The sequence below is a fragment of the Alosa sapidissima genome, chromosome 16 (genome assembly GCF_018492685.1).
Source record: "Alosa sapidissima isolate fAloSap1 chromosome 16, fAloSap1.pri, whole genome shotgun sequence".
NCBI classification, from domain to species: Eukaryota; Metazoa; Chordata; class Actinopteri; order Clupeiformes; family Clupeidae; genus Alosa; species Alosa sapidissima.
This window is the reverse complement of record NC_055972.1, coordinates 13799826-13871914: the sequence shown is the minus strand read 5'-3', so window position 1 is coordinate 13871914 and position 72089 is coordinate 13799826. Positions and strand designations below refer to the sequence as shown.

At 42.7% G+C, this 72089-nt stretch overlaps 3 protein-coding genes across 4 annotated transcripts in view; 2 read left to right on the top strand and 1 right to left on the bottom strand.

Annotated features, from left to right (window-relative positions):
* The window catches only part of LOC121684948 (WD repeat containing planar cell polarity effector), a 72096-nt gene extending 58137 nt beyond the window's left edge, over positions 1-13959 (bottom strand). Inside the window, exon 1 of the mRNA XM_042065114.1 lies at positions 13556-13959. The gene's annotated coding sequence lies outside the window, so the exon portion shown is untranslated. The remainder of the gene's footprint in view (positions 1-13555) is intronic.
* A 448-nt stretch (positions 13960-14407) lies between these two features.
* mdh1ab (malate dehydrogenase 1Ab, NAD (soluble)) lies at positions 14408-22315 on the top strand. The gene is made up of 9 exons (XM_042065113.1): positions 14408-14564; positions 15363-15461; positions 15577-15673; positions 16507-16682; positions 20504-20626; positions 20760-20936; positions 21124-21237; positions 21496-21585; positions 21894-22315. Exons 1-9 carry the CDS (start codon positions 14562-14564, stop codon positions 22014-22016), a joined length of 1002 nt encoding a protein of 333 aa, XP_041921047.1. The 5' UTR covers positions 14408-14561; the 3' UTR covers positions 22017-22315.
* Positions 22316-25096: 2781 nt separating this feature from the next.
* Positions 25097-63908, top strand: ugp2b (UDP-glucose pyrophosphorylase 2b). 2 transcript variants are annotated; one of them, XM_042065112.1, is made up of 10 exons: positions 25097-25338; positions 27218-27345; positions 30092-30199; positions 43240-43425; positions 47556-47689; positions 58172-58469; positions 59911-60108; positions 61068-61310; positions 62427-62531; positions 63252-63908. In XM_042065112.1, the coding sequence occupies exons 2-10, from the start codon at positions 27247-27249 to the stop codon at positions 63357-63359; spliced, it is 1479 nt and encodes a 492-aa protein (XP_041921046.1). In that variant the 5' UTR covers positions 25097-25338; positions 27218-27246; the 3' UTR covers positions 63360-63908. The 2 variants fall into 2 exon arrangements, with proteins under 2 accessions (XP_041921046.1, XP_041921045.1); XM_042065111.1 differs by lacking the exon at positions 25097-25338 and adding an exon at positions 26077-26369.
* Positions 63909-72089: the final 8181 nt, after the last annotated feature.

Sequence of the window (72089 nt, the reverse complement as noted above, 5' to 3'; positions counted from 1 at the left end):
CAGGATATGTGTGAGGGTCAGGTCAGCGTGTGTGTGTGTGTGTGTGTATGTCGGTGTGTATGTCGGTGTGTGTGTTTTGTGAGAGTGTGTGTTTCGTGTGAGGGGAAGAGATGGGGGTGTCATCTCCATAACTAAACGATAACCCCAATAATGCTGGGAGGGATGCAAGCGGCAGGAGCAGAGGGAAGAGGATGGGGTAGGGGGCTGGGTGGGGGGGGGGGGGGGGGCTGGGGGTCCTTTAACAGAGGAGGTTATCGCTGGAGAAAGAGAGGAGAGAGCCAGAGCGGAGAGAGAGGAATGGCACTGAACCATGATCGGCACAAAGATAAAGCCATGAAGTAGTGCTGGTTTTACCAAACCACGAACAGGAGGGGCGTATGTGGTTAGTTCCTTTTTAACAACAACAACACACAGGCTGGATTTATGATGTGTAAACAATGATTTTACACTGTACTTTGAGGAAATAAGTTAGGGAAATTAACAGGGATGGATTACTGCACGGGCCTACCGGGCCCAGGCCCAGGGGCCCAAGGGGTCAGGCGGCCCTGAAGCCCAAGCCTTTGCATGGAATCATTGCCTCAATATCAACAAATCAGGATGTAGGCTATGAATCTGATTGAATTTAGTATTGGCCATCCCCAAAATGCACCAGAATACAGTAAATCACATCAAACAAATTAAAAAATTTCTGGGGGAGGACCCCCAAACCGCCCCTTCCACATATACGAAAATAAGTGGGGGGCCCTTAATACATCTGGGCCCAGGGGCCCGAAAGTTCATAATCCGCCCATGGAAATTAAAAAGAAACTAAATATAGGTGAACAATTTTGGTATGTCATCTAATTTCCATCCTAAATAGCTTTAAGCAGTTCCCAAGGAGTGCAGATGTTTAACATTCACGAAGGCAAGTAAGAGGAGGAGATACTCCAACCCCAGATCTGACCCCAATTTGCATCACACTAATTCTGCCTCAGTCGCCCAACTGCCCCCCCCCCCCCCCCCCCCCCCCCATCCCATCCCCTCTGCACCCACTGCACTCGAGAGAAGAGTCCCGGCGTCCATGTCCTCAAGAGGAACACATCTCAACCCACAGTGGGAGAGGAAAGAAAAGACAGAGTCAAGCATTGCTTAGGGGCTGGACAATGTACTGTCTCCGTTGAGGGTGTAGGTGTGTGTGTGTGTGTGTGTGTGTGTGTGTGTGTGTGTGTGTGTGTGGGGAGCTCTCTTCTGTGACATGGTGGTGCCATTGAAGATGGGACAAAGAGGCGCCAGCCGCTGTTCTGAAACACTCCACTCTGGAGGGAACACCCTCCACACACACACACACACACACACACACACACACACACACACACACACACATGCGCACGCCCACGCGCACACACACACACACACACACACACACACACAATCACTGTGGCCTCCCAGCCAGGAGTTTCCCGCGAGAGAGGACCGCCATTCAGCCCCAGCAGCCGGTGAAAAGGAGATGACGGACAAGCAGAACAAAATGAGCTAAAGGTAATACTATTCAGCCACAGAGACAGGTACAGTACGTGTGTGTTGTGTGTGTATACCACTGGTGTCAATCAAGGAGGGCCAAAACCAAGTCGGGCCCAGTGAGTGACGGGGGCTGTGGGGCAAGTCTGGCAGTGGAGAGAGAGAGAGAGAGAGAGAGAGAGAGAGAGTTAGGGAGGAGACGAAGGTGGAGATGGGGGAGTAAAACGACAAGGAGGGCGGAGTGTGAAAGAAAAGAGTTTAGAAAAAGATTGGGAGGGAAGAGGATTCGAGCGTGATTGTTGTCACAGGCACAAGAATAGGGGCCACGCAGAGTTGAGGAGTTGAAAAGTTGAAAAGTTCAGGCGCAGGAAAAAGTAGATGTGGAAGACTCGCCCTGGAGATAAACGGTGAACATGAAGAGGGAAGCTTTGTGCAGTCAAGAGTTTCAAAATACAACATACCTGCAAGACAAGCAAACGAAGAAAACTATTTTTGTGCATTTTACATAGCATATTAGAGAGCTAAATTATTTAAGAACGATATAAAATAAACCTTCTGTACCCGTTAAAACGTGCTGTTTTGATGAAAGGGGCACTGTTTGTTGTGTGACAGCTATTGTGGCTTGTGGTTTCAGTCATGAGCAGCAGTGAGCATGCTGGGGGGGTTGGGGTGGTAGACTGGAAGGGGCGCGTCAGCCTCACGTATGCCAGCCAGGTCGGATTAGCTCCTGTTTGACACCCTGCCATGGGCTTCCAGGCCTGACGAGCCGCACACAGAGCCACAGAGCCATCGCGACCAGCCATCTTATCAGCTCGCTGCCGTGTGGCCTCCCCAGTAGCCCATTATACAACCGCCCCACCCCCACCCCCACCCCCACCACCCCAACCACCATCACCTTCACCATTACTACTACACTGCCCGCACCCCACCTCCCCAAAACCCAAACACTAACATCTCTGCTGTTTCCCAATACTGAATCTCATCACAGACTCCCTTTAAAGCAGTGTTTTTCAACCTTTTTTGTGCCACGGCACACTTTTGACACTTAAAATGTCCCACGGCACACTAACATCCTGTGTGAAGAAAAAATAAACATACCATAGCCTAAAATTTCAAATAATACACAGATACAGCCTTATTATGGCTTCTATGCAAGACCTGCTCAATAAAACAAGCACTCTGTTTCATTTGTAGGTGACTATATCTAATTTAATTGTTGTTATGAACTGGATATGTGATGATTCTGTGAATACTGGATATGGGGCCCCCGTTGTACAATGCCTGCATACCACAAATAGTGCAATCATACAATCAATGAGAGCATGTGGTTATAAGTTCTTTGATGCAACAGTTGCTTTTCTGGACCAGTGAGTGACATTTGGGTAATTTTCTGCGGCACACCTGATGATCTCTCAGGGCACACTAGTGTGCCCCGGCACAGTGGTTGAAAAACACTGCTTTAAAGCACAGTTTACACACACACACACACAGGCTTGCACGATCACCTCCGCGATCAGAACTTGCGGAACTTGCGTGGCATCAGCACAATTTTCGGGGTCCGGCGCTAATGATGACTCCGGGTAGCTGACACTGCACAGATAAGCGCAGCGCACTGCCCGCCCGCATCCCCACTTGTCAAGCTTTGCTGCGTGCGTCTAGGGCCGTCCGCAGGTCGGGGAGCTATATCTTCGCCCACGGACAGAGTGGCCGAGGTTAATAGGCAGGCCGAGCCTGATTGAATTTATCAGGACGCCCGGGAGCCTGGGAGAGAGAGGCGCGAGTCCCATTAGCGCTCGGCAGCAAACACCAGCAGCAATAAGCACGAAGGGACTAAGAGACTGGCGAGCGCACTAAAGAAGCCCTAAGCACATCTGCAAACGTCATTAAGAGGAGGGGGGGGGGGGGGGGGGGGGTCGGAGGTGGAGAAGCAGGGAGGACGGAGGCGAGTGGAGGAGAAACGCCATTTAACCAGGTGTTTACCCAGAGACCCCGAGCAGAAAGACAAACAGCTGGGCCTAGGAGTAATGACTGGACTCGATTAGAAAGAGCTGAGGAATTCCTTCTGGTCCTTGAATGGGAATGCTAGCGCTGTTGTTCCCTTGCTAGCTGTAGAGGTTTTATCAAAGAGAGAGAGAGAGAGAGAGAGAGAGAGAGAGAGAGAGAGAGGGAGAGAGGGAGGGGAGAGAGGGTGTTTGTTGTTTTGCGTCAGAAAGACCTCCTATGTAGGAATGTGAAAGGATATTTGGTAAAATATCGACTGAGGACAGAGGCTCAAGGAGATCCACAAGGACTCCACAACTCCAGGTGGCTTTCTGTCAAAGTGTCCACCCGTCACCGGGAGGGTGGCTGCTGTCACCGTGGCCGTGTCTTTGTTTTTGTTGTTGGATTTACTTCTTCTAATGCTCCCACTAACGCCTGCCGCAAGAAAGGTTTTACCTAGCGGCCTTTGACAGGAGCATGTGGAACACCGGGACCCTGCAAAGCGGCGAGTTGCCAAAAGGTCAGGAGAATGTTCCAGACTTCACAGCGCCTCATTACCTGGCATCCGTTGGATGCCGTCAGAAAAAAGTGACATCCTGTCAGTCAGGAGGGACAGGGGAAAAAAGCATTTGAGGCCACTGTGACCATTGCACAGCAGAAGTTGGCCTCTCTCTCTCCCCACCTTTCCCCTTTTCTCTCACTCTAATTCTTCTCTCTTTTCCTCTCTCTATCTCTCTCTCTTGTTTCGTTATGGTGGCATCTCTAGGGGAGAAACCTTGTTTGACCTTGTTCTTATTCCCTTAACCACAATTGAACAGCGTCCACAGAAACACTCAGATGCCAAACAACATGACTCCCTGCATTCAGCGTTTGGACATAATGGGCAAACTTGGGTGACCCGTAAGCTTGTAGTCTCCACGAGGCAAATCTCCACAATCTTAAGCCATGAGCAATGCCCTCTGCATGTGGGCTGATAAAATTCCCGTCCGTTGAGCAAGAGTCAGAGAGTCATGTGGCTCGTTACTGTTGCCCATGAAGACGACGAGAGGACACAGAGAGTGCTTTAAGCTGTAATGGCTCTTCACACATCCATGATCTTTAAGGTGAGGGGAGGGGAGTTGACGTATCCGACGGTGACAGCGGAGTCCAGTCATTCTAATTTGTGAAATAAACGAGGGTGGGGGTCACATTTTTCCACATGACCTTTGACTTTTTCCACCCATGCCCTGTATAGGAGGCTTGGAAAAAAATGTGCACAGGCTGGCAGGAGCAGAGCCCGGCAAAATTCCCAAACACCTGGACCCTCTCCATCTGACAGGCAGCCTGAGTGCCCAACCATGCGTGAAAACTTCCCATCCAATACTCCTCAACGAGCCCAATCATTTCACCACTTTGGTGGATGAGGCCTCCGGTTCCCCACCCCCGCTCCCCTTATGCCTGTAACCTCACCACCCAACCCGACATACAAAAAAATAGAAAGCATTCTCACTCAGCCCCCCCCCCCCCCCCAACACACACTTCAACAATCGTACTTGATGCTTTATTTGACCTCGGGATTTCTCAGATACACATACACATGTCTCCTTTTCTCCTCTTCTGAAGAAAGAAAATCTTCAAATGCCGGCTGATTTCCCCGGGTCAACTGTGACAATGGCGGGGAAGTGCATTGCAGCATCAAGTCCTGTCTTGTTAGATCCTGTATCCTCTTTCCCCCTCTGCTTGCCCATAGGGGACAGGTCCTGTGTTGAATATTCACTGGCAGTTAAAGTATTAAAATGACTCAAAGGAGAGTAGAGTTTCATGTTTCAAAAAGAAAAAAAAAACAATGAGGCCATGGAATTCTACGGCTTATAAAAATACCTACTGTGTGAACCATTTAAAAACAAAGCCAAACAACGGCTTTCTCTAGCTTTATACCATTTTCTGTACATCCTCTAGTCGACATATGAAAAATTCGCTCTGGCTTTTGGGTGATTTGACACAGGGATCTCAGCATCTCCTCCAGTGCGATGACGTTACCTTTAGTACCCCGTGTCTCTCGCTCCCGGCAGACTTTCTTCAAGCTCTGATTTCACCTGGCATGTTTCCAACAAGCTGCCATATGTACAGCGGTTTGGTACCTTTGTTAGATGCACCGTATGACACCCACTTGTGCGCGTACACAGGACGTGACCAGAACGTCTCGCATCTGAGCATAACAGCAAGGAAGCAGGAAAAATGAATTAAAGAAACCGGAGGAACAAAGACGTGGAGGAGAATTAGCCGTCAGGCATTATGAGTCTTCCATGCTTGCCCAACCGCAAGATAACTTTGCATGTAATTGCCCAAAAAACTCTGGAAACAGTAGCCAAGAAGCCATGATGTGGGGTGATAGAATAAAGCCTAGAGAAGTAAATGTTCAAAATCTGCATCCATATCCAAAGCAACATGGTCATTTCTGGTCCAATGTTTCATGAACTGAACTTTGCCTTTTCCATCAAATTACCAGTATGATGATGAATGATTATTTCTGGTAATCATTCATGGAGGCAAACAAGAAAGGGCAGAAAAGACAGCTAGAATTGATACTAAAACTGTATAAACAGTAGAGCTACATAAACATATACAATACAATATGTACAATACATATATACACATACATACAAACATACATATATACATAAATATAAAATAAATTTAACACATTATATCTTATATTGTCTTTAAGCCATCATTGCCATTATATATATATATATATATATATAAGTATATATACTCTTTTGATCCCGTGAGGGAAATTTAGTAATTACAGATCAACTGTTCTTGCAGTTAGCTTTAGCACCATGAGCCACAAGCCTTATACACACAAACACCCACCCGTCTGAACCCTGCCCTATTCTGAAACAGTGAACAACACTGGATCCACTGTGCGTGTGTTTGCAAATCTGTGATCAGTGATGAGTGACTAGAAAGATAGAGACCCAGAAGAGGAATAAGAGGAAAGGGAGAGAGGTAGAGAAAGAGAAAGAGAGATTGTCCATATCTGCCCTCCTAACAGATGTGCTTACATGGCATGTGTGACAACAGCACCACCACCACCACCACCCCAAAAGAGCCCTTTCAGGCGCATGACACTGGATCAAAGGGCCCAGCGTCCCCTCCCACACGTGTGCACAGGCTTACCGGTGGCCTGGCCGCGCCGTCGGTGCAGACAAGGAGGCCGTCGGCACGGCAACGTTATCCAAGTCAACATCTGCGTGGTGACCCGGGGCAGGGGGAAAATGGTGCCTTAATCCCTGCGCATATTGAGGGTAAAAAACATTCCTCACGAGCACAAACAAACAGCTACAACAACAGTAAAAAAAAAAGAAAGAAAGAGAAAAAAAGACAAGTAAAGAGAGAAAAAAAAACTGCCAACAGCTAGACCCTGACTGGGAGAGCAACTGCAGCTCCTGCTTGCCCCGGCCTTTATGGCTGTGCAGAGGTGTGTGGATGCCAGGGCCAAGGGACCGCTGTCCAGCTACATGGATTTGGATTCATGGAGCACAGAGAGGAGTGCTGAGTGGTTGCAGGGGCAGGCAAATAACAAAACACCTTTGCACTAAACAAGAGGTGCTGCCGCTGCCTGCTGCGCCCCTTACATCCGCCCGTCCCAGCCCCATCCTCCTCCTCCGCGCTCCACCACCCGCCGCCCCAACGGCAAACCCGCTGAACCGCGACGTCACATGACTGTTGTTGCTCCGTGCCGACGTTTGGTGCAGCGGACAGGGAACCAAAACCTGAAAAACATATCCCAACCAAATCCGTTGCAACATCATGGAGCACTTGCAGATTTTTTTGAGGAGGGGGGGAGGTTTTTTGGTGCATGGCATGCTAGCGCCCTCTGCTGCTACCAAGGCACGCTGCACCCACATATGCCTGGACATGCCACTTAAACAAACACAGGCCTGAAAAGGTGAACCATTCACGAGCCATTGCTTTTTTTTCACCACTGCGAGGGCATGCTGGATGTTAACTGCTGTGCACTTGATTCATGCCTTCAAAGGGTACGGGGTAGGAGGAGGAAACACCACATCTCCATTTCAATCCGGCTCCATCGCTAAACTAACATTATTACGCTTTGATTTCATGACATATTTCACGGCCTATTTGTTTGAGCAAACACTGGGAGGGGAGAGACAGACGGGGCTGGGCGAGGCTGATCAGAAGAGGCTGAGGTGTTTAAACTCCTTTATGATATCCTCATCTAGCTGCCAGCCATGTAGGGATAAGAGAGGAGATGAGATTTTTTCCCCCTTTCATTTTACACTCATACATCACAGAGACAGTCCTCTTCGAGTACTTGTGAGCCGAGTGCATGCACTGAGATATATTGTGCATATTTCCAGTGGATACTGAAATACAGCTTAATGAACCTCCTAAAATGCAGCCGCACTGACATAGTCTCCAGGTCTGGGAGCAGGTGTCACGCTGAGTCATATCACGGCTATAGAATATGTGCTGGGGCCCCTGTCGCTCTGTGAATGTTTTCAAGTAGGTTTTTAATGCCAGCAGACCTGGGGTTGTGTTTAAAGGTGTAGTTAGCGATTGCTGCACAAGCGGCATTTGTTTGTGTTTATGTTTATATTTAAATTTATTAGCAGATACTATGTCCAAAACAACATGCATTATATTTTAACCAAGGAGCAAAAACAAATCACACAAGAGATGCACGCAGGGTTTCGGTTTAGTTTGCGGGCCTAGGCTGCATACAGAAAACCATTTTTTTTTACAGTGCACGGAATGGGCAGCTTGCTGCCATGAGGAAATGATTGCTGAATGTGACAAAAAATGTTATGGGTTTGAAATCGTGTATGATTGCTAACTGCACCTTTAAATGTCTTGTTACCCAGTCCAGCAAATGAGAATGTAGGGTAGCTTGCTTTTTCCCCACCACCACTAACAGAGCACAGTAATGGACCTGCCATCATTACAAAGAGTGAGTATGGCTCTGATACTGCACTTAAAACAGTCACATACTGTAAACTCCAATGCAACTGAACTAATCCAACACACATCTGTAATGAATAAAATAATTTAGATCCACGTTATCAGCTCCAAAACAGGTATTTCTTCATAAGCCCGTCAGACATACGCTTACTCAGTATACCACTGAATAAAGCAATGCTGACATCTAGTGGTGACCCTCAGTCACAGCAACCTCATGCTACAGCATTGGCACTAGCCCCTGACTTAACTTTTTAACAGAGACTGAAAAACACAATCACACAATTCTGAGGTTTGTGTGATTAATTCTATGAATAAAATCAGTCAGTATAGGTTTGCCTATAAATCAGGCACATTTAAAGGTCAGTAGATAGCTACCACTACAATGGTAAGCAGCACAACCAATGCATTATATTCCTGTCAGTCAAGCTTGACACATGAGTGTCAGAAGGATGCAGTGAATTACAGATGAGAAAAATTCAGAGCAAGTGCAGAGTGCTTTTGTATTGTTTCTCTTTCCTCTACCATTCTCTCAGCATGTTGACCCTTTCAAGAGAGTTCCATTATCAGCATCATAGTTGGCCCCACAAGGCTTCCGTTTTAACATTCCATATGTTATCTTAATGCAGAGGAAGTACATAGGGAACCAAATAGAACGTTCAAGCATTGTTTTTGTTTTTATTGTTGAAAGGGTCTATATTCTGAAAGTCAGCCATCGGGCCCCTCCACAAGGCAGACTGCAGGCAGTGTGGCCTTGTTTTGTCCCTCTAAGGCCATCAGGTTGGGGCTTGTGGGAGAGAGAAGCACCCACAATGCCTTGTTTTCACAGCATACACATTCAGGGCAGGTCGCCACGGGAACTGGCACCAGATGTTATCGTCACACCTGTTGTCTTCGGGGGGGGGGGGGGGGGGCTTGTTGTGATTTCCTTTTCACATAGAGAGTATGCATAATCCCCCACACATCAACATGGAGGGACCCAGAGTGAAAGGCAAAAAATAAACACTTGACCCACATGTCAAATAAGAGGTCTTTAAAAAAAAAAAACTCTTCAAAGAGTCCAAATCACAAAGAGTGAAGTGTAATTATTAGTCTATCATTTAAGAGTACCGTAAGTGATTCTGGATGATGTCATGTCCGGTGATATTTGAACAATACACCAAACGAAAAACTAGAGAGTGAATTCACCCCTCCCCTCCCCAAACTTTGCTTCCATTTCCCTAAACTCCCAGTCTTGACCTTTGCTTATTGGCTGGAACATTTTTTTATGATTTGGGTGACAGGCTTGTTCCACTTTGTTTGTTTCCTGTTCCTTGAGCCAGGAGTCTGTACGGAGACCGTTTTTTGTTGTTGTTTTTTTACAGTACTCACACAATGGAAAGCTAGAGAATTGTGTGGATATATTCACTGATTGTGACAAAAAGTGTCACTTTGAATCGTTTACGCCACTTTTAACTTGAATCCACTATTACACTGGGGACAGTCATACATGCCAACATCAATACAGCTGCAACCATCACATAGTTTCACAGTTAATGCACCAGCTGTTGATCATACGATATTCACAAGTGACAAGAGAGTTCTGGACATGTTTGCCCAATCCAAAATGGCAGCTGAGACATCTAGCTTCAAACACTTCCCTTAATCTTTTAATTTCTTTTTCATCGCACATCTCACTCGGATGAAATAATGTCACAGAGTGCTGGTGCTGTCAGTCAAACTAAACAAAACAAATGGCCTATTAGGTGGTGTCAGCATATGTGAAGTGACAAGAGACAGGTGTTTTGTCTGTTTTTCTATAAACAATTTCAACTTAATCTGCCACAAGAAATAGCAAATCAGAATACATGTGAGACAAACCAATGCTTGTTCCTTAAAATAATTTAAGATTATTTTTCTGTGACAAATAGCCAGCTCAAACACATGGCTAGACAAGTTTGATAATTGATTTTTGTATATAAAATTGCATATAATTGGACACGGGGTTGGAAGTAACTAGTTACATGTAATGGAATTATATACAGTAAATTGTCACAACTAAATATAATCAGATACAGTTACTGAAAAAAGTAGGCTAATTAAAATCTTGCTGATTACAAGGGTATTATATCTTAATATGTTTCTTGGTAACACAGATTACACAGATGTAACACAGATTATAAATTGCTGTTGCTATGCACCTTTTGCCGTCTAGTATGCCAAGTGTCATTCATTTGGCAGTAAGCCAAATGAAGTATTTTGGGCACTGTTTTTTGAAGTCTTTTTTTTTACATTTTTTCACTGATTTTCCTCTGCCAATCAGATATAAATACAATGTAATAACTTAAATAACTTTGATAAAGTAACCTATTCAAATTCTTGTCTAGTTACATTGTTACAAGGTTTCTAGTAACCCATTACATTTGAGAAGTAACCTTTCCTGCTTGGATCAGTTTTATTTGGTGCCCACTGACCTGTGTTACAGTCCTCTTTGGGTCTGTTAAGTAACTATGCAAGAAAGGCGTGCTCTACTCTATAAAAAACACTACATAAAAGACAAGCTCATATATCCAATAAGAAGTAACCAGAACTAATGTAAAAATTCCACTGCCAAAAAGTGTAGTCTGCCCTAATTGAACCAAATGCACTCAAAGACAACTACTAGAATCTTAGAAAAAAATATTAACCACAAGCTTAACTGGATCCTCAACAGCTGCTCTGTTAATTTCCTTGTCAATGCATCAATTCTCTCAATCTTCTCATTAAGATTTAACAAATACAAATTGCTGATTTCACACACTGATGTTATGAACTGATGAGTATGAGAAGGTTCTCTGTGTCTTCTGCTACTCTTTGCTGCACTGAAAACTGTCCCTATGTGTTTGCTGTGTCTCTTTTAGGCCTGTAAGGGTTTCTGCTGATTAAGGCCTCGGCATAGGCCCACACAATGAAAAGTTCTGATGAAACAGGTGAAAATGGGTGAGAGCATCTTTACTGAAGGAGAACTATCTTTTTTTTAAGCTGGCCTATTGTTCCTATAATGTCGGGCAACTGGCCGTGAGTACAAGAACATAGGCAAGCTATAACTTAGTTGATAAACATCTCAGGTGAAGTGGAGTTTTAAGACTGTTAAGCGAAACCACTAGAGGTATGCAGTAGCCTTCACTGTAAAAGTAGCCAAATAAAACAGAATTGTCTAAGATTATTGCTAGTTCAAACGCTCTTCACAAACAGCACACTGTAATGTGTACCTTTAATGGAACACTAGTCAAACATCAGGTCATAAAACATTTTGGAGTTCAGAGACCATTATGTTGATTAACATCTAACATTACGTTCTGATATTTTGCCTGTGTGCCTCTCAATAGCTAGGTTACAGCAGGAGTAGAACAGACTAATCAAGATCTACCAAAAGGGTATTCGTCTTAAGTCTATGGCCTCACACGGCCAATGCAAGGTGGGAGAATAATCAACAGAACCCAGATGAACTAGCATGCCCCTTATGATTATCTTAAGGGAAAAGGCTATTTAATGACAAGCACGGAGCTTCTGTTCAAGCAACCAGGGCTTTTGCAAGAGTTCAATTTATTTCTGTGAGCAAAGAAGTACACCTGAAGCAAACAGAGTAGATGAACATTTACCAGGAGTTTAAAGTCACTCAGTGCCCAATCTATTTATCAGCAGGCGTCATAATAACCTTTTAATTCACAATTAGTTATGGCTATGAATCTAGCAATTATGAGCACATGTGCCTACCCCCTTGGACACCTGTTTATCTAGAGAAATCTTGGCATACAGTTTGTCTGCCTGACCTAACGGACATCCTCCAATGAATCTATTGCATGACAGCTGCAATAAATGCTCTACAGGACAGATGCACACACAAAATGTAGGCCTGGCCTTTTCTATTACTGTGTGACACGAGTGTACAGAAGGCATCGAAATGTCAACAAAGGGTGCAAACAGTCAAAGACACCGTTTTGTTGAAATTGACTTAATTGACCTTTAATGCACAGGTATTCTTCGATGTTAAGGGAAGTATATTCTTGAAGTATTCAACCATTGGCCTTCCTCTTAAGAGTTAAACAAAGCCTGAGGTGAGGAGGTGAAACAGAATCTACAGTTGCTTTGTTCTGCTGGTGTAATGAGTCTGTAATGACATCATGCAATATTCAACAACAGGATCGTGTGTCCTAGTGTCCTTGGCCCCCTGAAAGAGAAATGTTCTCCCACCAAAGCCTAAATTGCCCATACACTCTCACCGTAGGCTAGATCAGTGGTTTTCAAAGTGGGGGCCGCAAGGGGGTGTCAGGGGGGCCTCAGCAAGTTGTAAGGAAACATAAAAGCAACAAATAAATACATTTGAAAAATGTAAAATATACCTATTACTATGAGGGTTGTTATACAATGCCATTATAATAATTTGTTGCATATCTGAACAATATATATGATGATAATGACTGGGAATAATAGTAGAGTGATAGCTCTCATATAGCAGAAAGCCCCAAATGCAATTTTTACACACTGTATGCTCCATCACGAAGTGCTTATGGCTAAAATAATTATCAGGATTAGCTCTTTGTTTTTTTATTTTTTATTTGCCGTAGTATTGTCGATGGGTTTAATAACATATCAAGGGGGTCCTTGAACATAACCTAGTGGTATTTGGGGGGCCTTGTCGTGGAAAAGTTTGGGAACACCTGGGCTACAGTAATGTGTGTAAAGAAATGGCAAGGGACAGGGTGGCCCCAAGTGAAGACCAATTTTATTTTTACAGCCTTGTATCACCATAGTTCAAGCAAGTGATACATTTAACTATGAAGTTTTGCACTGGCCTCTCTTCTTAGGATAGGTAAGATTCAATTTCAGACGATCGGCAAATTTATAATAAAAGGTGGCAGGACAATAACGACATAATAATGCAGCCAAATAGTACTGGAAATATGAATATAAAAACTGTATGAGGATGCACTTGTGCAATTCTGCACACGAGCTGTGAACCGCTCTAGAATCTTTGCTGTTGATCTGGCAGGAAAAGTAACATTATTGAACTGCATAAGATTAGCTAGATCTAAGTCATTTAAAATTGCTGGGACATCATTATTCTTCATCATGACAACCAGAATGGGCTTACCTGAAAAGGAATCTGGTGCTCTGTATGTGTTGTATGAAATCAGTCAGATGCACTTAAATTTGATCAGTTGGTGGATTAATAGATCCTCAAGAAAAGTTAACGTTAACGTTAGCCTACTCTAAATGGCCAGAACCATTCATTGTTGGTTGTTTTTTTGCGTCAAATAATCCAAACTCCAAAGGCAAAGTGGCTACTGGCTAACTAAACTCGAATTATGTTAGCAATCAGCATTACAACGCAAATGAACGTCATTACAGTACTGGAATTATAAAAGGGATTTTAAAGGTGTCTATCGTGGACACAGCTATCACTTGCATGTCCAAACCTGGCTAGGCTAACAAGCTAACAAATGTGCAGGGATTGAGTGATTCGTGTCCAAGCAACCAAACAGCAAACCCGGGTAAAACTCGATGAGAGTTTGTTGAAGTCATGCTAAGCACAAACTTACGGTAATTATCATTACGGCAAATATGACCTTCCGGGTTGGACACGCGAATGCATTTTTGTTACATAATATTTCTAAATTGGGAGTTATGGACACTCCTTGATACAATGTGTTTCCAACCCGTCGTAACATTCCATCTCACGGTAATTGTAAACATTTCATCAACTCAGGAAAGACCGTTAGTTCTATCCTCAGAAACAGAGTAGGCCTAGGCTATTAATTAGGCTACCCATTTAAAATTGCATATCATTTGTGTTTATTGCTTATTGTATTGCTTTGAGAACATCGCTGTATAAATGTTGCATACCCTCCACTAATAAGTTTGTGTCCAACTGGTGGTTTAGTGTGTTGACACTGATTGTAGGCAATGTAGTCTTTAAATTACCTGGTCGAACGTTTCCTGTTGGCTTTTCCGTACAAGTGAACTACGAGTCCCATAAGTCAGTTAACCTGCCATCATCGTGCTGTAACCCGTGACCATCTCAGTAGTCTACAAGAAGGTGACCTCCGTGACGGTTGAGAAGTGGGAGTGCTGTGGTTGTGAGTTGCTGTTACCCGAAGATGGTAAGTGCAAAATTGTTCGAGCACAAGTTTTTATTAAGTATTTGTAACAAGTTTAGGTAGTGTATGAATGCACCATTTTTTTATTTTGACTGAATTCAAGTTCACGTTTTGAAAAGAGTAGCCTCTGACTTAGGACTGACTTCGATAGCAGGTCAAAACTTGCATCATCCATTCAGTGTAATGTCAACGTTACAATGTAACTTTAAAGGTTGTCGAGTAGAACAGTTTGCATTAGTTTGTGCAGTCTATCTTCTATCCGGCAAGGTCATATTAAAATATGATTTTGTAACTTTTATAAATAGGCTGTGTGTGGAGACTGTGTAGCTGCTCTGCGGGGGACACTGACTTTATGGGTTCTGCCATGGAGTGCATTAGCGGCTTCAGTTTTGAATCGTCGTCATGACGCACAGTTTAGTTTGATTAACCTCAACCTGTTTTGACCTGGAACTATATTGGTTGCCGCAAAGTCACAGATATCCGATGTCGTATAGCGTACTGTGGCTGGTCGATCAACTTTTAATATCAAGAATAGGTTGGATCACGATATGCATGAACTTGGGAAGGAATGAATGGAAAGTCTGCAGGCTATGCCTAAAAATACATCTCCTTTACTACGTCATTCAGAAGTCAAGCTCTGATCACTAGAAATGTAGTCTATTTTTAAGGTCCAACGTGGTGAGCCTCGTGAGCTTCGTTAGAGTGCACACGGGTAGCCTAGTCTTTTTTTACATGGTCTGAGAGCTCGGACATCTCTTAGCCTACAAAGATGAATGTTTTTCACACGTTATCTTTTCGCAGTCTGACCCAATTAAAGTGTTGGTGACCGGCGCCGCTGGGCAGATCGCCTATTCTCTCCTTTACAGCATTGCAAAGGGAGATGTCTTCGGCAAAGAACAGGTACAAGTTATGTTATGACTGAAGTAATGCAGAGACCTAGGATTGACTTTGTTTATTGACACATTTTATGTTCATCTCGCGAATCTTATATGGTCACTTTTCCCCCCATTTTTAGCCCATCATCCTTGTCCTGTTGGACATTACACCCATGATGCCAGTTCTGGATGGTGTTGTTATGGAATTGCAGGACTGTGCCCTCCCACTTCTGAGAGGTGACCGGACACGTTTGTCATTCATCATATTACAATTTATGCAGTTCATAGTTACTCAATATCTCTTCAGATTTTCACCAATGTGTAGTACAGGGTTTGTGTCCTTCTTTTAGGCTACATGTGGGATCTCTTTCTAGACTCCATTAACTAGGAATACTGTTTCACGTTATGCTCTTAAGCGTGGGGCACTTTTCGCAAACAGTATTGTGAGCCAGTGTTTTTCTTTAATCTCCGCAATTGTTCTGTTCTTTTTTTTTGTGCAAGGGGCCTCAGTCAGAGACCCCTGTATGTATGCACAGACCCCGTTTGTGCAGCAAAAACAATGTGGGCCCAGTGACTGAGTATGTGAAAATGCAGGGCTCTGATTGGTTGCTTTCTGATCCCCCGCCTCACTAAAACCCTATCCAAGCTTAGATGCTATGGACAGACAAGACGCATCTAATACCGCCTCTTATCTTGAATTAGAGAGGCCATTGCCACCAAAACATTTCATTTAAATATGTATTGGCTTTACTGCTTGGTTCTCAGTAATGATTGCAAAAATAGAGCCTGTTATTTTTAGCGAGAGAAGTTTTATTTGTGGTGTAGTAGCTGTCTTTGACATTTATATTTAGTCATTTGAGCTTATGCTTTAATTCAAAGCCATGAAGAGCATGATTGAAGATTTATTGACACACCCAGGGTATTTCACTTTTATCTGATCTTTGCTTCCCAAAATTGAGCTATAGCTATTTGGATTTAAAAAATGCAGGTAATTCAGTCACGGTGAAAAGCATATTGTGTCATTTTTTCGCACCAGTTTTAAACATTAGTAATGTTTTTGTTTTCTGCAGAGGTCATTCCCACCGACAAGGAGGAGGTCGGTTTCAAGGACCTTGACGTTGCCATCTTGGTGGGCTCTATGCCCAGACGGGATGGCATGGAGAGGAAGGATCTACTGAAGGCCAACGTTGCCATCTTCAAGGCCCAGGGATCAGCCCTGGACAAGTATGCAAAGAAAACTGTCAAGGTAGCGTGGCACACTACGTTAGCTTTTGTTCATTTTAAAAATAGTCAAAAGGTTAAAGTTGTTTAAGATAAACCAATAAGCTTACATTTTTGTTCTGTGTTATTCGAAAAAGGAGTGGACTGCACTAAAGGTTGAAAACATGAGGTTATTGACAGGGCCGGTTCTAAGCAGGGGCCAGGGTGGGCTAAGCCGAAACCAAGCATTGCGTTTTGACCACCCAAACAAAGTCAAGATTTTTTTTTTTTAGTTGTGCATCTGCGCAGTGTGCAGCCTCAAACCCAGCTAGGATGTAGATGAGTTGGTGTTGAGTGGAATGGTACATAGCTGGTACATAGCTGTGCAGTAGGCCTATGTATGTCTGTTAGGTAAACCCCCCTCCTAATGACTTGAAAGAAAATCTGGCCATTTTTCACATAGATCTCTGTTTCTTGAAGTCACTGAGTACTGTCTGTACGAGAAAAAACAAAAACAATAGGTACAGCCAGGCAGCTTCAGTGCTACACTCTGGGGTGTATGATTTCTCCAGAGTGTAGCACTGTAGCTGCCTGGCTGCTCTAGCTGTCTAGCTGTCCGATTTAAGTGGACAATGTTTGATATTTTCTCTACCTACAAGACATGCCATAACCTTGAACCATAACCATGCCAAATCTTGAATTTCCCCTTTTTCTTGAATTTCCCGTTGGGGATCAATAAAGTATCTATCTATCTATCTATCTATCATTCATAACCTGCAAACAGTCAATGCACTCAGTCACAACTGAACTTGTCAAGCGGATGGAGACAAGTCTCGTCAATGCATGCCCAGATTGAGCAATGTTGCAGGGCAACCACATAACCGGTTCCATGTGTTTCGATTGGATAATTAAACATAACTAATCAAAAAGAGTTCTCAAGAAACTTGAGGTTGGTATGAGAGGGAGTGGTGTGTGTGTGTGTGCGTGTGCGCAACCTACAAGTTACTACTCCTTGTTTTTGTGTTTGTCAATTTTGATCCAATTTAACCGCTTTGCCATGTTGCCCACCCAAAATTTCTACCGGCCCATCCAAATGTAGTAGAACCAGCCCTGGTTATTGATGAGAAATATCTAATAAGATTTTTTGTGATGCTGACAATTACAACTTTGAAGCAGCCTCTGTCAAACCATCAGTAAATCACTATGGGCCGAATTCTCCCATTCGCACGTAAATTCCTTGTAAGCCCTTTTTTACGGGCTTCAAGTTACGCACTTTTCAGTTATGCACATTCTACCATTCCCGCTTCTGTCACATCCACAGCGCACAAGTTTGGAATTAAGGCGGCCTTAGAGGCGTGATTTATTTAAAATGGAACCAGACTGAGCCACCACCTCGTTAATTAGGGGTCCAAGCAGAGAAGCTACGGGACTCCTATTCTGTGTAACCTACATGTGTTTAGAACTAGGCCTACTGCCGACATCGAGCAATATGCTATTTCACCTTGTAGTGGCGCTCGACCTTAATACAGCCCTCAGATGCGCTTAGCTGGAAAGGTGCTTAAGTCAGTGGCAGAATGTGCACAAGAGTTGTATACATAAGAAACGCCCGGATTTTGGAGTAGCTCCTTCCAAAGCGCTTTACTGGCTTCATGGCGTGTAAATGATAGACTTAAGTGAAGGGAAGAATGCACGCAGGCTGAAAAGCACAACAGTTGCGCGCTTTTTTTGATTTGCTCACCCTAAGGCACATGGGAGAGGTCCCAGAGGTGTATAATCTTAACTAAAAAGGTGTTCATTAAAAGAGTTGGGAACCAAAATATTGGTCAAGCAGAATTCATAAGACAGAAACCGAATTCAACAATTCAGAAATGATTTGTATCAATTCAAATTTGGTTCTGCCTATCAATTCCTAATAGTCCCTTTATTGCAAACAAAGACAAGGAAAGAAATTACTAATTGAGACTCTCCTAAACAAAAAGGCCTAGTAGTTTTACACTGCGTTCCAAATTATTATGTAAATTACATTTCTCAGATTTTCCTAAATAGTTGATGCAAATATTTTAGTCATCAACTGTTATCGCATAATTTGAATTTTATTGAACAAACCTCCTAATGATAACAGTATTTTTTTCAAAAATAAACTCAAAATCCACTGTTCCAAATGATTATGCACGCCAGAGTTGTTATAGGTTGTAAAGAACTAAAATTGTTCATTTGTTGAATTTGCAGCATTAGGAGGTGATATAAATTAAATCAAAAGTTAACTCAATTAAAAACATCTTATCAGGCCAAGTTGCATGTTAACATAGGACCCCTTCATTGATATCACCTTCACAATTCTTGCATCCATTGAACTTGTGAGTTCTTGGAGAGTGTCTGCTTTAATGTCTTTGCAGAATAGCCTCCCAGAGCTGCCAGAATGTCAGAATAGCTTTCCAGAGCTGCTGCTTGGATGTGAACTGCCTCCCACCCTCAGATCTTTTGTTTGATGATGCTCCAAAGGTTGTCAATAGGGTTGATGTCAGGGGAAGATGGGGGGCCACACCATGAGTTTCTCTCCTTTTATGCCCATAGCAGCCAATGACCCAGAGGTATTCTTTGCAGCACGAGATGGTGCATCGTCATGCATAAAGATTTTGCTACAGAAGGCATGGTTCTTTTTGTACCACAGAAGAAAGTGGTTAGTCAGAAACTCTGTACATACTTTGCCGAGGTCATTTTCACAGTCAGGGACCCTAAAGGGGCCTACCAGCTCTCTCCCCATGATTCCAGCCCAAAACATGACTCCGCCACCTCCTTGCTGACATCTCAGCCTTGTTGGGACATGGTGGCCATTCATCAACCATCCATTACTCCATCCATCTGGACCATCTAGGGTTGCATGGCACTCATCCTTCAACAAAACTGTTTGAAAATGAGTCTTCATGTATTCCTGAGCCCACTGCAACTGTTTCTGCTTAGGGGTGGCCCTTGAGGTTCGCGGGAGTCCAGAGGCACCAGTGGCTTCAAATACCTGTTTGCTGCTTTGCAATGGCATTTTAGCAGTTGCTCTCTTAATCCTATGAATTTGTCTGGCAGAAAACTTCCTTATTATGCCTTTGTCTGCACAAACCCGCCTGTGCTCTGAATCGGCGACAAATTTCTTCACCGTACGATCACGCATACGTTTTCGGGAAATTTCCAGTGTTTTCATACCTTGTCCAAGGTAGTGCACAATTTCACACTAATTATCACAGGTGTCTGAGATTGATTTCAATGATCCAAAGAGCCCTGAGACAGAATACCATCCATGAGTTTAATTGAAAAACAAAATAATAATATTGCATAATAATTTGGAACACGGTGTAATTAGTTGCTCTAGATTAATCTGAATATGTGAATATAAGGCTTTAGAGTTTTAATGCAAATATGTGTGAATGTTGAGTTAAGGCTTAAAACATAGACTACTGCTGGAATAAAAAAATATAAATATGTCTTAATTTATCAAAAGAAAATCTTTTAGACCTTTCGGTGTCAAAATGAGGAATTGATTGATACACTTATGACATGCCCTATGCTATTTGTTACCAGCACCCCCCCCTCTCTCTTTCTTTCTTTTCTTTCTTTCCTTTCTTTCTTTCTTTCTTTCTTTCTTTCTTTCTTTCTTTCTTTCTCTCTCTCTCGTGAAGAAACCTGGTTACATAAAATTGCTGGGGGAAAAACTGCCTTGCTCTCTTGAGCCATAGCTTACCCCCCCCCATCAAAGGTCAATACCATTAGTCAAGCACTTTTGAAAGTCCATGTATGTCATTACCCTACTTTAACTTTAAAAATTGAGTTTATTTTGTATTAATATGTATTTATAATAATGTATTTATTTTAAATAAGGTCCTTGTCGTCGGCAACCCAGCTAACACCAACTGCCTGATTGCTGCCAAGTCCGCCCCATCCATCCCCAAGGAAAACTTCTCCTGCCTGACCCGTCTGGACCATAACAGGGCCCGCTCTCAGGTGGGTGCTATTTAGGGGAATCTGTTTTCATTCATTTGTTCTCCCCAAAATTTAAATATTGTGGATAGGTAATATCAGTGGAGAGACCTGATTGGACAAAAATGACACATGCTCTCCCCGTTGGTACCACTAGGTGGCAATGCGCTGTGGCATTCCAGCAGACAGTGTGAAGAATGTGATCATCTGGGGCAACCACTCCTCTACCCAATACCCTGATGTACACCACTGCAAGGTTAACATTAAGGGCAAAGATGAGGCAGCCTTTGATGTAGTGGCGGATGATGCCTGGCTAAAGGGAGACTTCATCTCTGTAAGTCCCACTCTGGATCTGGTCTGTGTGTGTGTGGGGGGGGGGGGGGGGACTAAACATAGTCTATTGGGGTGGTTATTGCGTCAGAACTAAAGTTAACCCATTATTAAGAAAAGCCAGAAAAGACCAGGCTTGCCGAGAAGCTTCCTTTGCTTAATTTTTGTTTGTTTCCACTCATCTCCTGTAGACAGTCCAGCAGCGTGGAGCTGCGGTGATCAAGGCCAGGAAGCTGTCCAGCGCCATGTCTGCTGCTAAGGCCATCTGCGACCACATGAGGGACATCTGGATCGGCACTGCTGATGTCAGTACTGATCATATTGGGATATGGGATCATAATCTGATCCTTTGCATCAGATTATGATGAAGTCTCAACAATATTGTACATTCACAATATATGTGCTCCTAGTTCGACCTACTAGTCAAATACAATGGCAAATTCAACAAGTCAAGTTAATGTATTATTCAATAATGAGTTGAATTGAAGTCCAACAGTGTGTCATGTCTGTCCATGGGACTTTATACTCCGTCAAGGTTAACTCGAGATTAACTCTACTTTCAGGGTGAGTTTATTTCAATGGGTGTCTACTCCTCTGGCAACTCTTATGGTGTTCCTGATGACCTAATCTACTCATTCCCTGTTACTATCAAGGTAAGACTTTAAGACAAGTTAATCACACTGCATCAGCCTTGTCTTGATGTCGAGTTGTTTGTAATTGATTAGCCTTGCATGGCATCCAATGTGACCTCACGCAGGGCCTACAGTTATGTAATTAGCTGACATACAGAGTGTGAAAAGCCCAAGTTAATGTTGTGCACAGGCTCTGTTAATAGACACCATTAACAGCAATCGGGCGTCTATCTCATTGTGGCACTTTAAGATCACCATTGCAGTTGTACAATGCATACTTTTACTCAGGTTTGCTGTTTTGTCAATTGCTTAAATTTAAATTCCCACAGAATAAGAGCTGGAAGATTGTTGATGCACTGCCAATCAACGAGTTCTCCCGCGCCAAGATGGACGCCACTGCAGCTGAACTGGTAGAGGAGAGGGACACAGCAGTTGCCTTCTTGTCCGCTTGACTAGAGCCCCAACTACCGACACCACAGCACTTAGGCAGCCAGAAACCTCCAGACCCTCGTCTGTGAAGCACTCCTAACAGTTCTGTATGCAATACAGTGTATGTGCGCGCGAATGTATGTGTTTGTGAGTCATTTGTGAACTAATATACATTGACATTTCATCTGTTACACAAATGGAACAGGTCCATATTCAAAACCTGGGAGGAATGTTTCTTTAGCTGAGAATGATGCACTAGATGTACAGTCACTGTAACGGTTCATTACTGAGTCCAACCATTAAAAAAACAAAGTCCAACTCATGCTTTTATACTCATTTGTACAGTCATGATTTCCTGCACTTTTGAATGACCACCAAGATGGCTTTGGGTTTTCCCATGCTGCCTTACGTGCGCAATTTTATTCACGCTGCTAGGCAGCCTGGATTCCATGGACTTCCATTTTCACCTCAACGAAGGAACCAATCACAGAATGGAGGCGGGGCAGCAAGACGATGACTACACACTGAAGCGGTTATGAGCTACGTACAGACGCATTTGATAGACATTCGTAGCGCCCAATAAACGGGCATTCGTAAACCATATACCATTGCTGAGATGCTGCCAATCAGGATATTCTGTTGTGCATGAATGATCTTGTACCTCATGCAACAATATTCTGATGTCAATTTTATCTTCCAGTTCATATTCTATTGAATGGTCAGTGTCTTTCCAAACTGAAACAATTTGATAAATGCCTTAAAAATGTTGGCATGCCACTTATTTCATTCAATGGAGAATTTACTATTACAAATTCTTAATCATAAACAAATATGGTATTACAAGGTTGATGTGTAAAAACTTTTCAGACAATGGCAGTTCAGGACTGGAACAGTGTTTTGAAAGGGGGCATTATCTGCTTTAACCTGTGTTCTAATTTCAATTTTGTAAATAGAGCAGCAGAGTTTAAATAGCATTGTGAACATATTTTAACAGCCCTTCATTCATACCATGGTAGTCGAGCTTATATTAACACTGATTGGGGAGGCTGCAGGAGCATCTATAGACTTACGTATACTTTGTTTATAACTTCTTAATTTTGCTTATATAATCGTTGTTTGTATATGTTTTTATTATTGTTCGATTTAGTGTACTAATAATATTTTAATTTTATTTAGGCCATATTACTTGATTATAAATGGTTAATTTCAATGTGTATTGCTGTCATTGTAGGTCACTTTGGACAAAAGGACTACTGAGAACCTTAACACAGTGGCATCTCACAACCACATGAGGGCAGTACTTTCCATATTTGAGTTTTTCACTGGCTGTCCTCTGAGGTTTTATACTATGAATATAAACAGTAGCACCTGCTTTACCCCCAACAAGTTGATATGATGTGTGAAGAACTTTATAGTTAACTTTTAGAACTCTATAGTTTTGAGTTAAAGAAGAGAGTCTCACCAGCTTTCACCTCACAGTTATGCTGATGAGCTGAATGAAAAAATAGCAAGACACAACATTGACTGCAGTTCCACACAAACCACATCTGTGAGAATCGTAATCTATTGTCCTAAACAGCCAGCACATGAAAAACAGATGAAAAGTTGGCAACTCACAATGAAAAGTGTTTCATCATATATTTTACTTTACAGGTGGAGATAGACATTAACAGCTATACATTATTTGTACATGTTTACTGTAATCCTTTAAAAACATAAAACAATTACATTGTACACCCATGACACAGCTTTATATGTGGCCACTGCCCTGGGTCAGATGCTTGCAGAGGTGAAACAGTCAACGCAAGGTGGTAGGATACTTTTGCTTTGTACTGTTCTGTTTCACATGAACACTGCCCCCCCCCCCCCCCCCCCCCCTCTCTCCTGACCTGTTTTTAACATACAAACATACACTAAATTTGTACATGGTGTACACAACAAACACACTTGGTTATAAAGAACCAAGAAAGAAAAAATATTCTGGATCAACAAAATGATACCAATATATAGCATAATGAAAATAAGTAAGTACTTGTAGAGAAATGTACAAAGCATGTATTTTACACAGTTGAAGAGATTATGAATGTAGTGAGAATTTATTCACCTGAGAATATGACAGCGACACATGGTTCCCCTACGGACCAATCACTGGATCAGGTATCTCTTGATCTATCTATCACTACACAAATAGTAGATTGGGGGTCAACATTTTAATGGCTTAGTCTGAAAACCAAAATGGCATGGGGCCCTAATTAAATGGCAGTCTTAAAACTTAAGCTCATTTAATCTAGAGTAACAATGAATGGCCTTTTGACACAGCATGTCTTCTTTGGGTGCACTGATTCATTTGCACAGTCACCATCTTCTTTATTTAATATTTCCCAGTGTTTATTTGAAAGTTTGACTGGGCATTGAGATCTCAATTTAGCCTTTCCATTCAGTTCACTTAACTACCACAAGGGGGTATTAGTCCATAATCCAACATACTGCAGCCGATATTCCTGGGCAGACTTGTGCATTTTCTGAATAACACGAATATACAGAATATTCTTCTGAGATAAGATGATGTTAGAGAAAAGTATAGACTTTACATTTGTGGAGGATTCGACTATTCTGGCCCATTCATAGGCTATCCATGGAAGACGCGACGTGGCTTCTTGTACGGGGCCTTCACAGTTCCACTGACGCGCCTGTGTGTAGTTTGACAGACAGTCTACGTGGCGCTAAGAAATCAGTTCTCAAACTGATGGTGCGGTTTTCGGAGAATACTGCGATATCATTGGTTTGGGAAGAGAATAACGCGCTCTCATTGGCTGTAGCAGTTATTCAGAAATCCACACACAAATTAGGTTTCTCAATATTTTTGTATAAGTTAGCTCTCTTTTAAGAAAAGAGCGCGCGTCTTGCACGTAATTTTAATCAATTTCGACAGATGCCGACAGAACAATGCCATGCTGACCAGCTGCTTAGGCTATAATTTATCCCTATTGAAAATTAAACTTAAAATTGAAAGCGCTTTGTGGCCACTGACTTGCCCCTAGGTAATTCTCCTTTTCGCTGGTAGGCTATATGTGTCAAATGTTTAATATTGCCACCTGTTTTTGTTTTTTTTTCTTGCATAGGCTAGGCCCTATGGCACATCGACACAGCAAACGTGGTCATGTCCGTTGCTTTTGCAATATAGCCTAATATTTTGAAAGCCTACATACAGAGGGAGAAACTCTCTTCCCGTAGACTGCTAGCCAGTGCTTGCAGAACTACTCGTACTCGCACGTAGACCATACGCGCTCTTGTGCTTGGGGCTGGACCATCGAGACCGTCCGTCAGCATCCTACAAGACCAAGCGTAAGGATTCACATTTATTTGTAAAGTAGGCTAACATATGCCTATACTATGCCACAAAAATTACAATCGTGCAGCATCACTCAGATTAGAGTCTTGTGAGCAAGATGTTAAACGTCACTTTCGAATCGAAAACATGGATAAACTTATTTCTGGTGGTATGCAGCTAGCTTGCTTATGTTTTGTCAAAGATATTAAATATCTGATTATTTCTTGTAGCCTAACGTTAGATTGATTTGTATACATGCAGTGTAATTTTGGCTCATTTTACAGCCCATGTTCTTATCCACATTCATTTCCGCGTTTTTAGCATAGGCTACACAGTACTCCTTGGGTTGTGCGATTTATCTTCAATGCCCTTGAGTATTGCTACAAGAAGAATCCCCTTAACCTTCCTTTTAGTATAGCCTAGGCCTAATAGCGACATCCAATATGTGATGAAAGGCTAGGTTGTAGTTACGAGTTAATATCGCATAGCCTAGGCTACTGGGGTAAGAGACCACCACCGAGAGGAGGTCTTGAGAAAATGGGGTCGAAGCAATATGCTGCGGTGATGGCAAGCAAACTTGAAACAGTAAAATGTGACATGGACTACGCATTACTAGGCTTGAGTGCAAACATCATAAAATACGTAGGCTAGGCCTATGTTAATTTTGTTAAAATATAACTTAAGGCAGCAAAAGATAGTATTAGCAAATGGCCCTTGATTCCTCCCCTTCGTAGGGCAAGGCTACAGTAAACCTCGTTCTGGAGGAGGGCAAGTAGAGATGATGGTTCATTTGCTCGAAGTTGATCTGAAGATGACGGTCAATAGTCAACGCGGATTGAACACATCAATTCTTAAGTGAATATCTTAAGCTTCAAAGGCTCTCTTTTTTTCCTCTCTCAATGTGGACATTTTTACTTTACGCCAATACAGTTTGACTAATTTTTCGTAGGAAAATTATAAGATAGGACTGGTTTAATTGGAATAGCCTACATTTTTTGTTCGTTGTTTAAACCTGGCCTTACTTTCAGCATGTACTACGCAGAAGGTAAGTTTTTTTTATAGGGTTGGATAGGCTACTTCATAATTAGACGATGTTTTAGATGATGCGATGGTGCCTGCATTCCTAACCGGCGGTGAATCAGTAGCCTCTTACATTTTCATTTCCTATTTTAAAGCAGTTATCTGATCATATAGGCTACTTAGACTGGAACTTGCATTCAATCTAGGCTATATCTTGAACTGTCAAAAACTCATTGCAGCCACCACGACTAAGAGCGTTTCCAGCTGTTTAGAAATTTGCCCTGAAGTAGCCCATTCACATAGGTCTACCTAATATAGGCCTAATATAGTTATTGTATCCTTTAACTGGGTTTCTCAGCAGTAATATCCTTGTAGTAGACTCGTAGAGCAGGTAGACCTCTTCTAGGTAGAGTTGTTTGAGGTAGGCTACGTTAAGAGTAGGAACCTCCTGAATGTTTTGCAGTGCTCCACTGGAAATGAATGATGCTATCATTAACTGTATTTCAAGTGTTACACATCAAACATGCACACCTGATAAATTGTAGAATATTGTAAGTCATATTTAACAGTTGATCACTCTACAACACTCACATGATAGTCACCCTGAGTGTGGTCTTCATCAGCATTTTGTTTAAAAAAGATCTAAATAAAATGTACTAAATGAAGTATAATATTATTATTTAATGTTCTATAGCATAGTATGACCACATCTATGACCATAGGGCACCACTAGCAACTCCATATAACATACACATTTATAATTCCATCCACCAGTTTTAAGCACATACCGGTAAGTCTAATAATTTAGCCATACCAAACCATAGACCTGACCTGACAGCCATGTCTCTGTTGTCTCTCTGCCACTCCCGATAGGTCTCTGTAAGAAGGGACAAAACTCCTGGATGGCTCAGTTTGAAGAAGAGATGCAGCAGCAGCTGGAGAGCTCACTACACAGTGAGCTGGAGAAGCTGCTGAGCACTGCCCAGGGAGCGGACGCAGAGGTGAGGCACTGGCCAAGGGGGCAGAGGGCAGCCGCGCTACACTGCATTGGTCAGGTCTCGATGCTTTCAGGAATGGCATTTTCAGCCAAGTCTTGCATGAGCGTTTCTTTTCTTTCTTTCTTTTTTCCATTCAAAAAAATCAGTTTAGAGTGTAGCGTTCTGGAGGCCAAGATTCGTCACCGGAGTGTTTTCCCCTGAATAAATGGGAGTAACAAATGAAAGGATAGCAAGTGAAACCTGATTTTTAAGATTAGATCAGCTTGAGAAGCAGCTAAGCACAACCCCTGATTTGTTGGAATGTAGAAGCTGTCTGTGTTCTGTTGCACTGTGAAACACTAAGTGCCAACCAATCAGGAAATGTTTCCCCTCTACCAGTAATGTTGTGTAGGTGCTGTACATTCAAGGAAGTGGTAGACTCCCAAGGTAGCTAAATCGCACAGAATTTAGTAAGAAATACTAAAATCTTTTTCAACAGCTTTAACCTTTCTCTGTAGAAAGCTGATATTCAAGGATTAGCCAGGTTTATCTGATATGATTGAATTTTATACATATAAAATTAAACAACATAAAATAGATTTCATAGAATGGTCGATGGTTAGTTGATTCAGCATTTCAGTCATGTTTTTCTGCAAAGTCAGATAGACTTTATTTCTCAGATATCCCAAAAGAGGGAACAAGTCTGTAAAACTTTAGTCTGGCCATGCTCACCCTTTAGGGAGATATTAGCTGTTTAACTAATATTTCCATCGGTCGGTAGATAACCTGCCCAATCAATAACGAGAGGGATGGCGCTAGTTTCAAAACCAAAAGTGGCTGTGGTAAACAGTTGTAGCAATATCTGGAAACACCAAAAATTGCAGTCAGAAGAATGTGTAAATTGTGCTATGTCCGTCACCACGTTAGTGTTGGAGAGGTTTCCCAGTTGTGAGTGTCCAGACTCTATTCAAAAAGTGAATGAGTTCGGTTTTAACCAGGCTAGTAAAACTTGCCTTGTACCCTGTACAAGTAGAAGAGGATGGTAGAGTGATTGTGACCCTGATCCTTTTAAAGAGGAGAGAGACAGCCTGCAGCCTGCTCCCATAGGTGCATTTAGGGGGTCCCTGAGCGGAGTTTGGGTGGAATGAGGGATGCAGCCCTCTCCCGGTTGGGCCAGTGAGACATGGCTGGGGTGATCCATCTCTGTCCTGAGTGTGGGGCTCCCTTGTGCCGTGGCACAGACTGCCACACTGGGCCCTGTCTGATGAATGAGGTGTCACACTCGGTAGAGATTTCACAATGGCTCCTCGCCATGCAATTAGCCCACAGATGAGACCTGCATGATCTGGTTTCCTCACTGTACTCAGAAGTCCTCTCTCTGTCTGTGTGTGTGTGTGTGTGTGTGTGTGTGTTTATTGGTGTTTCCTTTCTGTCTCTCTTGCCTGTGAATTCTGTTATTCAGCTCATTCCTCTCTATTTGTCTCCCTGTGCTTTTCCATGTGGAGTCTTTTCCCCCACTTAATTTTACTCTTTTATAGATTCATCCATTCTTGCTATCATCTCCCCCTTTTCTTCCCACCCTCTGTTGGAAACACTTTCTTCTCTTCTTCTCTCTCATTATACCTTCAGCCTACACATACACGTAGACCCTTTCACCTCCCTCCAGACTCGTTGGGAAGGAGTCCTCAGCAGTGCTGTGCTGCATGGGCTGAGGTTGGTTTGCCCAGGTGGTCACGTAGTTGAGTGATTGGCCTGGTCAGAGGTCTGTCCTCTTTCTCCTTCTGGCATAATTCTAGTAAAAAAAAGAGAGAAAAACACTGTCCCCTGAGGATAAAAATTCAGGCCAGTCCTGGACTGAAGAGAGATCAAATGCACTCACTCACACTGTAATTAAACCCTAAAACAGATTTGTTCCTTTCTTAAGAAAGAACCTGTCCTTAGGCTTACCAGGGAAACGGAACAACACACCAGAGAGAAAAGACACAGTTAATGATTGTTGGAAGGTGTTGTTAAGGGAGGTCTATTTTCTTGATAGACCAGCACACCTTTCCTTACATGCTCAACATCACAGGCAAGCCTGATGCTTTTTCTCTACGAAACTCCCCCTCGCTCGGTCTGAAGCTCTTTTCCTTTTCTTTGCGTCTTCCGTCAAGGGTTTTCGCTGCTTCTTCGCCGGCTCTGCCATTATACACACGTTTGCAACAATCTCTAGCGTTTCGTTAGCCTGCCTCTGTTCTGTAAACTGATCCTGCTTCGGTCGGCGGGTAGGATACACCGAACTTGCAAGTGGGATATTCTTCCTACAGGCAGTAGGGGCGGGCGAGAGAGCCTTCATTCGCCCTATAATGAGTCATTTAACCATATACCGATTTACGAAGATGATTAATTAACACGAAAACGTTGCCTGGTGTCCCTTTAACTGATCCAACAGTCTTTATGGTCCACTTTATGGACACTTTCTGTTGCCTTGGTTTTGAGGATGTGTTGCAACATTTGGCGTTTCACTTACCAATTAAAAGGTTACTGCTTTATTGCTGTAAGTCCAGGATTGTGTACTCTTCAAATAGGTTTAAATATGAACCAACATCACCCTCATTATTGGACAAGGGAGGGGAAGGACTGTGTGCATGTCATTGATTGCAGTGCAGAAAAAGATGTGATTTGATTTTATGGGATAATTACAGTTTCGACCAAACAAGTGAAGGCAGATCTTTTCCAAAAAATCTTTTCCGTAGTGATTTGTTTTTGTTAATTTTGTTGTCTTTTCCAGGTTTCCAAGAAGGACTTTGATGGCTACAAGAAACTATTCCATAGATTTCTTCAAGTGAAGGGACCATCAGTGGAATGGCCAAAAATCCACAGGCCTCCAGAGGACTCGGTAAGATCTTCTCGACCTAAAAAAAGTTTCTGAAAACAAAAAAATGGCCAGGCCTTTGGTGAAGTTTAAGAGTGGTCAGGTTTCAGGTTCTGTATCAATTTCTTTATAGGTTATACAAAGTTGCTGTGGTAGATCTCAAGATTACAGGATCCAAAAGGTTGTCTGACACCATATAAATGTAATATACACTCTCCTACCCTCATGTGAAAAGAAACAAACCCTCAAACCTGTGACCATGAGTAACCTAATGAACAACAGATTCATCTTCACTTCATCAAAAACCTCATGAGAAAGGAAAATGAAGAAGGAATTGAATTTCTGGGAAAAGACATTTTAGCAGTAGGCTAATTCATTTATGAGGTCAGCCTGACTGAACAAATTAATTGACTTGATGATCTTGGAATAAAGAGGAAAAAACAGATTATTCATGGTTGAAACTAAGGTAGTTCATTTCTGTTGTCTGCAGTTGTACACATGCTACTTTAGCCATTATTCACGTTAGTCGTGATTTTGGTGTGGGTTAGTTGCACAATGCATCTTACCATGTTAGTAAAAAGCTAACCTCAGTAGTTGTACAGGAAACGCACCCCTGGTTTGTAAGAAGAGCCCTTGGTTTGTAAGTAGAGTGTGTTCCTGAGAATGACAAAATGAGCAAGAATGAGTCCCTCCGTGGGTCTTTTGTGAAGGCTCCTTTTGTGTTTAAATTACACACTCGCACGCTATGGTTCATGCTATGTTCTTGTGTATGCCTCTGACTAATAGGTCTCACTAGGTTGATTTATGGTACTGATATTGGCTATACTCCTTGTCCCTAATAACTATGAAGTGTGATTTATTTGTGAGGATAGTGGGTGGGTCTTCTAGGTTGGGCAGGCATTGCATATGTCCACAAAGTAAGGGCAGACTAGAGATGGAGCGTTATCATTAGAGGTCTCAGTGTTTCCCACAGAATTGGATTCAATTTGTGGTGGTAGCTGACTTTGACAAGGGGGAGGTGGGGGGTTAAAATAAAGGTTCGTACTTCTCCTTGGGACAAGCACTTTTGGATTTTGGAAAACACTTTTCCATTTACATCGGGATTTTGCAAACATTCAGTGTCAGAGTCAATAAAATGAGCCCTTCAACGAAATTGACAAGCAGCTGTAAGTAGACTAAGCATGCTAAATTCGACATCCAAACAGTATTCTAACGTTAGCTTTGAGATACTGTATGATTTCATAACTTAACTTAGTTTAGTCTCTTCAATGTAGCCTACTATGTTGTGATAAGACCTTAGCAGAGTTCATTTCAATGCAGCAGTTTTGAACAAATTTGCACAGCATGGTCACGATGCTAAGTAGCCTGGCGGGCCATCCTATATCATTGAAATGTATAATCTGGAATCGAACCATTCACCTCGCTTAATCCAAGGGGCAGGCAGAGAATTGTCTTTCAAACTGCCTAGGCATGCAATAGGCCAGCGCTACGACCATATCCGTATCCGGTCGGCAAAACGGCAAATACATCCTTCTTCGAAAGGAATGACTTAAGTGCATTGTGTTTCAAAAAAAAAAAAAGTCCAACTCCTCCAAAGTTGACGCCAACGCCGATTCAAACAACCGCTCTTCGTTCACCATAGCCACCTTCCTTGTTGTTCACCGTCGCAGGACTGTCGTTATCCTGTTAAGCCCGCCTTAAGACTCTCTAACAAAATAGAGCGCTGTGATTGGATGACGTCCACAGCGTCAGCCAATAGAAATCCCTATGGTTTGATACTAGACGTACAGGCTGAGCAAATTAATCCTTCATTAGGTATAATTCATGCTGTAATCTGTTAGAATAAAGGGGATTGAAGACGTGGGGTGGAATGAAGGTGCCATGAAACTTGAGCGTGTCTGCCTCTCCGAAGGACAACTAGGGCGCCCCGTTTCCAGAAGTCTGGAGTCTGGAGCCTCATGTCCAACAGGCACATTTAAAGCAGCACCAAAGAGTTTTTTATACCTTAAAATAATTTTTCCAAAATCGTTTCAGTGGTTCGTCAACTCGTAACAGGGTGAACGGCAATTCTGCATTCGCTTCGCGGCCCTCTATCGGCTATAACTGCACTATGTAAGTTTGCCAGATCGGGTAGCGGATCTGTAGTTCGATGGAATGAGACATAAGAAACTACAAATTTGACTTGCATCTGATGCCGCAATACATCGTACTTTTATAAGTCATGCAAAATATTCTACCTTGTCTGTGGACATCGTTATTTGCAAAGCCGGTGCTGGATAAACAAATAGCGTGCGTGCGACAGAGGGAAAGTTCTTTGGTGTTGCTTTAAACAGTGTTGGGAGTAATGCGTTACAAAGTAACGCGTCACTGTAACTCCACTACTTTTAGTGGTAACGAGCATGTAACGAAGTATTTTTGTAAATTAAGTAATGCAATTACAATTACTGAAATTTCAAAGAGTTCGTTACTTGTTACTCTGTTGATCTTGAATGAACGACTGCAGACAAGATGACAGATGCACATTTGCTGCTTCTGATCTAACGTCTCCCGACCTTAGCTGTGTTTCCAGCGATTGTGTTTCATGTTTAGATTGCAGATGCATTCTTTACAGTTAATAGGAGCCTCCTCACATTCCTCCTTATTTCGGATTTATGCTAAAACACACAAGAGTGCATTAGGCTACAATTTAAATGGGCATCTTAAAAGCCTTTTCCCTTTCGTTTCCATCTCGTAAGCTCCACTACAGTAAAAGCGCATTGTTGTTTATCTCTGCTCTTTTTCGCCTATTGCGCAAAAGCCTCGTTATATCAATTTCTCATTCTTACAACATAGCCACGCCACAACACCAATAGGCCTACATACAGTAGCCTATATATAGCCTTGGCACAAGCAAGCACACGTTTAACTCGAGAGGAAAATGCAGATTTCACTTACCAGATAAAGAAACCTCCAAATAGCCTACCATACGTACTACAGCGACTTGAGATCGGAATTGACGTCCGTGGTGTTATAGATTCATTTGTCTGCGACGGAACATGCAACTTCTCTCTGGAACACCTTAATAGCTGAAGAGTAACCTTCTGCATAGTGTGCGACAACCCCAAACCCTCGGATGCGCATTAGAACTTATTTCGGTAGGTCAGCACTTGTGCAGCGCAGGCTTTTCCCAAACTGGTGGTGCTTAAAATGCTATATAATTCAACTGTGTTCAAAGCAGGATGAGGATAACCTAAGGTTGTATGTGTGTGTGAGCAGACAATAACTGCTTTGAAAATAGGCCATTTAACATTGTTTCACATGACATCCCATTGAACTCATTCCATGTAGCCTACAGAAGGATTTCAATAATAATAATAATAATAACTTATTACTATATTGCAGAATTCAGTGTCAGTGCACCATCATGCATACTACTCCTAGTAGTAGTAGTAGTAGTAGTAGAAGGCAAGCAATAGGCAGTGTACTGTACATATCTATCAAACCATCTAGATGTTGAGGGTGGCGCAAAACAAGGTCAGGGAGGCGGAAAAAGTTTGACAACTCATGCACAAGGCTATTGATTTGAAGGCCCGTTGAAACTACAATAAATAGGTCTAAAAATTAGGTTTATTGTGTGTGTGACTGTTCAGTACTGTATAAATTGACATTTTAAAAGCAGACTTAAAAGTAACTCAAAAGTTACTTTCTCTAGTAACTAATTACTTTTGATATACAGTAATTGGTAAGGTAATTCAATTATTTTTGAAAGAAGTAACTAGTAACTGTAACTAATTACTAATTTTCAGTAACTTGCCCAACACTGCAAGCCTATCCCTCTCAGGGACAGATACATTCCACCACGGCATTTTGTTTGACTCTCGCTTTTAAACATGCAGTAATGAATAATGAATGACAAAAAAACAACAGCTTTGTTATAGGCCTGTTTATTTGCCAAAGGTTTGTGGCACAATAGGTTGGCAGAGCATAGCCTCTCAAAGACAGCTCTTAACAGCCTCTCTGGAACGGTAGTACCGTAAGTCCTCTGAGGCCCACATTACTGAGTGATTGAGAACTCTCTTCATTCCGATTGAGAACTTTGCCTGTGCCACTCCAGATTGCTGGTTAGAAGTCCAAGCCGGTGGCCATATCACACGGAAGTAAACATAATAAAAACAGACTCTGTTACCTCAACAACATAATAGAGATCAAAGTCTCAAAGTTCAGGTGACTTATTAGTATCAGCAGATCACCATGACGAGCTGGTTTTTTAACAGATTATTACACGGCTCTTCAGAGTTCTGCAGAAAGTTCCATTCACATGAATGGGCCTTCCCAACATTCGGGCCTATGTTAAATCTACATAAATCACCGGCAAAGTATATAATCACCGCTGTCAATGGCAACGGGTTGATTAACGTCTTTCATATCCCTCCGCAAGACGTCTGTTCGCTTATTGCAATGGAATTTCATTGAAAGGGAAAGCAGAGACGGTTGATAAAGTTAACTATAGAATCTTTGGGGAAAGTAAGCTAGTAAGACGTTGCCACGCAACACCTGAAACTGTCAAGTTCTATCTGTGTGGCGAACTATTTATTTTGTCAGCAGAAGACACGAAACGGTAGCAAAATAATTTTAAAGACCCATTGTGTTAGGTTTCTTTTCTCGTTTTGGCAAGTAGCCGTGTAATAAGCGGGATAATGTATTGTCCGTCGGAAATTATCAGAAAATAAGTCCCTTCAGGTCGAAGCAAAACCCCTCCGCTGCGCATCGGGGTTCTGTTCTTACTTGTTATACGGCTCTTCACAATGCTAGTAGAACGCTCCATTGACTTGAATGGGATTTCCCAACGTTCTACGGTAAAATAAATTCATGTAATTACCGCTGCAAACATATAATTACCGCTGTCAATGGCAACGGGTTTTGTGCTTCTGATACGTCTTTCATATCACTACGCAAGGATTGGAACTTCATTCAAACGTGAAAGCAGACGGTTGATCAGCTGTGTTCTAAAGAATGTTTGATTCAAGTTCAGCAGCGTGTGTTGTTGCGAACTATTTGTTTCTCAGCGAATGCCACGATGAACGGTAACAAATAGGCTAGGCTATGTAGGCTAAAGTCATATCGTGGGGAGTTTATTATTTCGTTTTGGCAAGTAGCCGTATAATAAGCGAGATAATGTATAGAACGCTGGTCATTATTGACTTTGCAAAGTATATAATCTCCGCTGGCGCGTCGGGGTCCGGTTCGCCCTGTCGGGACTTATTTTCCCAATAATGACCGGCGTTCTATTAGCCTGGCGAGCCAGACATTATCCCTTACGTATCACTTTAACAAACCGAGAGCCTTGAATGCTGATATCTTTCACGACGCACAATGTGACAGCAGGTCACTATGACGAGGTGGTTTTATACCAGAGTATCACTTTAACAAACCGAGAGCCTTGAGTGTGCCTCCTGAAAGATATCAGCAATGTGACACAAGTCAAGTCAAGTCAAGTCAAGTTTATTTATATAGCACATTTCATACACAGAGGTCATTCAATGTGCTTTACATAAACAAAACCAAACGATAATAACAAATAAAAGCATAGAAGGGCAATATAGTTAAAGAATAGTTAAAAGGTAAAGATCATAATAAAAAGAAAACATAAAACACAAGGTAAAATCATTTAAAAATAAAGAATAATTAGTAAGCAAAAACAAAGGCAAAAGTAGTAAAAAAGTAATAAAAGACAAAGTAGAATAATTATCGAGGCAGATTCAGAATTTGTAACTCGGCACAGTTAGCAGAAAGCGCCTGAGAACAGTTTGGTCTTAAGTCTAGATTTAAAACTGGCTACAGTTGGGGCCTTTTTAATGTCATCCGAAAGACCACACAGTGGTCTTTTTTCCAGGCTGCGCTGGAGAGGGTGGAGGCCCTCCGAAGGGCGTGCGGGAGGAGAAGAGCACCCACTGTGCTGTTCAGGCAGGGGGCAGGCGATGGGGAGATGGATGGGTCTCCGCTTTTTAGGCAGGACAGCAGCAGGACAGGGGCCATGGTTGGTTCTGATTCCTCTGGAGCTTAGTATAGAAACTCCACTTGGAGAGGGAAACCAAGCCAGCCGCTATCTCTCTTTCTCTCTTTCTTGCTGGACTTCAGAGGGTCTGGGAGGTGGTGCTTCACTACAGAACAGAGAGACTACAGAACGCTCCCGGGATTTGGCATTTGAATTTCATTGGTGTAAAAATGCTGCTTCATTTGGCAGAAAAGTGGAAAAATGTGGGCGCTGAAAGTCTCATGCCTAAAGTGCCCTCAGAGTCATGTGGATTCTTCCATGAGGGAGGGAAGCCACTCTCTGAGACACCTGGGTAACCCATTGGTCCCTCCCCAGCCACATCCCCCCCCCCCCCCCCCCACACACACACAAAATAGAAGTGCCTCTTACCCTTCACTCCCCCTTCAAGCCCACCATCTCTCTGTCATCTGGTTTTGACTCGAGAGCAGGAAACACAGAGGGGAGAAGAGACTGAGAGAGAGAGAGAGAGAGAGCAAATACGTTTTCATTTTAGAATGCTTTAATGAGCTTACAGCAGATGGGTCTGGAATGTGTTTCCTCAGAAGGAGTTAATTTAATGTAGGTATTTAGAGTGTGTGTGTGTGTGTGTATGTGTGTGTGTGTGTATGTGTGTGTGTGTGTGTATGTGTGTGTGTGTTTGTACAGGCTGTTTGGGGCCTTGAAGAAGCCGTCTGCTCCTTCGCTCTCTACATTGTCTGGCTGAAGCCCAGGGCTTGGGCCCCTGTTAATCTGGACAGGGGGAAGAGAGGACAGAGAGGGACTGTGTGGTTACACATCTCTGGCCAGACACACACATATAGATAAATATACTGTGTACACACAGCACACAGATAGTGTGAATATGAATACATGTACTTGTAATAGTGTACATTCACATATAGTTTACCTGCCCAGGTGTACGTAAGCAATGAAAGTATTTGTACATTTAGTTTACCAAGTTGTTTTTAACTCATTGAGTGCCAAAAACGTAATATTAAGTTTTTCCTTCCCATGCGTTGAGTGCCAAAAACGTAATATTTCGGTTTTAGCTTTTTTTTTTAATTACGAAACTAGACACTCTAACACACCTTATATGTGATTTTGTGAACTCTGTGATGAATGGAAATGAAATATATGACGATCGAAAACTCATGAAAACGAAAGATCTGGACATTTTATCTGGACGTTTGAACTTAACTCGGCTTTTGATGGTTGCCACTTTGTTTCGAATCAGTCTGATTAGCCTATCAGTGACATGCACGCCAGGTCAAAATCAGGTCATTTATTTTCGTGGGTTTATCACTAGGTGGCAGGTCTCGTTAGATCGCTTCCCAGAAACTTTGCAGGCAACACTTCTCAGGTGCTGAAGGGAGAAATGAAAAAGTCGAAGAAAAAGATATTGCAGCTGGTGCGTTTTCGCCAGACAATGCTGGATGAGTCAAAAACAGTACAAGGAGTGACTGAACACCGTGCCGAGGAGGGAGTTCCATCTCCACCACGAGCCGGGCCTAGCGGAGTGGGTGGTAGGCCACGCGCTTGCAAGAGGGCACGCCCTTGCCAGAGTGCCGAATATGTCGGTGATATTGCGTCTTTTATGAGTCACTATCTCCATTTCTAGAAAAAAAAACAGGGATTTTGAGGAAAACTAGCCACTGTTTAGCTTGGGATTTCTCAGGAACAGAGGCGTGTAGAAATACACGGTTTGCACCCACTGAGAGCTTAAAGTCTCACCTTTCAAACGAGCCATTGTATGTGTTCATAGCTATAACACAGAATATGCTGTGGCTGTACAAAAATCAACAATGGTCTAGATTGCTGGCACTCTAGGACAAAGCTTCCGAAAACAGCTTGGCATTCAATGAGTTAATGTTGTGCACAGCACAACCCATACTTTTCTAATTGAAAAGAGCCAACAGTGCACACACACACACACACACACACACAGACACACACATTCACTGAAAGTCACACTTTCAGTGAGCTCCAGGGAGAGGCTCCTGGTCACCTCTCCCCAGGCTTTCCTCCTCCTGTCTGGGCTTCACCGGCAGCCCAGGGTCCTCTCCTCTCCTCCTCATCTGCTCTCCCCTCCCTTCTGCTCCTCTCCTCTGTTCTGCTCTCCCCTCCTCTCTGCTCCTCTCCTCTGTTCTGCTCTCCCCTCCTCTCCTCTCCTCTCCTCCCCTCTCCTCCTTTCCTCTCCTCCCCTCTCCTCCCCTCTCCTCCTCTCCTCCCCTCTTCTCCTCTTCTCCTCTCCTCCTCTACTCTCCTCTGCTCTACTCTCCTCTCCTCTCCAGCCTGTTGTCCTCCATAACTCAGCCTGTCGGCTTTCTCCTTGACGTCATGCATTTGACTTTGCTCTCCGCAGCACTCTCTCTTTCTCCTCACTCTCCCTCTCACTCCCTCTCTCTTTCTATCTCTCCATCTCTCTAGCACTCCATTTCTGTCTCTCTCAGAATCCTAGTTTTAAATCGTGCAAGGATCCACCTCCACAGCCAAGCTTTTTATTGACCTTCTGTTTTATAGTAAAATCTATTTATTCATCATTCATCAATTCTTGTTTCACATAATTACTATGACTAAAGTGGGTACCAGAGTAAACCAAATGCTAGTGCAAATAGAGTAGTAATTGTGTGAATGAGTGACCATATTGGTCATCTGAGGTTGTGTAATGTTTTACACACCCTTTGCAAAGGGACAGGAGTTAAACGATTCTTGGAAGGACCTGTCTGCAGCGTTCAGGATGTGTTTGTTCAGCATGGAAATAGCGAGACCAGCCCTGTCCTACTCCTGTTTGCAGAAATACGGTAATGACACTGGTCAAACGTCATAGTGACCGTATGTGTTTTTCCAGAAAATTCCGTCATGTTCTTTGGGCATGCATGACACATACTGTACATACTGTGGCTTAGGAACCTTTTGGGCCGAATTGGTGGCAGCGATTTATCAGGCTGAGCGGGAGACTGACAGGAGGTGTGTGGTTTACTTTAGCCAGGGGAATTAGATTTCATTTTAATGCCAATTCGTGATCAGGCAGACGGAGGGACAGCTGAACTTTAGGTCCCGTCCCACGTCATCCTGGGGCCAACATGGAGCTGGGGCAGAGGCATACTGGATGTCAGTCTCAGCTTCCATAGGGCATTGGAAGTTCAGGAGTGGAAGGCAGAATACATACAAAATGAGATACATGTGGTGTGTGTGTGTGTGTGTGTGTGTGTGTGTGTGTGTGTGACAGAGTGTATTTTGGATGGCCAGAGCTGTTCAGTTGACACTGAATATCTGATACTTATAGGGATTTTTGTTCAGGTAGTCTTCATCTCCTCATGTCGTGGCTGTATTGTATTTGTGATTGCGCTTGTGTGTATGAAGGTGTAGTGTGTGTGTGTATGTGTGTATGAAGGTGTAGTGTGTGTGTATGTGTGTACGTAGGTGTAGTGTGTAGTGTGTGTATGTGTGTACGTAGGTGTAGTGTGTACTGTGTGTATGTATATGTTGACCATCCCTCTTGTGCACGTTGAGAAACACATTTTTCACTCGGTCACTGTTAAGCAAGCCACCCTAACAGTCCCCCCCCCCCCCCCCATGCCCATCTCCCAGCCAGGGAACTGTGCTCGTGTAGACCCGTATGTGGCAGACCTTGAGATCAGAGAAGCATGGGCACCCTCACACTGGTTGAGGAGGACACAGCGTTCAGTCAGTCAGCTGCTGAATGTGAGTGGACTGTAAAGTGTTTGCACTCACACACACACACACACACACACACACACACACACACACACACACACAGTATGTTATGTGTCTGGAGTCCACAGTGCAGCATGAGGTTTTAACTGCAACAGGCCATGTGCCAGAAACTAGCCCTCAGGCTGAATAACTTCTGTCAGAAGCCTGTGTGTGTGTGTGAGTGCAAACACTTTACTCTCAAAAGATGCCAACCTCTCACAAGTACTCGTTTCAGAGGCTTCGGTATTCATTAGCTCGCTCACAGGAGTCGTCATCAGCTCTTCATTACATCTGCGTCATGACTGTGCAGTTGCCTTTCTCACAGCGATCCCAATTCTCATTTCCACTTTGCTGAAACACCCTGCAAGTGCTGCCTTGAAAATCCTCGCCGGGACCCCACTGGGAAGGCTGTGCGGTACTCGTGTCTGCACAAATCACTCTCATGCAGCCTCACTTCCCCCATTTCCTGAAGCAGGACTTCATCAGCCTGGTTTCCTGTTTGTTATTTTCCCAAGTCAGAAACGTCAGGCCTTGCCCAAGGTTACTTTTGTGTCTGCAAAATGCCCACCCTTGTGCTGCGTCAGGGTTTTGGGGTGGGGGAGGGGGTGGAATAACAAGGGGGGGGGGGGGGGGGGTTCACATTTGAGCAGCACACCCCCTCAGAGCCCTGTCACAACTGATCGAGTGACTCAGAATGGCGTAGCACTGCCTGGCTCATCTGGAGGACATCTGGCTCCGAGATGCAGCCCGTCCCAGGGCCTGCTGGGAAAGTGTATTGTGTGTGTGTGTGTGTGTGTGTGTGTGAGAGAGAGAGAGGGAGTGCAAAAGAAGGCGACAGTGGAGAGACTGAGAAAGGGGTCTGGACGAGAGAGAGAGAGAGCAACAAAAAAGAGAAATATAGTGAAAGCTAGAGGGAGGGGGGATATCTTTACCGGTATGGCTTTTACCGATATGTTGACCAATATGTTTCTGATGGCTGTCCTACGGAGTGTGTCAGTGTACGTGAGCAGGATGCAGCTCAGGTGAAGGTGGAACAAAATGACTGTTCATGGAACAGCAGTGTTTTCTTTAAGCTCCTGAACACAGCTTGGTGTGAATATGAGGAGAATGAGGGTGAAAACTGGTGCTAATATGTGGCAGCCTGTGTTCCACACAGCATGTTTGATTTTCAACACTTCAGCTGGAAGAGTGAAAACACCCACACTGTTGGAGTTATGCCTAAAATGACAAGGAAACATTTTTAGTATTATTAATGATGTGGACACATTTATTATGAAAGTACTGTCATTTGTCAGGCACTTCATTCACCAGAACTAAGTGGTCATTCATTCTCCCTGGTAGCAAACTAGTTGGTTGAGTGAAGGTTGCCAAAAACATCAGCAGAAGTATGTTCTATCACTTAGACTAAAAGCAATGGAAGATGCTTTCAGGTGGAAGAGATTATATTTTCCATGTGCCATGTGTATTTGTGTTGTGTAACTTTTTCCAGGTCTTTGGAAAAGAAATTCACTTTTAAACTTCAGCAGGAAAATAACAGTACAGACAATTCAGTAACATTGCCTGAAGAATTTCCTTTGTTTCTTCTATGATGAAGAAATACATTTGAAAATGGGCTGCTTAACCTGTGCTACCCAAAGTTTGAACATCAACTATCTAACCCTGTAATCTTATACAATAGTGTACCATGGTACAAAATGGCAAAAGGGCTTGTGATCCAGGATACGGGAATCAGGATTCAGGAAACTAATTATGTCTCAGTTGGAGAGCAAATATCGTTTTCCACTTAACATTCATACCTTTCCCTTTCAACCAGCTACTCTTGTACACAAACACTCCTTTTTAAATGTTTGTGTATATCTCACCCTCTCTCTCTCTCTTTCTCTTTCTCTTTCTCTCCCACACACACACACACGGAGTGCATAAACGTCATAACATCATCCTTACCCTAAGTATCCACTGGCTGCAAGCCCATTCTCTCCGCATCTGGATGGAGTTTAAGACATGAGGCAAACTGACTAGTGTAGTCATCATGACTGTGTCACACAGCCCTAGTCCTAACCCTACCCCACCCTTCCCTTGTCTGACTATGCCACCAGCGTCAGCAACATGGCCAAGCTTCCACTCAGCGGTTGTGGGTCAGTGTCTGCGTAGAGGCATTTATGCTCTAGAGTAGAGGTCTGCGCGGGACTGATTTTTCCATTGCTCCCGCAATATTCTGTCCCGCCCGCTCCCGCATTAATGTGTCATTTTTAGTCCCGCTCCCGCCCGCATCTGTAACATGATGTCCTGCTCCCGCCCGCTAAAGCCCGCATGCAGGAGGGATAGCCTATTCAGCTTTTCTTTCTGAGTTTTTCTTTCTGCACACACCTGAGAAGGACTCCAGATGTCAGTTTCTTGGTTCTGAATGTAGACTAACAACTGAAGTAGGCCTAGTCTGGTGCCCTCTTCCTCTGTCATGCTTTCGATTTTTGAGTTTTGACAATGAGCAGCAGGAACACATTGAACCCACGTAAACGGCAATATAGGCTATAGGCCTGCTAACCGTCAGTTATGCTTAAACCCCGTTTTTTAATGCTGCCTAACAGAACATCCAGCTGAACTATAGTTATGAACACTACTTTAATCGTTTCCATATTTAATTTTACGCACATATTTAATTTGCGGGAGTGCAGTGAATCATCGGTTTGTCCGCACCCGCAAACGCACCTCTCTCATCCCGCCCGCTCCCGCAAAGAGCTTTCAAAAGTTGTCCCGCTCCGCACTCTTTTGCGTCGGGACCTGCGGGTCTACCGCGGGAGTGCAGACCTCTACTCTAGAGTGTGCGTAGAGGCATTTTGGTTACATGGTGACATGAGGAGTCAGTCAGTGGACACGTTGACATTGAAGTCAGTGTTTCCCATACATTGACTTATTTCTGGCGGCCCACCCCAAAATCAACATTGACCACCACACAATGATTTTCCAGGTTGTACTAAATTGTGCTTAAATCCGGTAGCATCATAACCACGCTGTGCTAATTTGTTAAAAACTGTTGTATTCAAGTTAATTCTGCAAACCAACCACCACAAATGGAATTCAGTTCTGTGGGAAACACTGTGAAGTGTCAGTTCCTTAAGTAAAGTTAAGATCCTTAATGAGTTCCAGCACCTGACATCACTACTTCTCTCTGTTTAGAAGAGATTGTTTTGTGAATCCGGACAGAACACATTACAGAGCTGAGTTTTGTTCACATCTCTGAAGTATTGAGGAAAGAGAAACTCACTAATCTGTCTCTATCTCTCTCACCCCTGACACCCTTGCTCTTCTGATTGATTGCCTTCCCTCTCTCCCTCAGATCCAGCCATACGACAGGATCAAGGCCAAGGGGCTCCCAGACAACGTAGCTGACAGCCTGAACAAGCTTGTGGTAGTGAAGCTCAATGGAGGCCTGGGAACCAGCATGGGCTGCAAAGGGCCCAAGAGCCTTATCAGCGTCCGCAACGAGAACACCTTCCTGGACCTGACCGTGCAGCAGATTGAGGTAGAAACACCCACCGAATGACCTTCGGCCCACAGAACCCTACCAGATTACCCACTGGAATAATAAAGATCAGATTTAGATCTGCTGCCTTGATTTCAGCCCAGTTTGGTTAATCCCGTTTTTATATTATGGTATGTAGCCTCCCATGTACTGTCATGTCAGTTTCATGTCATGTAGTTATGAGGTGATATTGTATCCTATCCATGTGAGTGTTATATATATATAGTCAGAGAGCCTGGAAGCGGTCAGTAATCAAGGATAGCAAGGATGGCAGTGTGTTCATAATCATCAACTTAATACTAACCCCACATCTAGACAAGTGTCCATTTCATAGTACCAAAGTATAATTCATGTGAAGTAATCCCAGATGGATTTCTTTGAATATATTTTGTTAGACTGTACAGTAGATGTTGGTGGGGAAGGAGGGGGAGATTCTCCCAAGAGCAATTGTAGCCTGACCAGGGGAAGAAAACAGAAAACCACCCTGTTGCGCTAAACAATGAAGACCTTTTTCTGCTGGAGTGCTTTGCCACATTTACACCCCAGGATCTTTTAATGTCTAATTTCAGAGTGGTTGGAAACCCCCCTAACCCTCTCCTAAATGGTGATTCAGCTTACATGTGGTAGACTCTAGTTCATAGCATGATTTGGTTCCTATTTTCTCGACAGCATGTCTTGGCATTTTATTTTCACACAAAGAAACCTAACGGTGTTATCCATACCCAAACTCAGAGACAGTGTGATGGGTGCATACCCACCGTCACGGTAGCGAGGCGCTACCTTTAGTATACAAACGGACTGAGTGTCATTGTTACCTGTGTGTGTTTGTCTGACGTGTCTATGTGTTTAGTTCACCTCCATACTAGTTTTAAAATCCTTTGTTAACATTGTCATTCATCATATACCTCTGCCGTAATCCCGTAGCTGTTTAACTAGTCGATATACCATCAAACACACCCCAGGTGATTTATTGCATGCTACCAACCACTATCATTACATCGCTTACTGTTTACAATCATTTACTATTCACGTCACATATTCTGTTAAAATAACCACGCAACACAAATGTCTTTGTCTTAACTGTTCCATTTATTTTTAGCTCAATAGATACATGTGTTATTTTATATGTATTCCTAGTGCAATAGATTGATTGGTGATGGCTGTATTAGCTTTTTCATGATGGATTACCTGGAACACCCCTGTCTTTTGGTTTAGAGTTGGTATGTGCCAATCTTAGTGGTGATTCTGAGGCCTATTTATACTGTGTCAGTCAGGTTATAGGGGGAGCAGTAAGTGACAGGACATGAGTCCTATTTGCTCTCTGTGCTATGGTGACTTGTTAAGGTCAAACATTATTGCCGGCTACGATTGTTGTATTGTTTTTTTTTTGACTATCATGTCATTTTTTTGTTTCATTTATTGAAAGTATTTTTTTTTTCTTTTTTTTTTCTTTTGTTTATTTTTGTTATCCTAATTGCCAAATATTGGCCTTATTTGGGAAAAATAAAAATCCCATCAAACTTACTCCTCTGCGTTCTCCTGAGTGTGACCAACTAGCTCAAGACTGTACTTCAACACTTTACCCTTCAACAGACAGTTATTGAAGTAAAACTTTACATTGCAAACGGCACACTGTAGAAGCTGACCTTTTGTCCACGCTAGCTATGTATTCATCGTGATTCAGTGCAAAGCTTCTTCTAATGAACAGTCAGAACTCTCGACACCTTGTTGCTATGGCGCTTGTTGTGATGCTGTTTTTGTGCCACAGCAATGCAAAGGTAGGGTATATTCCCTGTTGGGAACGCTGTGTGCTATCACAGAGAACAGGTTGATGCCTAGAGCGCATCTAACTTCTACAGATCACATCTACAGATCACTGCCTTGATCCAAAGCCATTCGTAGAGTTGTCTGTATGCTTTGCGTCACCTGCATGCCACGAATGTGTTAATCTGACATAAGAAAACAGTGTGAATACTAATGGTCAGAAGAACACACTGTACTGAGATCCTGGTGTAGAACAGCGCATAAGCCCAGTTCCACATCAGCAGAGCACCAGAGGAAAGTCTGCATGTTCTAATGCACCAGTCTTTCTTTCCCCCCATGCTGGAGAACAGTCCGCCGCAGTGTCTCCAAAGCACAGCACATAGGAAGGTCTTGCAGAACACATCAAAGAGCAGAGCTGCTCAGCGAGGCTCCCAGACAGCTGTGGTGGCACCACGGCCTACGTGTGGTAGTAGTGAGGAAGCAGGACTGGTTTCGAAAGAGTCAGGCAGTGTGACGGGGATTAACAGCAGGAGCAAGTGTTTTTTGTGACGCAGAACGTTTTTTCAGGGCATGTGAGATAAATGGAAGTGGTGTGGCAGTTGTGATTAGAATGTACGTGTAAGAGGTTTTTGCGTAGCAGGGAGGTATCCATGGCGATGATGATTTCACTTATTGCAGATATTGGTTGTTTGTTCTTGTTGGCCCAAGGGAACCAATCCGCCTCAAAGACGTCAGAGAAGAAGTGAATGGATGAATACAGAAAAAATGATGTGTGTTTAAAGGAGAGACTTTCTCTTTCTCCCCCTCTCTCTCTCTCTATCGCTCTCTCTTCTCACCCTCTGCTGAGTTGGAAATTGCAAGCATATGTGTGTTCACACCATGGACCTCCACCCTTCTCTCTCTCTCTCTCTCTCTCTCTCTCTCTCTCTCTCCCTCTCTCTGTGCACTCATTCCCCCTCCTCAGCCCTGTGGAAGAGTGTGGACACACACACACACACACATATGCTTTCAGTTAATCGCTCAGCTGAGCTGAGGGGCAGGACAGGCCCACAGAGCTGGAAATGGCTGGACCCAGGCCCAAAAACAACTCTCCCTCCGTCCCTCTTGCTCGCCATGGCGGATGGAGTGAAAGACATGATTCAGAGCCAAACAGATCTGAGGACAAGAGTGTAGAGGAGAGTAGGCAGACAGAGCATTCTGTGTTCAGAATGTGTGAGAGAGTGTGAGTGAGTATGAATGTGTGTAAGAAAGAGAGAGAGAGAGAAAGAAGGAAATGAGAAAGGGGGATAGAGTGGGAGAAAAGACAGACAAAAAGCTGAAAGTAGAGAGCAATCAAAGAGTGAGACACAAAGACACAAAAACAGCAAGAGGGTGAGAACCGCGGTGAGAGATTTAAACGAGACTAGACACAGCAGAGGATAGAGAAAGTGTGTGTGTGTGAAAGAGAGAGGGAGTTAGTTTGGGTATACGCTTGTGTGTGTGTTGGTGTGTGTGTGTGTGTGTGAGCGAGTATGTGTGTGGTTGTGTAATTGGGGAGAGGTCCAGAGGGCCGCTCTGGTGAGTGAGTGGAACACTCTGTCCTCTGTGTCTCACAGTCAGACTCCAGCAGCAGCTCACCTCCACGAGGTGGTCAAATAACCTCCCCACTGAATACGGCCCATTGACGAGAAGAAATTGATTCCTCCCTTCCCTGTGTGTGTGTGTGTGTCTATGTCTGTGTGCCTGTGTATGTTTTCTGTATGTGTTTTAATGCATCTTTGAAGACTATCAAACTCTGACCCAATGACAGGATGACGCCAAAGTGGCCATGACGTTGATGTGAGGGCCGGCCTGACCGTCTGAATACTCCTTATGTTTTATGGCTCTGACTGTAAACCACGCCTGTTTCACATTCCACCCTTTACACAATCCACTCCAGTCTGGCCTGTGTATTCCAGCCACACCTTCCAGTAGGAACATCAGAGCCGCATGTTGCAACGCTGGATTATTGTGCAATGTTGTGCAATGGCGGTATAATTGAATAACTTAATAGCTTATAATTAAACATGCGCTGCAAACAAATTGAATGTCCTAACAAACTCAGGCTAAAATGAGCCATATACCAGCACAGTGTGCTATATAATCCTTGTGGATTACGAGATGCAGAGGTGGAAGAGTCTGGGATTAAGTGGCTAACGAGATTTCACTCTTTATCTTTGTTTGTTAGAACACTGGCTAGTGTATGTGAAAAACTATTTGCCAGAATTTCTCCTCTCCTCAGTTCTTATATCCCATGTTCAGTGAATGACCACTTCTTTAGTAATCCAAAAGTACAAATGTAACTCCTTCACCTTTCTTGCCCCCCCCCCTCTCTGTCTCTCTATCAGCATCTGAATAAGACCTATGACACAAATGTGCCCTTGGTGCTGATGAACTCTTTCAACACAGATGAGGACACCAAGAAAATCCTGCAGAAGTACACACACCACCGAGTGAAAATACACACCTTCAACCAGAGCAGGTACAGTACCTGATGCATGTACTCTCTCTCTCTCTCTCTCTCTCTCCCTCTCTCTCACACATACTCACACAAATTCAAGCTTTGAAACTTGCTTTTTAAATTTGCGTATTTTACAGTTCCAGAACTCTTACCACTGCATTTGAATTGTTAGTGGGCTAAAAAAAAAAAAAACATCACTGATGGACCATCAATTGCACGATTTTTCTTTGTTTTCATTTTTGTGGAGAAGAAAAGGGGCAGTAGGAATGGGTTGTGGAGAGAAGCCCATGGGTGGGCTGCACAGTGGAGAGAAGTGGGAGATGGAGAGCAAGAACAAGCGCAGATAAGCAAATACACCTGAGAAACAAGCCCAAAAAACTGCCATCCATGTGTAACAATATTTGCAAGCGAAAACCAAGTTACAAAGTGTTGTAATAAGCAAACTTGGCAAGTGTGGTAGCAGGCCACCTACAGCAGGAACTTCTCTGAAACACTGGCAGGCAGCTCATAGCCTACTGCTGTCTGTCTGTCTGCCTGTTTGTCTGTCTGTCTGTCTGCCTGTCTGTCTGTCCTCACTCAGCATGAGGAGTGGGTGGAATTCTACTCACACGATTGTCATATAGTCCGACAGATGTAAGAGACTCGTGGGGGGGGGGGGGGGGGGGGGGGTGCTGGATGGGTGCTCTGTTTCAGGCCCCTGTCAGAACATCTGAATCCCACCAGCCCCCCTGCCTGTGAAAGGACACCCAAACGAAAGTGCACTGGTGTCAGTCCAGGTCTGCAGGGTGGTGTTAATGCAGGGATCGCTGTCCAGTGTGGGTTGGATGCGAGTGTCATATACAGACAGACAGCATGAGGTCCACAAAGCACTGAGCACTATTATGTTTCCACTGAAGATGACAGGCCCATATATAACTGGCTTAACTGGTACTGGGGGAAGTAATACATCCTGTCCAAGCTGTCCAACTTGTTGGAGAATAAGATATCCCTCTCACCCATTCGCTTTTGTTGTTAGTCCTTCTTCAGTCTGACACCCGCCCAGGCAGAGTTAGAGTGTTTGGGAGACTGGAATAAAACTGATTAGTTATCGTTACAACCTTACCTCAGTATGAGGCGAGTCTGGGTGAGCTGTCAAACATATAGTGAACATCAAAGCATCTATTTAATCAAAAGTATATTGAGGAAAGGACAGCAGGAGCTACCAGTTGCTCCTCTTATTCCTTCAGTGAACATGGGGAATTTCACAGTGACCCACAGAGATTGTGAGCGTGGACTGAACTATGTTCAAACTAGGAGTAGACAACTACCTTAAAGGTTGTATCATCGATTGCAGGCCCAAAAAAGGCCTAAACATAAATGATCCCATTCATCTAATCTTTCCTAACGATCCGCTAGCTGCCCGCCCCATAAGCAGGCCGTCAAAAAAATGTGTCTCTGTAGGCAGCCTAGGCTCTGAGATCTGCACACAAAAACAATTGCTACTAACAAGTGTTGCCAACCACTCAAAGGCAAAATAAAGTGTTCCAATCAATAACCGATGAGATGCGCGTTCAGGAGAGTTTCAATTGCACGGGAGGGAGGAGGAGGGAGTAGCAAGCTAGCTCTCTGTTTTGTTTGAACGTCAACAGAAGTGACGTTACCCCGCCATCGCTGATACAACCTTTAATAGACTGCCTCAGACAATAACAAGTATACTACTAATACAGTACCCAGTGCCTGGAGGATAAGTGAATTCAGACTATGGATAAATGTGTAAGAGTACAACACTTGAGCAAATAGATTTAATGAAACCTTTCCAACAAATACAGGAGAAATGAAACTGAAAACAGATAAACAACGGTAAACAAGGTAAACAATGAAGCTTGATGACACCTGGAAGGGATCCACACTAGGCATCTGGTGGTCATTTGGCAGCTCAGAATTTCTGGTGGTGTATCCATAGTTGGTGTCTGTCTGTCATTCACCTTAATTGCTGCTAGTGTGAGGTCTCTGTCAAAGAGTGTAAAATAAATCCGTGGAAATGCATGAATTCCAGTTGCTTCCAGTAGCAGCAACTGGAAACCATGCATTTCCACGGAATTATTTTTGGAATCTGATCCCTTATCATACCTGTTCATTCGTACTCGTCGCTCGACTTATGACTAAATTCAAGATGGCGGCGAACAGTAAACTTCCTGATGGTACTGTCTCTTTTAACAGTTTTCATTGATTTTCTTCAGAAAAAAAAAAGTACAACAACAATACAATTACAATTATGGAATGCACTCAGTGAACAACCCTCCCCAAGAGCCCACCCATTTACCCACCCTCAGCTAGCCTATAGAAAGTAACAGAAATATAAGTAATGTGAACATAAACAGGCGCACACACATGTGCGCGCACACACACACACGCACACACATACATTGGAAAAAAAAAGGGGGGGGGGGGGTCATCTATTGTTCTTGAATTGGGTCTTGTATACTCTCATAATATGTAAGGAAGGTGTTCCAAGTTCTCTCAAATCACTGTATGGAGCCCTTCAGCGTATAGCGTATTTTTTCCAGTTTTAAAAAAGACATTGTGTCATTAATCCACTTCCTAAATGTCGGGGGGGCCTTTGCTCCTTCCATTGTAGGAGTATCTGACGCCTTGCCAGGAGAGATGTAAAGGCTATGACAACATAAAAGTCATTTTTAAGTGAGCATGTTTCGTCAGTGAAACCAAAAATTGCACATATTGGGTTTGGAGGGATTCTAATGCCACTCATAACCGAGTATGCATTAAAAATTACATATGCAAAAATTACATATGTAAGAGGTCAGCAGGTTGATTTTGACAACGGGGACAAGGAGGGGTCCATATTGGGAAATATCTTTGCCAGCTTGGCTTTGGTCCAATGCACTCTTAGGATGACTTTGAGTTGAATTAAACTATGCCTGGCACAGGGGGAAGAGGTATGCACTAAGTCTAGAGCTGCGTCCCATTGATCATCTCGCAGTTCTTCTCCAAGGTCCTTTTCCCATAGTTGTCTAACTTCTTGCAATGAATGGGGAGAGATATTGTTGATGATACTAAAAAGCTCTGAGATCAGACCTTTTCGCTGTGGGGACAGGGAGAGAAGATTATCAATGGTGTTGATGGGTGGAAGGTGTGGAAAGGAAGGAATATTCTTCTGCACAAAGTGCCGTACTTGGAGATATCTAAAAAAGTGAGAATTTGGCAGGTCAAACTTTTCGGAGAATTGAGAGAATGAACAAAATGTACCTTGAGAAAAGAGATTTGAAAGAGAAACTATGCCTTTTGTCCTCCAGATTTTAAAAGATGAGTCCAGGATAGAGGGTGGGAAGCTATACTTGTTAGTAATTGGTGAATGAATTGACATTGTCTTTAGCTTGAAATGTTTTATGAATTGTGACCAGATTTTAACTGAATTGAGGACCACTGGGTTGGAAAAGAAACGAGTGAGTGGTGTTGGAGGGGCTGGTGCGGAGATCACAGAGACAAGATGGATTGAGCAGTTTAAAGATTCAAGATGTAACCAGGCCTCACTGCGCTCCGGGTGATAGTCTTCTTTCCAGAATAGCATTTTTTGAATGTTGCACGCCCAGTAATAATAGATAAAATTAGGTAAGGCTAGGCCAGCTAATCCCTTTGGTCTTTCAAGTGACCGTCTATCCTATGTGACTTGCCATTCTAAATAAAGGAGGATGTGCATTGGTCCAGAGTTTTAAAGATTTTTTTTCTTATTAGGATGGGGATGTTTTGAAAGAGGTAAAGACATTTGGGTAATACAATAATTTTGATAAGATTGATATGGCCAGTTATGGAGAGAGGCAGGGTAGACCATCTCACCATATCCTGTTTGCATTTTTCAAAGAGTACACCAAAGTTCTTTGTAAACAGTAAGGGGAATGAGGTGGTAATTTCTACTCCAAGGTATTTAAATCCTTTCTTAACTACTTTGAAAGGAAAGTGAGAGTGCGGTATTTGAGTGGCTGCTTCGTTAAGGGGGAACATCTCGCTTTTCTGAGTATTTATTTTGTAACCAGATATTTAACCAAATTGATCCAATGAAGGGACAGAAGTTATAGGGTCAGATCTATATAAGAGTAAATCGTCAGCATACAGAGAAAGCTTGTGAGTCAGCTCTCCGTGTACTATTCCTGAAAAGCCTTCAGAATGCCTTAGGGCAATAGCTAATGGTTCTATGGCTACAGTAAAAAGGTGAGGGGACAGTGGACAGCCCTGACGGGGGCCTCTGCTCAGTGGGAAATATTCTGACTGGAGGCCATTGGTGATGACGGCGGCCAGGGGATTCGCATATAGCAGTTTCACCCAGAAAAGGTAACACCATTCCACGCGGTCGTATGCTTTCTCTGCGTCAAGTGAGATTACTGTCTCAGGTGTAGATGTTGAAAGTGAGTGGACAATATTTAATAGCCGCCTTAAGTTGGAACTAGGGTGCCTATCTAAAATAAACCCTGTCTGATCTCTTGATATTATGTGTGGCAGTAGTTTTTCCATTCTAGCAGAGAGTATTTTGGAAAGAATTTTATAGTCTACATTCAGTTGAGAAATAGGGCGGTATGAACCGCATTGAAGTGGGTCCTTGCCTTTTTTAAGAATAAGCGTGATTGCGGCTTGTCTCAGAGTGGGGGGGAGATGTTCATGGGACAATGATTCATTGAGCATGTTTTTTAGGTATGGAGCTAGGTCATTGGCAAACTTTTTGTAAAATTCCGAGATAAAGCCGTCCGGCCCTGGAGTTTTATTGTTTTTTAACGATTTAATGGCTTGCATAATTTCTATGATTGAGATTTCATCACCCAGAGATGCATTAAGTTCAGGGGGGACAGAAGGGAATGAGAGTTTGTCAAAGAATGTTTCAAAGTTGGGAGTATTCATAGTGTGCTCAGAGTGATATAAGTCGCAGTAGTATTGTTTAAAGGTATGATTGATCTCCGCGTGATTTGTTACTACCTCACCAGTTTGATTCTGGACCTTAGGGATAAGTCTTGACGCTGCAGCCTGTCGCGCTTGTCGCGCTAAAAGTTTGCCAGCCTTATCACCAGATTTATAGATATTAAAACGGGCCTTAGTGATCAGGTGTGCATCTTTGTCTGTGGTCACCATATCATATTCTGTTTGCAAACGCAATCTTTCTTTATACAGAGCTGAGGATGGGGATGAAGAATGTTGTTCGTCTATTTTGGCCAGTGCCTGAGAAATGTCTTTCAGTTTGGCCTCTCTGATTTTCTTCATTCTAGATGAAAATTCAATTATTTGTCCTCTCAGGTAGGCCTTCAAAGTCTCCCATAGTGTTGAGTGGGACACATCTGTAGTTCTGTTGGTAGCGATAAAGAATTGAATTTGCGATGTAATGAAATCAGTAAATTCGTCATCAGAGAGCAGAAGTGGGTTTATCTTCCAGTGATATGCGGGCCTGAAAGTATTGGCTAAGTTAAGCTGAAAAGCACCATGGTCAGAGACAGAGATTGTCTGGTATTGGCAAGAATGTGTGCTCCCAGTCAGTCTGTTATCAACCAAAAAGTAGTCTATGCGAGTGTATGTGTGATGGACTAGAGAAAAAAGAATACTCTTTTTTATTGGGGTAGTAAAATCTCCATATGTCAGATAAACCAAACTGTGTACAGAAATCACTGATAACCTTGGCTGATTTAGAGAAAGGTTGTGGCCTTGGTGAGGATCTGTCAAGTAAAGTGTTAAGGACGCAGATAAAATAAGAGAAAAATACAAGAGATAACAAAATACATAAGTGAATAAGATAAACATTTGAGGCTAAGCTGAAAAACTCTATCTATCAAAAAACACCAAAAGTGTGTTCTACCTATTCTTACACTTAAACTCTATACTCTGTTAATGTATGTCTAAGATTAAAGAAAAGTAATGTGCACAATGGAGACACAAGGAGAACAAAAAACATCATGGTTTAGAAATTGCCTAATTGTACTGAAACATGTACATTCTTTACATTATGTGAGCAGTGTATGCCTTTCCTTGGCATAGAGGACAAAAAAAAACCTAGGCTACATCTTAGAATGATCAACTATAGGAAATAATGAAAGCACATAGGACTACCAATGCAGCGAAATGTCAGTCAAACCAAACGGTTAACCAAAGTCCAACAGTGGGCCATATAATGCCAGGAATAGAAAAAAAAATGTCACTCATTTCTCATGCGACTTCACTGGAACAAAGGCAGCTCTCTTTCTGGATATTTCAGCGCTGAAATCTGGGAAGAAGTGTATCTGAGTTCCACGAAAGTAGATGTTGCCGGTCTCTCTCACCAGTCTTAGGATGCGCTCCTTCGTCTGAAAGTGGTGGATTCTCACAATGAAGGGGCGAGGTCTATTGTCGCTTGGGTTTGTTCTTGTGATTGCAATGCGATGGGCCCTGTCTGCAGGGCTGTAGTCAAGACCACCTTTGTCGAGTCCAAGACAAGTCCAAGACCAGGACTAGTCGAGACCAAGTCAAGACCGAGTCCAAAGAGGTTCGAGTCCAAGACAAGACCGAGTCCAAAAAGGTTCGAGTCCGAGTCAAGACCGAGTCCAGGATAGGAAAAAAAGTCTTATGCATGACAGTATCAAGACAATCATTTTGGGTTATTATTATTATTATTATCTAAAAGCAAAAACAGTGTGAACACACCCAGGATTTGTAAGTGTAGCCATTCCCCTTCTCCAATATTATTATAGGGCTGTCAAACGATTCAAAATATATATTTTGAAATGAATTAATCTCGATTAACCACAATTAAAAAGTTCCTAAAGACTAAAGCTTCTTAAATGGCATATTAAATACAACATAAATCACAAAATTAATGAGTAACCACAAAGGTAAAAGTAAAACACTTTTATATTATTTAAATGATAATACTGACACAGTAATTGTGTTTTAAAGTATTAATTTCTTAAGAAATACTACACATTTGATGCTGTTTAACTCATTTGTAAATGGTGCACTGTCACTTTAAGCCCATTGTGGCCACGTTCTCATAATGATCTTTTTTTTTACCAGCTCCATTGAAATATAGCCTATAGCTAGTCCACAAGCTCTAATATTGTTTGTACCACATGTATTGTACAATATTAACAATGATAAGCATGATATTAAGTTGGTATAAACAGATTTCATTCCTTTGGAAATAGAAGCATGTAATGACATGATGCTAGCTAGACATTTTCTGTTTGCAATTAAAAGTGAATGATGAGCCTGAGCCAGTCACCTAGCTATCTGAATGGAATGTGTTTCAATCGGCATAATATGTGCTTCATGTAAACAAATTATTGAAGACTTCAAGACTCACCAGTTCCATTACACAAAGGCAAAGACAACTCTTCATATTTTTGTCCATTTTTCAAATCACAGTGAGTGCAGCCTACTGTACATGTCATACATGTTTATAACTGGTCAGTAGTGGAAATCGGATAAATCCGCAATCTCCTCTAACCTCGTCTTTGTTGCCTTCCTTTTATAAGTTTCTTATATTAAAAAGGAGATATCAATTATCATCAACAACGCCAAGCCAGCTGGAGCCTGCCATTCGTTTTCTCTCCTTCTCGTGTGCGCTCAGACGCGCTCTCAATTAAATGGAGTACGTTCAAGTTGGATCTTAATGGAGAGGACCCGAAAAGTATCGTCTTTATGTAACTGTTGCTGTTGGTGCATTTTGACATTGTAAACGTTATCTAACAAGAGTGAAAAGCAGTTTGCAGTAAAGCTACTATTTGGCTAAATGTTGGTTCCTCTTTATCTTCAGCTAACTCCACAGACAGTAAACTGTCAGGCTTGCGGTTTTAGGTTTTGCGGCTTCCGTTACGTGACCTCAGCCCCCCACAAAGGTAAACACTATTGAGTGTTTTGTAACGCATTATGTATTTCAAAATGAATCGCGGCGATTAACACGTTAATTTTGATGGCCCTAAAGACACCTGGACTCGGTTGAGACCAAAAGCCATATTTGGCAAGACCAGTGGCCGAGACCGAGACAAGACCAAGTCCAAATACTAGCGAGTCCGAGACAAGTCCGAGACCGTAGAAAAACGGTCTCGAGTCCGGACTCGAGTCCAAGACCGGACTCGAGTACTACAGCCTTGCCTGTCTGCGATCATTGGTGTAGGGAAAGTTTCCTGTCCAAATACTTCTCTCAGCAGCGTATCAGTAAATGTAGTGGGTAGTTTCCCTTCAATTTTTTCAGGAAGCCCAATTATGCGGATATTATTGTGTCTAGATCTGTTCTCAAGATCATCCACCTTCTCTTTCAGTTCCTCGTTATCCTTTTCCAGCGCGGCACATTTCGCTTCCAGTATTTCTAGTCTGTCCTGTACATCAGTCACAGAAGTCTCTAGGTGTTGGATAGACTTGTGATGTTCCTCGATACTGGCCCGATTGGCAGAGAGTTGCGCCGACAGTTTATTCACGATGCGTTCCTCCATGGATGTTAGCAATCGTTCAATGTCTAACAAGGTTAGCTTGCTAGTTTCCCTGTCAGGTTGAGACTGCTTAGCAGCGTTTGCGCCCTTTGAGTCCTTAATTTGTTGTTCAGTCTCCTTAAACTTCTTTTTTCCGCTCTTATTCTCACTGTTCTCTGTTTCATTCATTGGACACTGACAGTTGTAGGATTATGATAGGATCTTTGAGTAATTTTAGATGAATTTCAACAGAGCAGTCCCGGCTTGCTACCTACTCCTCCATGTGCCAAACCGGAAGTCCTGAAGGTACTGTCTGTATAAATCGTCTTGTAAATAAACTACCAGTGTTTTTTTAAAGTTCTCAAAGACATCGTTTTAAATGTCAGGGCCCTTGGATGTCTACCAATAAAGTGTGGAGCTACTTTGAGCCTTGTAAATGGTGTAAAACAGTGATTTATTTGCACGGCTAGCCCTATGCCCGAGGCACCCCTATTGAAAACCTGTTGGTAGCATCGGCTAACTAGCACCAGATTTCGGAGTGCAGGGGACAAGCCGAGATGAGCTATGAGACAAAAGTTCCCACTCGGTATCATGTTTCAACACACTTTAGGTCAATATCACACCAAACATCTCCTTTAAAGCATGGCTTAAAGGATGCATAGCATAGGAACAAATAAAGTTAACCCCCCTAAATAGTAGCCTATAATTACTATTATATTATAGATAGATATAGATATATTCTAGTTGCGTATGTATGGAGCTCTCTCTAGTAATGTATAGCAAGCATCAAATAGGCAGAGAGAGCTGAGTGCTAACAAGCCATGAAAGATTAATGAAGCTTCTCTTGCATTAATGGGGATACTTAAATATTTCACTGGAGGGGAACAGTATCACCATGTGCCCAGTCTTAGAGATACTCCCATACACGGTTCGGATATGAAGACTAGAAAAATACCAGTGTGTACGACACTATCACTTAAAGCTACAACCCACTAGTGGTATGAGTGTGGGTGAGCTGAGCTGGAAGCCTTTAAATGAAGGTTCTGGATTAAGGGTCTGGAAGGTAGGATTCATGTTGTTGGGAGTTGGAAAGAGTAACTACAGTAGTGTTAAGGGAATTGGAAGGGGGCTGTGAGCTTGCACGTTTCCATATGGTGTCCTGTTCCACATGATCCTCTTTCATGGTCCCTTGTGGAACGCCAACACACAGCTTCAGGCAACATGGATGTATGCTTTGCTGCTGATGCCACCATAACCTCTTTACAGTGCTGTTACAGTTAGTTCTTGTGCGGACAAGTTTGTGGTCTGTGGAACACCATCAAACATTCATGCCTGTGTTTTACGTATATATATAACTCTCCCTGTTTCTCTCTCCCTTTCTGTCACTACATATTTAAGCAGTTATAATGTGTCCTCTCTCTCTCTCTCTCTCTCTCTGTCTCTCTCTCTCTCACACACACTCTCGCACTAACAAGGTGGCTACAACTAGGTCACCCTCACGTTTGAGCAAAAGCATTACATATTTATTGATTTGGCCAAATCCCCTTTTCCCAGCTCATATTTGTTCTGCAAACACCTAAATGATCTTTCTTCCACTTTGACTTTCTAGCAGCAATAGTAAACATTAATGTGCTTGCTTTTATGGTTCCTTGGAAATTGAACTCTAAATAATCCATGCAGTATCATGATGGATTGTACATTTACTGCAAATAAGACTCAGCAGTATGGCATCCATCCTTGTTAATGACTATTACACTTAGTTCCATGGCGGGGCTGTTTATGACTCTGGGTTCTATCTGAGCAATCATATGTCTTTATTTATTTATGCACAATCATTCCCAGACGGTATTTATAATTAAAGTTACACTATAGATGAGTCTTTGAATGAGCTGATTAATTTGCAGTCTTTTGATAGTCTAAGCATATCCTTTTATGTTGTACATCAAGTTAATGACTTATTAAGTGTTGCCTAGATCATTAGATTTATATTGATTAATACATGTACTTTTTCTATGCTTCTTCTCAAATGAACTTGGGTTGTTGCATATCTGTGACTGTAACTCTCTATCTCTTTGCCTCCCTCTCTCAGGTATCCACGGATCAACAAAGAGTCCCTTCTGCCCGTGGCGAAGGATCTGGGCATGACGGGTGAGAACGCAGATGTCTGGTACCCACCAGGCCATGGAGACATCTACGCCAGCTTCTACAACTCGGGCCTGCTGGACCAGCTCATTGCAGAGGGCAAGGAGTACATCTTCGTATCCAACATCGACAATCTGGGCGCCACCGTGGACCTGTCTATCCTGAACCATCTGATGAACCCGCCCAACGGCAAGCGCTGCGAATTCGTCATGGAGGTCACTGACAAGACTCGGGCCGACGTCAAGGTACACAAAGCAGTCGGCGTAAAGGACATGAATCGCTTTAAACAGGCACACCTGTCAATGCAGGGTGTTTGTATGGTGGATGAGTGGTCAGAAAATTGCCTTTGAATGTGGCACCCGGGCTACCTCAGCATATTCTGCATCCGCTTGCTATGCATGATATACACATAATGTATTATCTGTGTGTTATTACTAAAATACTGTAAAAGGACTTCAGATCATCATTTTTAACACTTGGGGTTGGAAAGCTTGGGGTAAGGAAGATGGGAAGCTAGGCAAGCAGCTGCGGCCTCTCGAGCCAAGCAAGGGCAATGGGTGAATTTGTTTACTGTTGAGAAAAGGAGGATACGCTGGTGAGAATTGTGGGCCATGGTAGTGCCTTACTTTCCTTGTTTGAGTGATTGAGTGAGCCTCACTCAGTACATATATCTCGTAAATTGGTGAGCCATAGAATATCCCACCATCAAGATTATTATATTTCAAGATTCCAATCTATCCCACCTAAATATGAAAAGTTATTTCTACTGACATGTTTCCTGGTGACATAAAAACACAAATGGTTTCCTTTTGATATAAAGGCTGACATAAGAGACATAGCTATGCAAGATGGGTAAAAATCCCAGACTGTCCTGAAAAATAAACAAAATGGATGGATGGATGTATATTGTAGATACAATGACAAATTCAAGGTCTCAAAGGGTTAATGCTTCTTTCCAAAAAACTCACCAGAAGTCTATATTTAAGGGGTTCTTTTTTAAAAATGTCTTCTGGGGGATCATGCCCCCAGACCACCCTAACTAAGCTGAGTTACCAACCTTTTGAAGTGGCCAGGGGGGCTGTTTTCACATCTGTGCCTAGGGGCCCACTGTCTGATAATCCGTACATGTGTACACACCTTTTGCTATATGTGCAAGTTTTACGCACTTATTTTAGTACATGGTGCACTTATCTTAGTAAATAGTGCACTTACTTTATTAAAGGGACACCAGGCAAGCCTGATGCTTTTTCTCTACGAAACTCCCCCTCGTTTGGTCTGAAGCTCTTTTCCTTTTCTTTGCGCCTTCTGTCAAGGGTTTTCGCTGCTTCTTCGCCGGCTCTGCCATTATACACACGTTTGCAACGTCCCCCCCCCCCAAAGAAAATCTCACTCCAAGCTGAGCTCAAAACTTGAGAACCCTGTATTGTTAAGTGTCTATGATGGTTTTAGTGCAAGAATACATAGGCTAGGTTGTTGGGTGTGAGTACTTGCATATGGCAATGCGAGGTTCACTACTGTGGGAAGTCCCCAACCATTAGCCTCTTTTTATACACATCTCTTGTATAAAAAACTATAACTGTTGTGCAGCAAATTACTTAGGGGTACATTATCAAATCACAATACACATTTTTATTGTGTGTGATAAATTCATCCAGTCAATCTCTCTCTTTCTCTCTCTGCCCCCAGGGTGGCACGCTGATCCAGTACGATGGCAAACTGAGGCTGCTGGAGATCGCCCAGGTGCCCAAGGCCCACGTGGACGAGTTCAAGTCCGTCAGCAAGTTCAAGATCTTCAACACCAACAACCTGTGGATCTCCCTGCCCGCCATCAAGAGGCTACAGGAGCAGAACGCCATCGACATGGAGATCATTGTCAACCCTAAGGTGAGAGAGGAGAGCAGAGCACACATTTGAGCACACCATGCCAAGAGCCCTACAGTACTACAGTAAATCTGTAACAGCATAGTCTACTTCATGTAGTTGTACTGTTTTGTGATGTCTGTGTTGATTACTCTGGTGGGGAGCAGAGGTTTGTCACTGCAGTAAGAGTATTATTCAAGTGCTTTCTTGACGGCCAAAAAGCTACCATATCCCATGGACACACCATGAAACAGGACTGCCTTTGGACACTTAATTTAGTGTTGAGAGAAGGATGTACCCCACAACACATACGCGCACACACACACACACACACACACACACACACACACACACACACACAAATGACCTCTCCCTCATACATGTATGTTTCTTCTCATTTATGTTTTATACCATACATTCCCAGTTCTCCTCAGAAGGACTTTTTACCTGAAGGTAACTTTGATTGATTGATGGATTAGAAAACTGTCCTGAAGACCCTTCCGGTCAAGTATGACAGACCAGTCCTCCTTGTGTCCCTTTTGATAGGTTAGGCACTGTTTGTCTTGTGACCTAGGCCTCTTGTCCAGTAGGTCCTTAGGGATAAACCTCTCTTAGTGTCTGTAGATTCGTTTGATGTGCTTACCTGTGAAGCTAGTTGTAATTACCTGGAATTTGGGGTATTCCCTCAAACTGAACACTCTGGTATATCTACCGGTAGTTCCCACTGTTCTGTGAGAAGGCCACAGCCGGTTTGTGCATCTAAATTGCTTAATTGGCCTTGCAGTCTTTGTTGTACTGTAGCAGAACCCGAATGTCCTGAATCTGAAAAAATCTTGTTAGAGCGGTTATCCCACAGCCTACTGTAGAGTGTTAGATTTAGGAATTGTGTGAGCCCCAGAAGTGAGACCTGTTAAAACATAAGGAGATCCATGTGTGTCTCACACTACTTCTCCCCCCCCACACACACACACACACACACACAGACACTGGACGGTGGCCTGAACGTGATCCAGCTGGAGACGGCGGTGGGCGCCGCCATCAAGAGCTTCGACAACGCGCTGGGCATTAACGTGCCTCGCAGTCGCTTCCTGCCAGTCAAGACCACCTCCGACTTGCTGCTGGTCATGTCCAACCTGTATAGCCTGGACGCCGGCTCGCTCACCATGAGCCAGAAGCGCGAGTTCCCCACCACGCCACACGTCAAGCTGGGCAGCTCCTTCACCAAGGTAACCGAGCCAGACGGTTCCCATGGCAATGCACAGCTGGCCAGCCATCTCAGTATACCTCCGCCTTCGATATATGTGTGTGTGTGTGTGTGTTTGTATGTGTGCTTGTGTGTGTTTGTGTGTGTGTGTGTGTGTGTGTGTGTGTGTGTGTGTGCTAGAGTGTGTCGTCTCAGCTTGTCTGATTGTGTGAATTAGAGTTGATTGTCTAAGATTTTCATTATTATCAACAAACAGGTTGTACAAGTATTTGTCATATCACATTCTCAACTTTTCAAATGTGGGATATTCTAGATCTTAGAACCCATCGCTGAATAAAACCCACAGCATGTGGAGAGGATTTTCTTTACCTTTTAAACTAATAAATAGTAACTAAAACACTAATGTCTCTCATTCCCATAAAATGAGAGGTCTTCAAGATAGGAGAGCCTCCTCATCCCTACTGTATGTCCCTGCACAATTAGAGTAATGGGTTCATTGAATTCAACATAGAATTTTAGAACCTTGAATTGTTGCGGAACGAAGTCTTATGTTAGAATGTTCAAAAACCCACACCTTTTTAAGAGCCATTTCACCCATTCCTCTCTCGCTTTCTTCACCTTCACCTTTCTTTCTCTCTCCCTGTCTCTCTCTTTCACCCATTTCCTCCCTCCCAAATGTACATATACAGTACATTTAGTGCTTATGACTTCACTCACTTAAAGCCAAGTATTTGAAGGAGATGTACCGTATCTCTTCCACGCTCATCGAGATTACACTGACACTGTTCAGTTCTTTCCCCCTCCCATCATAGACTGTAGCCACCCATACACCTTTAACACAGATCTGGCTGGTCACCCTGTTAAGGTTATCAGATAAAGTTATGGCATCTATAAAAATGCACTGAGCTGTGTTAATTGGATGCACATAATAGATGCTATCACCCAGAGCTGCCCTTGAGACATTGGAGCACATCTCTTGCACCACAGAGTGTTTGATTGTGTGTGTGGTGGAGGCAGGGAGAGAGTATGACAGTGTGTACTGCAGTCTGTGTGTGTGTGTGTGTGTGTGTGTGTGTGTCTGTGTGTGAATAAGTGTTATAGAGGTGCTGACTGTCGTTGTTTTGTGTGTGGGCTGCAGGTGCAAGAGTTCTTGACTAGATTTGAGAGCATCCCTGACATGTTGGAACTGGACCACCTTACAGTGTCTGGAGACGTCACGTGCGGCAAGCGCGTCTCACTAAAGGTAAAGACTCGTCTATTTCATGAGTTCCATTCATACTCTCCATACAATCTTAGGACACTAACAGTGCTGGGAGGGTAAATGATGTTTTGGATATGTTTAGTAAATTATTTTGCATAAACAGCTTAACCTCAGTCGAATTTTTTTGCCAAAACTAAAAAGAAATTCCCGGAGAATCATCTTAGTCTACCAGTAGATGATGATGTACGGGTTTGAATGTCGTACTTGGGTGGAAATATAATTTTCTAAAACTGATAGTTCCAGTCCTTGATTTTGATTGGCTGAATCACGTTCAATGCCGTTGTAAAATGTAGCATAAACATACAGCTTGACCGCTAGCGTGTCGTGCCTAACAACGCCCCTTAGCTGTTGTAAAATCAGTGTAACCTACTTTAAAGTACTAAATGGAGTAAGTGACTAAAGCTAAACATCTAATCAGATCTGCTAGAGGCACATTCTAGGGATACATGTAATTAGTTCTGACATTTTTTTTTTTCGTTTTGCCTTTTGTGATCGCAGAATGTACAGTATGTCACTGTCAAGTATGGTATTTATCTGTCCGCTAGTGCGTTGTGCCTAACAATCCCCCTTAGCTGTTCTAAAATCAGTGTAGCCTACGGCCTCTCTGGGTTTATTGCTTAATTGTATGCTCTTCATGCTGCAGGCAGTTGCATTAATCGTCAGTTCCTAAAATCTGCTATTCCTGCCCCTCCGATTCTATAGGGAACTGTCATCATCATTGCCAATCATGGAGACAGGATCGACATTCCGGCCGGATCGATGCTGGAGAACAAGATAGTGTCAGGAAATCTGCGCATTCTGGACCACTAAGGCCTTTTAGGAACTTTCCGGAACCCACACAGAAGCCTCCACAGCCCCAGTCTCTCTGCTCTGAACGGTCTGTTACGGCAGGAGAGACTGGTGCCACAAACACAACATGCATTACCCACTGTAAAAAAAGAGAGAGATTATATGTAGCCTATTAGTTTTGGTGTTAAGAACTTTGTATTTTAAAAAAAAGAAAGAAAAAAAAATCCCCACCGTCACTTTGAGTCGAAATGTCAGACCTTCAGGTTTGTGTAACATTCCCCCCCACAGATTATATATTAACACCACTTCTCCTCTCTTCTTTTTCACAAGGAGAAACAGAAAACACCCCTGGTGTAGTACTATCACAAGATGGTTTTTTTTGTTACAGTTTTTACAATACAAATGCGAACATGACTTGTGAAAATGTGAACGTTGTCTGCGGACTGGGAGTCTGCAAGCAATAAGTGTTTCTTTGGCAACGGCGACAATTATACCCCAGTGTGTCCGAGCCTCAATGGGACGCCGGTACTGTCCTTGGAACAAAATTAAAAAGTGCAATATGGATTTCAATATGGCCGCCGTGTGACACTTTTTCACTGCTTCACTTCAGAGACAAATGGGAAGGGGGAGAAAAGACTAGAGGGAAATTCAGGTGATGAGACAAAATTAGAAAGACAGTAACTGAAAGAGAGGAAACAAAGGAAGGGAATAGCAACAGGGGATATAAATGCAGTCAGCAAAAGCGATCGGCGCGAGTGCATCTCAGTGCGTTATGGTTTACACATCTCTCCCCAGCAGCAGACACAGCCACTGTTTGCTCAGTGGTGCGTGGAGTCGCCTCCGGGGATGCAGGGCTGTTTACGACTGCTGCTCTGGGTTTTCTGCTTCAAGGTAACCCAGACTGATGCACACGGAGCCACATACGCACAGACAAGCACCACCACAGGGTGGTAATAAATGTACTCTGGAGACTCAGTGTATAGCATCACCTCGCTCACCTCTGCAGTCAGAAGAGAGAGTAATGGTTCACAAACAGATTTAATTAAGACAACTAGACACAGACATGAGGATGGGGGGGCAGAGAAAGACCAGACATGGCAGAAACCCCAACCAAAGAAGACAGACTGAGGCAGAGAATGAGCATTAGACAGGAATAGACGATTGCAGATGACTGAGATGAGAGCAGTGCAGGGAGAAACAGGGACTTGGAGCTATCCAAATGGGAACCAGCAGAGACGGTGAGACTGAGTCATATTAAAAGCCTTTCAACCAGATGAAATCAAGGCACTGTCTTGGGATTTGCTGACTGCAAATTAGTTTTTTTTTTCCAGAGAGTGCTTCAATAGGTCATGCCTCATAAGCAGGGAGAGGATTGCTGTGTGACTGCAGAACTAGTATAAATGGCTGAGTGTTAACTTCACACACATACAATACACACACACACACACACACACACACGCCCAAACAAGTCTAGAGAACAGCAATCAATTACTAGAATGAAAGGAGCACCATAAAAAGTCTTTGCTGTAGTTTTATACAAGGGTTAATTGCAGATGGAACAATTGAGTGCCTGCCATTCAGAATATTTAATTAGGTAGGCCTACAGTTTTGGGAATGGTCAAAAATGGGAATTTTTGTGGACCTCATCCACTTGGCCCTTACCGCAGTTCAGTTGTCCTAATGAGTGGAAACCATGAGGTTTCAATATTTGTTTTATTTTTCTTGGCAGAAGTTGTGAAACTGTCAAGTGGAAATGCTAGGTATGCAAAAAAGAAAACATCTGAGGTTAATGAAAACAGCACAATCACAACTGAAACAGCATTTTTGTTTCTCTCTGAGGAAACAAAACAATCACAAAAATAGTCTATCCAGGATAAAAAATTCTCAATGTCTTAAAATAATACCGCATTACATTCTCCCAAACATCAAGGTAAAAACTGGGGGGGGGGGGGGCACGCACGACAACCATGGCTGTACCCTTCGGTTCAGCTGTAAAACCTAGTGGCTCAAGAAATGTGCTGTCAACATGCGTGCTGACTCAGCACATCACCAGCGCGGGCTATCCCCAGGACCACGAGCCGCGCTCTCAACAAGGTCACAATGAAATATGGCCATTATCATAAACACGAGGGATTCATGCACTAGGCGAACACATGCCCTGTCTACAGCGAGCTTGTACTGTTATGGTGGTTGTAGCGCAGGTATCATAGTTTAACCCTTGTGTTATCCTCAAATCTTACCGACACTCTTTATCCTTGGGGTAAATTTGACCCCAGCTAAATAAACCCTCAGAAAATGATTATAATTCATATTGTTACCCAGTTTTTTTTGTGACAGGTACTTATAACAAGAGTGTAATAGCCACCACCAAAAGCCCTACAAAACAATCCCACCCCCCCACACCCCTTTATGAACCTTGGAACCCTGGCTGGCAATATTGCCCATCCAGTGTCAGCAGCCAAAATGCTTGCTGTTGCTTCCCCTTTTGACTTATACAGTCCTGCCAAAATGACTTAAATGTAATTAATAATGTGTATGTAATAATGATAATAACAATATGTTCTCATACTATTCAAATAATAATATCCATAATGTGTCATATTCATGTATCCTATGTTTCATACAGCTGGGGTCAAACTGACCCCAAGGAACATCAATGTACAAAAAAAATTGGTATAGGACCAGGGTAGGAATTTCACGGCGGCCACGACGGCCATGGCCGTCGTAGCCCCTTGCGTTGGCCGAGATGCCCCTTTGAAAATCAGAGGTTTACAGGCCACTGTGGCCTTGGTGCCCCCTTCTCTCAATATTCTGGTTTGCGTCGGACTAATAGCGTATTTTATTAGCCTATGGCCGGACAAAATAATCTTTCACAGCGCAAATTATTGTAGCATTTTACGCAGTGGAAAAGTGACAGCGCACGGCAAGAAAGTAAGTGCGTCCAGATTCCCATTCTTCTCAGTTGAACTACTCGCGAAGTAGCCTACTCATCATACAGGCATCACAAGTATCACATCACATGAAAGAGCTTTTTCTCAGCTTTTAAACGATGTTAGCCATTTGGTGAACGGTTCGCGAGACAAATAAATACTATGATTAACTTGAATCATAAATTCTAGGATCTGCGCCCATCTCCCTCATTCATCTTGGAATACTTAACGAACATTTCGTTCAAAACATGGCAAACCATATATCAAAATAAACAGCAGACCTTACCAAACACGAAGGTTTAAAGCAGTCCCCTGTATAGTAAGCCATTCCAGAGTAATCCGGTTTTGAATTTGTAGCAAATTTCGACATGCATGTCTCCAAATTTGGGCTTTAAGTTTCACAACGTGTTTAATTTTTTTCCTACGTGATTTCATAACATGCCAAATACAAAATAAATGTTACAAATATCGCCTAGATGTCGGTAAATATTAAAATCAGAGGATATACAGCTGAGTTTGTTAAAGTAGCCTTAATGATGACAAAATGCTAAGCATGCATCTAGGCTATTTGAGTTTCTTAAAGCTGAGCTGTGCTTAAATTGTTCAATACATGATTTCATAACAGGCTAAATATAAAATAAATGTTAAATATAGCCTAGATATCTGTAAATATTAGATGATCAGATGATTTACAGTTCTATGTAATATGTCATGTTTTTGTAATGTTTCATACAGTGATGCAGGTCTATTGAATAGGCTAAATACAATTTCAATCATTTTTAAAGCCTACTGTAGCCTAACTTTGGCCTTGGTGCCCTGACATGTGGCCTTTGTGCCCCCCACCAAATATGCCCAACTGAAGGCCAAGTGGCCTTGCCCCCAAAATGGTGAAATTCCAAGCCTGTATAGGACATTGAAAACATATTATTGTACAAATGTCATGCTAACTCTGTTGTGCCCTTTAATTGAGGAAAAGTCATGAAACATGAAGCAAAAAAAAAAAGTGAACCATATATTTTATGATGTTAAACGTGGCTTGAGGTCAAAATGACCCCAAGGATAACAGGAGGGTTAAGGGCGACTGGTTACATCAGAAAAGAAGTTTAAGATATTCCTTTGGTGCTTTTGTACAATTTGTGTACAATTTCATATCGTCTGCCGTTCTCACACAGGCACACACAATGATAAGAAAGCCTGATTAACTATGTGGCTAAGCAGAATGTAGCCTACCACAGTGTGCGTTATTGCTTGTCAGTTACATTCTCGTAGTGCTGATAACTTCTTTGAAGTCCCCCATTTGATGTTCTCCGCATCAGACTAATTGATGCAATTCCCTTCATCTATCTATGGTACATCGGTAAGATTAAAACCGAATGACGTGATTCTCCCTCTAAAAAAGATGATCTCATTACTGAAATCCCCTCAAACTAGGGCACATCAGATGATGTTAGCGTCAAACAAAGCCCCTCTTTCCTCATGAGTTTAATCAAAAACTGACTTGACTTATTTTTTTATGAAAAAAAAATAGGGGATATGACAGGTTTTGTCACATGGGATATCTTCCACATTACACATGAGGAAGGTTTCATCAGGCAGCAGCCTGCAGTTTGGAGAGATGCTTAAACACTGGATCAGGCTAGGGGTGGCATTGGTAAGGTCTAACAAACAGCACTGGAGGTCGGCTGCTACCCCAGTCTACGCTGCAGGCACGGTGGGCAATCATTCTCTCAGAGCCCGTATGCTCCCTGGGCCCTAGCTGCCAACGACGTCCCATATTTCTATTCACGCAGGGTTGGAGCTTTTGAGAGGAGCTGGTGGGGGAGGGTTGCGTAAAAGGAGCCTACTTTTATTGATGTCTTTTAATGGGGTGAGACGTGTGATATGGAGAAGACTGTGTACAAAATGTGTCTTCTTCAGGAACTCCATGTTCAAACAAGACATTTGTTTGTGTGCTACTCTGTCTTTAGTATTTCAGGGCACTTATGAACATTTATAGTGTAATATAACTCATGTCTGGACTGCTGAAACCTTTGATGATAGTGATGACTAACTTGTGTGAGAGCCAAGTAGGTATAAAGCCCAAAACAGCCCCTGGTGGCCTGCCAACGTACCTTAATAAGGACACATTGGCATATCACGTGTCCAGGAGCGACAGGTCTTGCCAAGGTAGGGGAGACCGGGGCTGGTTAGAACAGGGGCAGGTTGAAACTGTTAATATCCAGGCTACTAGAGGGAGCTGAAACAAAATTCCAACACTAAACTGACGGCCTTATTGAGTAGAGTAAACTCACACTTATGTAACAGGTCTCCAGGTCATTAACCCTTTAGGTGAGAACAACTTTTTAATTTTGTAGTGTCAAAACTTAGAATATGCACCTCCAACTAAATACATCCTAGAAGGGTAATAGTTAGGGATCAGGGTTGGGTAGTAACTGATTACAAGTAATCTGGATTACGTAATCAGATTACAAAAAAATAGTAACTATTATCAGACCAGATTACATAAAAAAAATGTGTAATCAGATTATAGTTACATTGTCGAAGATTACTTGACTACATTTTGTTTATGTGTTTCAGTACATACAGGGATGGGCAAAAATACATCAGGAAGTAGCCTATTTTAAAATAAAATATCAAATACCCTCTTTTTACAAAATACTGTATTTTTGTATTTTGAAAATACTCAAAATACTTTTTACAAGGGGGCATGGAATCACTTTGTAAATCAGCTTTTTTTATCCCAAACATTTAAGCTATTAAAACTTGAATAACGCTACATATGGAATATCACACACCAGAAATTCCAAAACGGTTTGCATTCTGTGCACCCATTACTCTCGGTTAAATATCTCACAAACTCTTCACTTAAAACATGGCAAACTCTATATCACAATAAACAGCAGACCTTACCGAATACGAGGAAAGCATGCCTCTGTAGGCCTACAATAAGCGGTTCCCGAGTAATCCGGTTTTGAAATTGCAACAAATTTCTACATGATCTCCAACTTCGGGCCGGAATTATAATGTATTTTAATGTAAACTATTTGTGTCAGTAAATACATTTTTGTAAATTGCTTAGCCACAGAGTAGCCTACCCCACTATCATGGTTCTTATATCCAGATAGCAAAATCAGATTGGCAGATAGCAGACCGCTTGTGGCATGTGAAAATCAGCACATATGCTTTGTGGTTGTAAACTTTTTGCAGTATCATCATAACTATTCCACCTGTGTGTGCATGGTTAAAATTCTGAAATGCAAAATAGTTTAGGCTACAGCACAAATATTTCCATCCATAGATAAAAATAATCACCTTTTCAAAGTGCACCAGATTGATGCATTAAAATGTTAGAATATACAAAGGTTTCTTCCGGGGGGAGCTCCCCCAGGTCTCCCCAAGGATGATACATCAGAGCTGAGGAAACCCCTTTGGTCTTTGGCCACCAGTCCCCTCTGTTGTAGTAGTCCCCTCTTTTAGTAGATCTCTTTGGTACCCTAATGTTAATTTAACTCTGGGACCCCCTACCTGGTGGGCCCAAATATATTTTAATCTTTCTAAAACTGTTTTTCCATGTCTCACCTCCATAAATTATTGTTTAAACACAGATATTTGTGCATTTACTTAAAATACATGGAGTTACAGCCTGCTCGGGACAATCGTCCCGACAAAGACATATGCCACGACAGCCTGTTTTGCTTTCCATGTAAACAAGCACGCAGTATGAAAGTCTGGGATTGTGGAGAACACTAAATGGTCTACTGAATAAGCATGAAGTCGAACCTTTAAATGAAAAAACACTCATTAATGATCGAAAAAATGTAACCACTAATGAAGTTTACTTTCAATCATCAAAACCCGTTTATCGCCTGTAACACAGTGATAAAAGGACATAGCAGGAAGATATTTGGCTGATAGAAGGATGTTAACATGCTCTATGTTTTGACCAAAGGACGTCTGTCTATCATCATTGCACTCGGAGAAAACTGGAATGTTTCATTTTTCCCGCATTTCAATCGTCCCGGCTCTTCCCGAATATGGCCTTTTTCGGTTTATTTGAATCAGAATAAGGTGTTTATAAGACACATGCATATTCAGTTTATTCCCAATACACTGATTCGAAACCGTTTATTGGCTGCATGAAAACATAGTGATAGTCAGTATTTTACCTATCAAGTAGGCCTAGGCTAACCTAACTATCGCCAGATGAATTTCGTTCCGCCTAGCTCCACTCATCCATCTGGGATCGATTAATTGGAGTGGTGTTTCAGAAGGCTGGGCCTTATCAAAAATCCTTGCATATAATTGGATAAGCCACTTGTCCGTCATCTATTGTCTACCGTCTACCGTCTTACAGCCGCTTCTACGCTACGTCACATCTATGAAACTCCCGCCCTGCGTCCTGATTGGCTCTACCATAAAATCTGGTGCCGAAATCACTCTCAACGGAAGCGATCCCAGATGGATGTGAGTGGAGCTAGGCGGAACGAAATTCATCTGGCGAGAGTCAGGTTAGGCCTAGGCCACCTTGCACCCCCAACACACACTCGCAAACACATAGAGTCAAGGGCCTTTTCAATACACTTTTTCCTCTATCACTTCTTCTGAAACAGACAAAAAGCTCCTACCTGTGAGAATAACATTAGGCCTACATAATGCAATAGAAGGAATTCTGGGTGTGCATTGGCAATGTCAGACATGTTATTCTCCGTAAATATCAGTGTAGCATCAAAATGATCTTGATTGAGTGTCTTTTTTATTCAATGTATTTCATTTTTAGTTTTTTTTACTTTGAAGTAATCCAAAAGTTTTCAGATTACATTACATTATTTTTGTAATCCAATAGATTACGTTATTGATTACAAAAAATGGTGTGTAGTCTGTACTCAGTAATGGATTACATTTCAAAGTAATCTCCAGGGTAGGAATTTCACGGCGGCCACGACGTTGGCACACATGTTTGACCTAATGTGGGCGGGGCAGGTTGGCACACTGATTTTGGGGTTGGTTGGCACATACATTCCCTATGGCTATTTTGTGACAAATCTATAAACTTTGTATTTTACACATAAAAACATCATCAATCTTTATTTTAACATTGTTATTGTAATTACTGAACATAGTTTAACATTTGTAAGCATTTCAGACATTTTTAAACATTTGAAGTAAAAACAAATCTGTAGGGACCAAATTGGTCTTGACGGTGGGCCCTACTGAAGAAAAACACACAGGAAAGACACCAGAAAAGCCCTACAGGCAGTGATATAGATGAGCACTTCAAACAAAAGCAAAAGGAGTACTGCAAAGGACTATAACATAGGTGTTCCAACCAACCCCGACTACATGTGCCAACCAACCCCGTGCATGGGGCAGGTTGGCACACATGCACAACACCACTTTAATCATATATAACTCAATACAAGGGATCATTTGTTGACATTGAATGTATACATTTTGTAGCTGAGATCCCAAGCTTTCAGTTAATCACAATTTGACCATTTCAACGCATAACCGAGAGTGAAAAGTATTCCAACCAGCCCCGGTCTCCCCTACCTTTATACCTGGGGCAACAGGTCTTTGGGTGTCATCTGAGAAGACCGAGGACTGGCAAAGAGACCTAGACATTTCACAGCATCTCACAGACGTAAACTCTCAAATGAGTCCTTAAGATCGAGACTTGAGTGATTCCTCCTGCAAACCAGGGCAAGGCCAAAGATAAGATGTTTGTTGATAAACTACCAAAGGATAAACTACCAAAGGTTATTGATTAAAGAAAGACTGTGAGTGCACGTCTGTCTGTGAATGAATGGGGATAATTGTATGC

Bases quoted from the DNA above. Each gene is read 5' to 3' on its own strand.
- mdh1ab (XM_042065113.1), top strand. The intron at 20,627-20,759 runs GTGGGTGCTATT...TGGTACCACTAG, and splicing joins ATAACAGGGCCCGCTCTCAG to GTGGCAATGCGCTGTGGCAT. The intron at 20,937-21,123 runs GTAAGTCCCACT...CATCTCCTGTAG, and splicing joins TAAAGGGAGACTTCATCTCT to ACAGTCCAGCAGCGTGGAGC.
- ugp2b (XM_042065111.1), top strand. The intron at 30,200-43,239 runs GTAAGATCTTCT...TCTCTCCCTCAG, and splicing joins ACAGGCCTCCAGAGGACTCG to ATCCAGCCATACGACAGGAT. The intron at 43,426-47,555 runs GTAGAAACACCC...TCTCTCTATCAG, and splicing joins TGACCGTGCAGCAGATTGAG to CATCTGAATAAGACCTATGA.